Genomic DNA, 57,295 nt, shown 5'->3' with positions numbered 1-57,295 from the left:
GATCCCAAGAGCCAGGTTGGATAGCATCTCGCCCATCCCGAGGAAAAGATCAATCTGGTCTTTGATAACTGCACAGTGCCCACCACATGGCTGTAATTATTTGAGCATCCCTGTATTGTTGGGCGTCCGCATTTATCCCATTTTGCTATTTATTAATCTAGCTATGATGCACGTCCTTGTACATACACACTTGGGCACATATCTGATTATCGTCTTAGGACAAATTTCTAGAATTGATAGAAACAGACCAAAGTCTGTGAATGCTAATACTTTTGAAACAATTTGTCAAATCCTCCTTTTTTTTAAGATTTTATTTATTCATGAGAGACACAGAGAGAGAGAGAGAGAGAGGCAGAGACACAGGCCAAGGGAGAAGCAGGCTCCATGCAGGGAGCCCAACGTGGGAATTGATCCAGGGACTCCAGGATCACACCCTGAGCCAAAGGCAGATGCTTAACCACTGAGCCACCCGGGAGTCCCAACCAAATCCTCTTTATAAGGCTTGCAATGGATAACATTCACATTCACTCTGATTTGATTTTCCTTCCAAAACATTGAATCTCTTTAACACACGCGCGCGCGCACGCACACACACACACACACACACACACACACACACACACAGAGCTAGCACTCCAAATGTGGCTCAGCTGCTTCTGCGTGGAGAGAGGGCTGGCTGTTTTGGGAGAAGTACTTTTGTGGCTGCGAGAGCAACAAACATTAACATCTGATGGGATTGCCTTTTCCCTGGGCCCCTAAGGCAGCCTGTGCCTTGGTGGGGTCCAGCCTAGAGTGGGCTGCAGGAGCGCCAACCACGTGCCACCCTACAGAATTCTGAACACTAACTACATCAAGAATGGCAAGATCAGTACCTTGGGTCAACCTCTGTAGGCACAGGGTCCTCAGATGGGGGTCCTGGGAGCAGTTCCCAGGCAACCGGAGGGGAGAAGAAGGGTTGGGGCGCCAGCATATACCACCCCAAAATAGGCCTCTTTGGCCTTTGGGGGTTTTTTTGAGCAAAATAGCCATTGAAAACCAGCAGATTCAGGAAAACCTCTAAAAACAGGGCACAAAGGTTTTTTTGTAAAGGAAATTTACATTTATAAAGGTAATTTCCATTTGTAAAGAGTCTGCCTCTCTCACACAGGAAGTGGAGGGCTCTCCACCCAAATCAGTGGGGAAGGCTGGGACTCCCATCTGCTTAACATTCTTTTCCCATTCTTTTCCTTGTCACGTTCCCGCCACTGGTCCTCCGACCAGCAGCCCAAATCCCCTTTGCCTTGGTTTTAACTTAGGTGATTCTTACGGTTATTATAAGATGGTCTATTTAAGCTTAAATTCTAACCACTACACTGGTTGCTCCGCCCTGTGTGCTCCAATGTGTCTCCATGCAATGCCCATGTTAATAAACTTCTGTTTCATCTTCTCTCCTTCGTCTGTCTTTGCCAGTCTCACTCACAGAGTCCCAACCACACAACCTACGATGGATAGGGGAAAATATATTTTCTTTCTGAGCCTGAATGGCTCAGTCTGGTAAGCCTCCTACTCTTCATTTCGGCTCAAGTCATGATCTCAGGGTTGTGAGATCAAGCCCTGCATCAAGCTGGGCTTGAAGGCTGCTTGAGATTCTTTCTTGCCTTCTGCCCCCCATCTGCCCCCTGCTCATGCCCTTTCTCACTCTCTCCAATAAAATTAAACAAATACAAACTTTAAAAAAATGCATGCAAAAAAATAATTTAAAAAATGCATGCTATGTTATATAATGCTTAATAGAGATAAATGGGTTGCAATAAGCCTGGAAGATTTTGCCATCAACTGTTACTTTTTTTTAAAATTAATTAATTAATTTGACAGAGAGTACAAGCAGGAAGAGCGCGGGCAAGGGAGAGGGAGATGCAGACTCCCTGCGGAGCAGGACCCTGGGATCATGACCTGAGCTGAAGGCAGACATCCAACCGACTGAGCCACCCAGGTGCCTCCATCAACTGTTAACTCTTGAGGAGGATGTGCACTTGAGTAATGAGAATAAGATGGATTTTTTCTTTAAAAATGTGTGTGTGTGGGTGCCTGGGTGGCTTAGTCGGTTAAGCATATCACTTTAGCTCAGGTCATGATCTCGGGGTCCTGGGATTGAACCCCACATTGGGCTCCCTGCTCAGTGGGGAGCCTGCTTCTCCCTCTCCCTCTGCCCCTCCCCCCATTTGTGCTCTCTTGCTCACTCTTTTAAATAAATAAATAAAATCTTATTAAAAAAAAAAAAAAGCAAAGAAACAACAGGCCTGCAGTGGAGTCACTTTCACTCACTGTCACTAAGCCCCGCCAAGACTTCATACCTCATCGAATGGCATTTTCAGCCTCTCAAGTGAGGCCTGGGACCTCACTTGTGAGGTCATCCCCCTCCCCCCACCCCCAGAAGGAGGTGACTTTGCCCAAAACAGTCCATCCTTTCTTTGCTAATAACCTCCTTGTCAAGTCCCCATTTCTGACCATTAAATTAATCCTTCCATTTTGTACAGATTCTCGGTGTCCCCTCTACCCACTGGGTGGGCTGCTGCCCCATTCATGAATCGTTGAATAAAGCCCATCAGGTCATTACATTTGCTCCATTGCATTTTTGCCACCTCCCCAGGTAGGGCCTCAGATCCAGGTGCCTCCCCCTCTGGGCATGGCATCTCTAAACTTCAGGCTTGTCACCTGTGAGGCAGGGATCCTGAAACCTGCCTTGCAGGATTATTGTGAAAAATTCATGGGTGTGATGGTTGATTTTACATTGACCTCATGGGGCTGAGGGACGTAGTGACAGCTGGGAAAACATATTTTCTGGGTGTGTCTGTGAGGGCATTTCCAGAAGAAGTTAACTTTTGATGGGTGGGGCTAAGGGAGAAGCATCGCCTGGTCCCCTGGGGGTGCGGGTGGGCACTGGGTGGGCACTGTCCCACCCTTGGGGGTCTGGATGAAGCAAACTGGCAGAAGAGGGTGGAATCATGGGGTGCCTGGGAGGCTCAGTGGTTGAGCATCTTCCTTCTGCTCAGACCATGATCCTGGGGTCCTGGGATGGATTCCCTCATTGGGCTCCCTGCTCAGTGGGGAGCCTACTTCTTCCCTCTCCTTGTCCCCCACCCCCTCCCCACTTCTGCTCTCTTGCTCTCTCTTTCAAATAAATAAGTAAAATCCTAAAAAAAGAAAAAAGGAGGTGGAATCACACTTTCCTGGGTCTTCAGCTTGCACGTGTCAGATCATGGGACAGCTCCCCTTTGGTAACTGTGACAGCCAATCTCCAACAATAAATCGTGTATCTCCGGATATCCTATTGGTGCTGTTTCTCTGGAGAACCCTGACTCCTATGATGTGATCATTTGGGGATGGAGTGACAACTTACGGAGGTGCAGCGCCTGCAGGAAGCTCTGGATGCAAGGTGGTGGTTGTTTGCTCTTGAGTCTTCCCTGCACAGAACCTCCTCGCGCCTCTGCACAAAGATCCTGTGAATTCCAAGCAAGAAGTCGGAGTTTTATGATGGCTGTTCTGAATGAGTTTAATGCATTCTTTTGCACAGATAGTAAGTTGCCTATGGCAAAAATTCCAAAGGTGCAAAAGGGCATGTAAGAAAAGCATGTCCTTCCTGTCCTCTGGTTTCCCAGCTCCCCACTCTGAAGAGAGAAACTTATGTCAGTTTCGGGTGCCAACTTCGAGGGATATTCCATGTTTTCACAAACATATACTTTTTTTCTGTGATTTTTTTCCCCCAAGTGAAATAGTATCTGAAGAGAAGAGCTAGCTCATTGTGAACAAATATTTATTGATAACTAGATGAGACATGGACCAGACTGGAGTGTGAGCCCCTAAAGGAACAGGTGCTCTGCTGAGATTTGAAGCCCTTAACCCTGAATGAAGCTGCGGACACCAGCAGCTTCCCCTACAGAATTGAATAACTGGACATCTCAGCCCATCGTAAATGTGTTCTTTGGTGATGAGAGATCAAGACAGATCTTCTCCTCAAGCTGGCTTCGGTTCCCAAATACCCCACATCTGTCTGTGGCAATAAAAACAACCAGCACAAGGGACCCCTGGGGGCTGAGTCGGTTAAGTGACTGACTCTTGATTTCATCTCAGGTCATGATCTCAGCGCAGCATCTGCTTGGGATTGTCTCTCCCTCACTGTCTGCCCCTCCCCAACCCCCTTTCCACGCGTGCTTTCTCTGTCTCTCGAAAATAAAGAAATAAAATCTTAAAACAAAAAACAGAACAATCAGCATAATCACTTACATGTGCCAGGCTTTGTTCTCAGAAGGTATCCCAGCCCTGCCTCTCTGTGTCACCACTATTATGTGGTAAGGACCCTACACAGGAATTTGGTTGCCAGGTGCTGACCTGGCTACTGGAAGAAACCCAAGGTGATTTCTGAAGGAACTCCTGACATCCTTGCATGAACATCCCCTGGCACTGGGCACAGGTCCCTACATCTGAAAGGTGACCCTTTATTACCAAAGAATGTACTACAATGGATTCAAGCACATACTTGCTGGGTTCCATTTGGGACACCCCTGGGCTCTGTGGCTGTATTTGAGTTAAGGAATCAGCAGGCATGGGAGTTAGAAGTAAAAAAAAAAAAAAAAAAAGCTTGCTCTTAGCTGCACCTAGGAGGCCTGACACAAGAGAATTTAGGTTCATGTGCTACAAGAGGTTATGTCTTAGCACCTTGGTCTGGTCAGGGCCACACCCCATCAAGGTGAAGAGTGGACAGGCTGGCAGGTGGGCCTTTGGGGCTGATGAGTTTGCTCATCCATGACTCCAGCCAGCTCGCGCTGGGCAGTCCCCGGAGAGGTGCGGGCCGCAGGGGCAAGGAGGGACCAGATCTCTGGGAGGCTGGCTTGGTCTTGAAGGAAAATTAACACCTGGATCAAGTCCATACACTGGGAGCCAGACGGTGAGAATCGGAGTTCAGGGCTGATTCGGGGATGTGTTTATCCTTTGTCTTCACCACTGCCTTCATTCTCTGGGGCTGCTAGATGGAGGTGCTGCAGATTGGGGGCTCATGCAGCAGGTACTGGGGGCTCACGCGACGGGCGCTGGGGGCTCACACAATGGGCACTGGAGGCTGGGAGCCTGAGATTGCAGAATGGGCAGAGCTGTGGTCCCCTGCAGGTGCTGGGAGCAGTCTGTCCGGGGGCCTCTCCCCTGACTTCTGGTAGCTCTATACCTCATGGCTGTGTCACTCCCAGTGTCACAGGGTGTCCTCCTAGCGTCTGTGTCCACATTTCCCCTTTTCCCAAGGATACCAGTCACATTGGATCAGGACCCCTGCTCTAGTGCGACCTCATTGGAACTATCACATCTGCAATGACCCTGTGTACAAGTTAGTCCACGTTTTGCGGTGCCGAGAGAGAGGGGTCCAACATATGAATTGTGGGGGGACACAATTCAACCCATGACAACCACCCTTTGCTCTTTTAGCCCACTTGATCTGCTGGCTTCCTTCTGCGGGATGGCCCTGGTAGTAGTATGCACGCACATGTGTGCTCAGGGGTGGGCCCATGTGCCTTTCTGCCCCCAGCCTGTGTGAGCTTGGACTTCAGCTTCTCCCGGAGTAGCCATGGGCCTGGATGTGGCTCTAGGGTGATGATAGGAAGCCTGGGCCCATCAGGAGCAGAAGCAGAGCACTGCTGCTGTCTGAGAACCGTGTATGTATAGGTGGCCTTCCTCCTGTGTGGCTGTGAGTAGAGCTCAGGAGACTCAGATGGGAGGCCACCGTGTACCTGCCCACAGCCTCTCCTGTCCATGCACAGCCAGGAGAACGTGAGATCCTCAGTCTCTGTTTACATCCAAGGCACAGATTATCTAACACGGATTACCTAAGGTCCTCTGTGTGCCAGGTACACACTTCACCTGGAGCTCCAGGCTTCTGCCTGCCATCTGGATGCCCTGGCAAGGCTCACTCTGGGAAGCTGGCCCTAGGCTGCAATTTATTTATTTATTGTACGACTTAATTTATTATTCATGAGATACACAGAAAGAGAGGCAGAGACACAGGCAGAGGGAGAAGCAGGCTCCATGCAGGGAGCCCGATGCAGGACTTGATCCCGGGACCCTGGGATCATGACCAGAACTGAAGGCAGATGCTCAACCACTGAGCCCCACAGGTGCCCAGGCTGCAATTTATTTGATGTGGGGCACAGAATGTGCCTCAGTTGCTTCCTTAAGTAGAGAAATAGCGTGAGAAATGTCAAAATGCATTTGCATCAAAGCCTGTATTTACTCTTCCCACATAGGGATTTATTCCACACAGTACAGCTTTTTGGAACAGTGTCTCTGGGCCCCTTGCACCCTCCTTCTCTCTTCTGCAGTCACTATCAGATGAATGGTTCCCGGAATCTCCTGGCTCTTAGCCTCCTCCCGGGCTTTGGGGACTTGGTATTGTTTGTTTCCTCTGAGTGGCATCATGGTCAATGTCCATTCCATACCCGAGGCCTGCCTGGCCCTCCACCTGGGGGAGGTGTCCTCTCCTGGCCCTGGGTTGCCCCATTGTCCCGGTTGACAGTACTCACCATAGCCACCTTGTGGGCTGATGGGTTGGCCAGTTGCCCAGCTGACTGCAGTGTCCCCAGCTTGGGCCTCTTGCATGATGCCAGGTCTCTGTGAGAACTCAGGATGGAGGAGTCCACTGGATTCTGCGCACGTGTGTGTGTGCATGTATGTGTGCATGTGTATATGCACGTGCTTGTGTGTGTTCATGTGTGTACGTGATGTGCTTGTGTGTGTGCGTGTGTGTGTGCTTGTGCATGTGTATGTGCGTGTGTGTGTGCATGTGCTTGTGTGTGTGCATGTGTGTGCATAAGGGGGCTGCCCTGGGCAAAAGGTGGTGTAGACAGGGCTTTGCCACGTGCTGAGCATCATTACCCACATGATTGTATTGCATTTGCCCCAGTTGGTGAGGGGGTGTTTGCTCTGATTTGTGTGTAAGGAATAGAGACTCATGAGGTTTCTGTTCTGTGGGCCCAAGTGTGTGTCAACTGTGTCTTTTATTTTCTGTGTTTCTGAAGCTCTGGCACCAGGGCCCTTGCTGGCTCTGGAAGAACTGCCCCTCCCAGAGTTCGCGATTCCTAGAGAGGGCAAATAACTAGCTTGAGACGGTGACTTTCAATGCAAAGGAGCCCACGTAGAGCTCTCACCCCCACCTGTCTTCCTGGGTCTCACACTCAGGACCTCATCAGCCCAGGGCAGGTCCCAGACAGCCAGGGACGGCCTATGTCCCACATCCTCTGAAATTATCCAGACCGGCCAAGCCTCAGCCTGTTCATTCCGCCCCGCCTGCTCCTTCCCTCAGAAACCACAGTGAAGGCTCCTGCCCACAGTTCCTGTCTCCTTCTGCCTCCTGACCGGCCCTAGTGCTTTCCTGTGTGGCCCCCTCCTCTTCCTCTCGGGATCTGCGTGTAATAAACCATCTTTCCAACAGCAGCCGAGTCCTGATCTGTTGGACTCACTGTCCTAATGAGAATAAAACCTGTATTTAGGGGTGTCTGGGTGGCTCAGTGGGTGAAGCGCTTGCTTTTGGCTCAGGTCATGATCTCGGGGCCCTGTGATTGGGCCCCACATCTGACTCCCTGCTGAGCGGGGCATCTACTTCTCCCTCTCTCTCTGTCCCCGCTCCTGTTCTTTCTCCCTCGCTCACTCTCTCTCTCAAATAAATACAGCTTTTCTTAAAACAAACAAACCCCCACAAACCTGTATTTTGAAACAGAGGGATGCAGAAGAGGGGAGGGAGGTGGTGGCCGAGTAGGGGACCCTAAGCTTGTCTTGTCCCATGAACACAAATACATAGCTATCAAATCACCTTAAATATCCCGAAAATTGACCCGAAGCCCGACAGAGCAAATTCCACACAACTAGAGACAGAAGTGGGCACATGGCGGAAGAATGCTTTTTTGTGCCATTGAACTCCACCTTTCATTACACAGAAAGTGTGATGTATGATTTAACAAAGTCTGTTATAAAAGATTTTTAAACCATATGCCGAAAAGGTAAAAATAAAATTAAATAGAGGGATGCAGCTCCCTGCTGGCCAGGAGAAGGAGAAAGGAGAGGTTCGCACAGGCGCCCCCCTGGCACGTGCACCGAGGTCCTGGCAAGGTGTGCGGAGCAGCCAGGGAAGGGGTCGTCGTGCCCTCTGGGTACTAAGGCTGAAGGCTCCTGCCAAGTGCCTCACTGAGGCAAATAGCACAAAGGCCCCACACAGCTGAGGAGGAGATGGAGGCTCAGGCAGTGAAGTTGTTGCCCATCAGAGCTGGGGCTCTGAACCGGGTCAAGTCTTGAGGTGGTGGAAGAATCCTGACAAGAGAACCCGCCTCCCCCAGGCCCTGTGTAGTGGCACAGCAAACTCACCAATGCTGTGTGTCATTCCCACAGAAACATTAAAGCTGGATAATTGGTGAAGAACAGGTGCGCCTTGGGGAGGCAAAGGTGCAGTGGGGGGAGTAATTTCTGGGGTGATGGAGGGCTCTGAGCCCAGGCCTCAAATCCTGCCCCTTGAAATGGTCCCACTTCAAGAATCTTCTGTGAGAGTCCTAGGTTTAAAAAAATTTAAAAAAAAATTTTTTTTAAAGTAAGCTCCACAGCCCAGTGCAGAGCCCAGTGTGGGGCTCGAATTCATGACCCTGAGATCACGACCTGAGCTGAGATAAAGAGTCCAATGCTTAACCAACTGAGTCACCTAGGATTTTCTTTTCTTTTCTTTTTTTAATTTATTTATTCATAGAGACATAGAGAGAGAGAGAGAGGCAGAGACACAGGCAGAGGGAGAAGCAGGCCCCATGCAGAGAGCCCGACGTGGGACCTGATCCCAGGACTCCAGGATCAGGCCCTGGGCTGCTGGTGGTGCTAAACCGCTGAGTCACCCTGCCTAGGATTTTCTTTATCCCAGTCCAAACATTCTGGGAGAGAGAACTCTACAAGCCTTAGCTGAGCTCCAGAAAGTTCTGGGCAGCAAATGGAGGGGTACCTGCGGTGTGTGCAGAAGGGGGACCATCAGAAGACACACTTCCATGTTTGGCTTCAGGCTGTTTAGGGAAACATGTTCCTTTCAGTGTTTTCAGAGATGTAGATGGTTTTCTTTTCTTTTTTGAAAAAATATTTATTTATTCAGGAGAGACACAGGGAGGGAGGCAGAGACACAGGCAGAGGGAGAAGCAGGCTCCTTGCAGGGAGCCTCATCTGGGGACTCCAGGATCAGGCCCTGACCTGAAGGCAGGCGCCAAACTGCTGAGCCACCCAGGTCAGGCGTCCCTCCTTTCTTTTCTTTTTTTAAAGATTTTATTTATTAGAGAGAGAGAGAGAGAGAGAGAGAGAGGGGAGCAGGGGAGGGGGAGAACCAGGCTCCCTGCTGAGCTCCATCCCAGGGCCCTGAGGTCATGACCCGAGCAGAAGGCAGCTGCTTCACCAACTGAGCCACCCAGGTGCCCCTAGAAGGTTTTCTTAAGGAAAACATTCCTGGACAGTGGAAATAACAGTTTCATTTCAAAGTACGGGCTCGACAATCCAGTAGAGTCTTCCCTTGAAGGGGCAGGCAGGTCACGAGTTCCCACCTGCCTGTGCTGCGTCTTCCCCGGAAGAACTTTTCTGGAAGGTGGGAAACGGCACAGCAAAACGTCATGTGTCAGCAATTAGCGAGTGTGATGACAACGTCGATGTTTACCCCCACACAGCGGCGAGCTGGGGCCAGGCGGGGAACCACGTGTGCTCCCCGTTCCCCCGCCCCCGCGCCCCGTCACAGCCAGGACACCGAGGGGCTCAGCGCTGTGGAAGTTCAGCCCCGCCAGCCCGCAGACCCCCCCCCCCCCCCCCCCCCCCCCGCTTTGAATGATTCAGAAACTCCCCTCAGGGGCGCCGGGGTGGCTCAGTGGGTCAAGCATCAGCCTTTGGCTCAGGTCACGATTTCGGGGGGGGGGGGGGGGCCTGGGATGGAGTCCTGCATCCGGCTGCCTGCTCAGCAGGGAGCCCGCTTCTCCCTCCCCCTCAGTGATCTCACTCTTGCTCTCTCTCAAAAAAAAATAAAAGGAAAGAGGGGATCCCCCCACCGTTTGAGTGCACCCAGGTCTTCCAGCCCTGAGCTCCCGCACCCAGGACCCGGGGCGCCTCACCCGCCTTCCCTGCGGCCCCCTTGCAGGTACCTCACTTTAAAATGACCCTTGGTGACGTGCTCTGTCCCTCAGAGGTCATTCCCCGAGACAATCTGATAGACTGTGCCGGTCCTGAAGTTCGGTTAGGAGCCGGGGGGTCGGGGAGGTCGGGGGGGGGCCCAGGGCAACCCCCCCACTTTGCCAGTCTGTCCCGCACACGGAGCCTAGAACCCTTGGCCGGGGGGAGAGGGGGGCGCTGCGCGTCCTGCAGCGCCAGCAGGAGCAGAGGGAGAAACCTGAGGACGTCTCTAGGGGACAAGAGGGGTCCTGGTTGATGCCCCGGTCCCTGCCGTGCAGCCGCACAGGAAGTAGGGCAAAGTGCACCCAGCCTTCCAGGTGTGGCTTATCTCCCGGGCCACGGTGGCTGCGCCCCGCCTTGACGGAAGTGGCTGGGGCCCCCCCGCAGAGGGAGGCCCGGGGTCCCGGGGAAAGGTCAGCAAGTCGGCCACGGGAGCCTGTCCCCCGTGCCAACGGATGCAGCCGCCCTCCACCGAGGGCCACCCGCACCGAGGCACAGGGGCGCCTTTACCGCTTCTAGAGCTCGGGCTCCGGGGTTCCGGGAGGCCCCGGCCTCGGCCTGGCTGTTGAGTGAAACAATCTCAGGCTCGCCGGGGCTGGCTGTCCAGGGAGGGAGGGAGGCCAGCGAGAAACACGGGGCAAGCAGACTCACTGCTGACCCCAGGAAGAAGACAGGGAGCAGACGGTGACCCGGGAAGCGTCCTCCTGAGATGGGGTGGCCCGGCAGCCCCAAGCGGGCTCCTGATTCATACCCACAGTAACCAGGAGTGCGGTGGTGATGGAGGGCGGGACTCCGCTCCGGGCTGCCCTGCCTCCCACCGTCCCGTCGTCGCGCTCTCCGACAAGGCCTAACCCCCACTGCGCGCTCGGGGCCCCTGGGAGGTCTCACAGCGGCCTGGAGGGCGAGCCAGGAGGCAGCGGGCTGTGGACAGAGCACCTTGCCCCCCGCCTGCTGCCAGAACAGCACAGCTCTGTCGGGAAGAACCTGTGGGCGGCTTTCATACTCTGCAAAAATACACGAGGGGCTCTATTTCTTTTTTTTTTTTAAGATTTTTTATTTATTTATTCATGAGAGACAGAGAGAGAGAGAGAGAGAGAGAGAGAGAGAGAGAGGCAGAGACACAGGCAGAGGGAGAAGCAGGCTCCATGCAGGGAGCCTGACGTGGGACTCGATCCTGGGTCTCCAGGATCAGGCCCTGGGCTGAAGGCAGCGCTAAACCGCTGAGCCACCCGGGCTGCTCTATTTTTTTTTTTTTTAAGACAAGTGATGTCATTAACCTAATCCATAATCCATTTTTTCCCTTTTTAAAAAAATTGTGGTAAAATCTACCTAACATATAATTTACCATCTTAATCAATTTTTTGAGAAAGAGAATGAGAGAGGAGTGGGAGAGCCTGAGTGTGAGAGAATCACAAGCAGATTGTGTGCTGAGTGAGGAGCCCGACGTGGGGCTCAAACCCATGACCCTGGGATCATGACCTGAGCCAAAACCAAGAGACCAATGCTCATCCAACCGAACCACCCAGGCGCTCCACATCTTAACCATTTTTAAGTGACAACTGAGTGGCATTAACAACATTCATAATATTGTGTGACCATCACCACCATCTACTTCCAGCCTCTCCCAGGACCTCAAACAGAACCCCTGTACTCATCAGGCAACAGCTCCCTATTTCTCAGTGACTCCAGCCCCTGGGAACCCATCTACTTTCTCTATGGATTTGCGAATTCTCGGTGTTTCACACAAGTGGAATCACACAGCGTGTGTCCTTTTGTGATTGGCTTCTTTCACTCGGCATCCGGTGTTCAGGCTCACCCATGTGGCGGCCATCAGGACTTCACCGTCTTCATGGCTGAACAATATTCCACCGTACTATGGACTGCCTACGTTTATCCACCCACCTGCTGACACACACGTGAATTCTTTCTGCACTTTGCCTGCTGTGAACAAGGCTAGTCCAGTTTTTTAAAGATTTTGTCTGAGAGTGAGAGAGCTCACGAGTAGAGTGAAGAGCAGAGGGAGAGGGAGAAGCAGGCTCCCTGCTTTGGAGCCCTGCATGGAGCCCAATGTGGGGTTCAATCCCATGACCCTGAGATCATGACCCGAGCTGAAGTCAGGAGCCAGATGCTTAACCGATTGAGCCATCCGGGTGTCCAAGCTTAGTCGTTTTTAAAAGCAGCAAACGCTCACTAGCTCATCTGCCACATTAATGCTCTGTAGGCACGTCACCAGTTCCCCAGAGCAGACGCTGCACATGGTGAACATGGGCCCGGCGCTTCCCATCACATGGTCCAGTGAGGCGGGTACTGGGATCTTCCCCATTTACCAGGGGAGGCTGTCGAAGCTCAGGGCCTGGGTACCTTGCCCCGAGGTCCCGCACCGCCTGGGGCTCACACCCTCCAGAAGCGCCCTGCAGCCCCAGAGCCCTACTGCCTGGCCAGAGCAGGCCTTCCAGAACCTATTCTGTTTCCAGCATACACATGTGCCAGAGGCACAGAACGGGAAGGTGATTTCTGTCTCACATGTTTTTCAACAGCTGTCAGCATGAGGGAGGTCCTCAGAAGCTCGAGGCGTGGCCTTAGGGGAGAGCTATCCACGAGCAGGGCTGGATCCCAGCACCCCTCACACCCCAGCATCAAGCCCCTGGCAGCCCATGTGGGCGTCCTGGTCCTGCAGGACTGCGCCCCCTGCCTCCCACGGAGGGTATTACACAGGAGAGTCTCTGGGGCGGCCGGCTCCATGCACCCCCAGAGCTGTCACTTCCAGGTGGCAGGCACCACCCGATGACCCCCCACGGGACTCTCCCAGGACCCATGCAGAAGAAAGCACGCACTATGGTCCCACAAGTTTTGTTGTGTGGCTCGCAAGCCCTAACTATTCTCTGGGGGAGGCCCTGCATCTGGGAATGACACAGCTCAGAGGGCCTTGCCAGCAGAGCACCCCCGTCCCCAACCGGCTCCCCGTTCCCTGGGCCACTCCAGGTCCAGGACCTGCTGTCCCTCCTTGATGGATTCCCTGTGCGCTTACGTTCCAGGACAGGTGGCTGCTTTTAGGATCTGCCCTAAAACACCTCTGACCCCTTTGCTGTCTGCTATCTGCTACTGTGACATCCCAGCCACTTCCTCACTCTCAATTCCCCCTACCCCCCCCCCTTCCTGGCCAGACTGCCACCCCCCTTCCCCACTGATCACAGGCAAAGGACAAGAATGGGGCTCTGGGCCCAGACTGGTCTGAATCCCAGCTTCTTAAAAGAACAAATCACTAGAAACAAGCATACTCAAGAGATGTGGTGTGCTCGTACTTTGCCCACTTTGCCAGAAGGTGGTGTGAGCTCCCAGGGCCCAGCTGTGTCCCCACACCACGCCCTGGGGCCCCGCCACCTGCAGTGGGGTGGATAGTGGACAGCAGCCAGGAACGCGACTTTGTCTCTCAAACAAGACTGCAGGCTGCAGCCCCCGGAGGGCCGTGCTCGTGCTACTTCCTGAATTCCAGGCTTCTCTGGCTCAGGGAGGCTGCTGCTTACAGAACTAAGCTCACAGACGTGGCACTCAAGCTAGAACAATCTGTCACAGGAATGCAAAGCTTTTTATATAGAAATTCAGAAACTCGGTGTCCAGAAAACAGGGGTTTATTTTTACATTCTGTAAACATGAGCTTCAGGATCAGCACAAACATGGAGCGATCTCAATGGTGTTTACCCGAAGGACAGTCTGTGGGTTCACGATAACTGGAAGAGAGAGAACAGGGTCACAGCCTGGCCACGTCTGCGATGTTCATGAGCCACAGTGAGACCCTGTGGCCGGACCACCTGCTCTTTCCACGGGGGGTCGGCCTGGCACTGGCCCTCCCCATGCGGAACCCAGGCCCCATGGGGACCCCGCTGGCCACGTGCCTGTCCTGCCCCATGCTCCGGAGCCCCGTCAGAAGCAGCAGAGGGTGGAGGAGAGGCTCCTGTGAACCTGACCTGAGGCGGAGCCAGCCTACTCTGTCAGGGTATTTTAGCACCTCCCCAATACTGGCAGCTCAGGCCAGTGGTGATGAGGGTGACTGCGGACTGTGCATGCTATACACTTCCCAGACAGGATCCCACACCTGTGGGTCCTAGGCTTGAGGAGCCCCCACCTTACGGGGGGTTGTGACTTCCAGGGGTGCCTTCTGCAGGGATGGGCCTGTTCCTGCTTGTGGATTCACGGGGCTGTGGGGGGTGGCCACGGACTGAACCAAAGAAAGGTAATGGGGACAGGACGAGTTGGGGGAGCACAGGCCAGGCCTCAACTGGCACTCCCTCAAGATGCGGGGGGGGGGCAGAAAGCGGAGTGACAGCTGGTCTGGGACCTACCTGGGGCCTCCTGTGACCCCATGTGTCCCAGGGCCCTCCATCTTGGACGTGTGGGGCCTGGCCCCCACCTGGGAGGCTACTGCCCTCACTCAGGAGATGCCCTCACCTTCCCGACCCCTCGCACCATAGTCTGGGACACCCCTGCAGCGTGCCCCAAAGAGCCACCGCGGGAGGCTTCCTCTCCTCTTCCTGCTAACTGGCTGCTGAACCCACCCCAGGGCCCCTCTGCTCCCTCACACCTGGCGGGAGGGGGGCACCCATGGGTGAGGTCTGTGCTGTGAAATCACCCCTCACATTCACTGCTGCTGCTCTACTTCGGGTCTCCTTAGACCACATCAGGGCCACCTCCCCCTGCTGTGCAGCCCAAGTATTTGGACACCAATGGTCAGCATCTGCCCTGCCCCTGCCCCTGGCCCTCATGCTGTATCTGCCAGCACGTTACGCAGCTCCTGGGCTGACATACCCTGCCAGTTCCCTCTCTCGTCCATAGTCAGTTTTGCTCCTTCACTTTGACCCCTGACCTCACCCCTTCCCACCTGAACCTTCCCTCCATCCCTGCCGTCCCCAGGAGACCCCTGGACTTCCTGCCCAGCAGTGAGGCCATCAGATGGACGCTCACTTCATCACCAAGCCACTCTGCAGGGCCCTTCACCCTATGCTCCTCACCCCATCCCACGCTGGCTCTCTCTTCTCTGTCAACCAACGGCCCTCTTCCTCAGGCCTCCCTCCACCCCTGGATATATGAACACAGAGGCACAAGGTCAGGTGTTGCTCAGGTCCCACCAGTTATCTAAGATTCCTTCCGGTTCTCGTGTGGAGTGGCAGTTTGCTCATGGCACTGCAGGGGGAATGCTCTGCTGAGAGAGGACTGCCTTGCCCCACCCCGTTTATTTGTTCAGTCTCCATGCTGGATGGGAGTCACCTCTGGTGCTTCTGGCACAAATGGTGCTGCCACTGATGCCCGTCTGTGTGTCATGGGACATGCTGTGCCAGTCTGAGGTGAAGGCAAATGTTCCCCAGTGGCAGTGGCTGAGGTCCCAGGGCCCCTCCCTCCACACCCCTGCTCCGCTTAAGAGTGACTTCTACCTGCCCGGCCCCATCTGACCCAGAAGACCGGGGCTGAGCTCCGTCCCGTGTCTGTAGCTGCTGTCCCTGCCAGCAGCCACAGGACCGAGCATAGTGGGGGACCGAGCACAGTGGGGACGGGGCACCAGCCACACTTTGTCTAACTCACTTTTCTTCTTCCTGTAGTTTTTCCTCTTCTTAAATTTCATATAGATTTTTGGCCATGATTCTGTCTTTTCAATGACCGTGGCTTCTACTCGAACGAGATCCTTTCTAGAAAGAAGAAAATAAACAATGACCTACCTTCTTAATTATTTTTCAATCTTACTAATGGTGTGTAAGAATTTCCAAAACAAAGTTTTACTTTCTTTTCTGATTATAAATTATACCCTCCCTGTAGATAATTTGAAAACCTCAAAGAAGCACGACAGAACAGTGTAGAAGGGGAGGAGGTGGGGGCAATGGGCAAAATAAGAGAAGGGGGGGCAGCCCAGGTGGCTCAGTGGTTTAGCGCCGCCTTTAGCCTATGGTATGATCCTGAAGACCCAGGATCAAGTCCTGTGTCAGGCTCCCTGCATGGAGCCTGCTTCTCCCTCTCCCTGTGTCTGTTTTTGTCTCTCTCTCTCTCTGTGTGTCTCTCATAAATAAATAAATAAGCAAACAAATAAATAAATAAAATCTTAAAAAAAAAAAAAGAAAAAGAAAAAAGAAAAGAAAAGAGGACTAAGAGGTGTGAACTTCTGGCTGTGAAATAAACCAGCCATGGGGAGGTGGTCAGCACCAGGAATATGGTCCACAACACTGTAATCACTTTGGGAGGTGACCCAGGGCAATAGGCCCATGGCAGACTGCACTCGGTAATGTACCAAGACATCGTGTACACCTGACATGGATACGATACTGTATGTGAATTATAACCTGATACTAATAAAAGAGAAGAGCATAGGGGCACCTGGTATCTCAGTTGGAGAAGTGTGGGACTCTTGATCTTGGGGTTGTGAGTTTGAGCCACAAGGGGGGGGGGGAGTGTTTACTTTAAAAAAAAAGAGAAGAGAAGAAAAAAGAGACAGGGTGGTCTGTCAACAAATCTTACAAGTCTCCACTGTAATAAATTGTAATAGAACAATGGTCTGGCCTGGGTGTCCTCTGCATGGTCTCCCTCACAGATCGTGCAGGCCCTAGACAAAGCCCAGCATTAGTGAGCGCATTACCCAAGGAGTGGCTTGCCAAGTAACGTGAAGTTGTCAGCTCCAACCAATAGGACCTGGGAAATGAAATAGGCATGTTACCAACAAGTGACAGAAAAGTCAGTGACGCAAACAATGGAGCATGAGGAAGGTACCAGCCACCCAACAGCGTGCTAGGTGCTACGGACTTGATCTGCCAGCCTACTAGCTGTTCCTCAGGGTTCAAACCAGCGGGAATGTGAGCCAGCCCCCGGCTGCTGAGCCACAGAGCTGCGGCTACCTCCCAGATAGGCCCATCAGTGCATCCAGGACAAGTGTCGTTGAGTACCTGACTCGGTGATTGTGCATCCAGAGAAGAGTGTCAACTGCCTGTGTAAATAACGGTGGCTTTTTTTTTTTAACTTTTTATAGAAAGTTATATACAGGGAAAATCCTACTGCGGTGTCCTTGGAAGCAGTTTATAACACTGCTAATTCTGCCAAGATTTAGGTTCAAGTGTATTTTTTAAAAATTGCAAAATTCCACGTGGATGTTTCAGCAACTGTCCTTTGCATGGCCAAGTGTGGCCTCAGATGAAGACATCTTTGCATTACAAGGGCAGATGAGAAAAACACCCAATGACATAAAGCTTAAATATTTAAAGATGAAGTGTATTTTACAACAACATCAATGGACTTCATATGTTCGATGATGACAAATAATCAAAACACTGTATTACAGTCACTTTCAGGGTGACATGTTCTCTTCTACTGCATTTCCTAAGTTAGGAAAAACAGTTTGCATTAGGTGGTGGTTTCTATAATGTTTTTGTTAATGTGAAATGTTTCAAAATGATATCTTTGTAGGGGGTACCTGGTTGGCTCAGTTCGTGGAATGCATGACTCTCAATCTTGGGTCATAAATTTGAGCCTTATGTTGGGTGTAAATTACTAAAAAAAAAAAAAAGCAGCAAATAAACTTAAAACTTAAAAATTCCCTTTCAAAAATCTTCAGATACACCTCTAAAGTCTCCTACTTATTTTAGATGTTATATAGAGTAAATGTGCCCTTGCCCATGAGCTCATGACAGAGCCAGTCATTAGGAGAAGTAAGCCCTCCTGGCTGTTGAAGCCCTATATGGCTAATCAGTTCAGCTATGAGCTCAGTTCACCAGCTGTGAGAACAACATCTTAGAAACAGAGTTTAAGGGGGCGCCTGGGCGGCTCAGTGGTTGAGCATCTGCCTTTGGCTCAGGTTGTGATCCCGGGGTCCTGGGATTGAGTCCTGCATCGGGCTCCCTGCAGGGAGCCTGCTTCTCCCTCTGCCTATGTCTCTTATGAATAAATAAATAAAGTCTTAAAAAAAAGAAGGAAAGAAAGAAAGAAAGAAATAGAGTTTAAGGGGCACCTGGGTGGCTCAGTGGTTAAGTGTCTGCCTTCAGCTCAGGTCATGGTCCCAGGGTCCTGAGATCGAGCCCCGCGTCTGGTGAGCAGGGAGCCTACTTCTCCCTCTCCCTCTGCTGCTCCCCCTGCTTGTGCTCTGTCTCTCTGTCTCTGTCAAATGAATAAATAAAATCTTAAAAAAACCAGAGTTTTGGGGATCCCTGGGTGGCGCAGCGGTTTGGCGCCTGCCTTTGGCCCAGGGCGCGATCCTGGAGACCCGGGATCGAATCCCACGTCGAGCTCCCAGTGCATGGAGCCTGCTTCTCCCTCTGCCTATGCCTATGTCTCTGCCTCTCTCTCTCTCTCTCCCTGTGTGACTATCATAAATAAAAAAAAAAAAAATTAAAAAAAAAAAAAAACCAGAGTTTTGGTTTAAGTACACAAAAACTCTGCAACCACAATCAATAAAAAAAACCATATATGCTATGGCACATTATGTTAGCAGTTAAACACATCCTAGAAAAACGATCTAATATAGAAAGCTCATATATACATATATAATTATATATTAGAACTTATTAGAGAGAGAGTGAGTGGGTGAGAGAATGCACAGAGGGAGAGGGAGACACAGTCCCAAGCAGGCCCTATCTCGAGTGCAGAGTCCGATGTGGGGCTTGATCTCCTGACTCTGAGACCACGACCTGAGCTGAAAACAAGAATCTGATGCTCAGCTGACTGAGCCACCCAGGCGCCCCTGAAAACTTACATTTGATATACTTTTATAAATAGAATAAGAAAAAAAACAAAGAAGTCTGCCCCAAACAACAAGAAGAATTGTAAGTGATGAGTAGAAATACCAGGCTAAACATGCAGACCAAGCAGTGTGGAATGGCCGGTAGACATACCAGTCCCTGGGAAATGCCTCTAAAACCAGTCCTTCTGCTTAAAAGCAGCAGCCATCAAGTCTAACACCACAGTAGTGTTCCTGCAGAAACACTCGCCCCGTAAGTGTGGGGCTGAACCCCTGTCTGCAACCGGGATGCTCATTACGCTCTAAGGGAGGGTGCTCCTGAGACGGGAGCTCCATCAGCACACGTGTTTTCCTTGGAGGAAGGGTGGCCCGCCTTCCCGTGAGGGGAAGTCTCTTGAGCTGCCCTTGCAGTCCCTCACCCTGCTGGGCTTCAGCCACCCCCAAGGGGACACCTGCCCTCTCCTGTCCCTTGGCTCTGCTCACCCTCTCCCGCTGACCTGAGGAAGGCTCCCCAGGATAGCACACCTGGTGACTGAACTCCTGGGGCACACAGACCCTGCTGCACTCACCTTCTCCAGCCGTATCCTCTCTCCACATGCAATGTCTAATTCGTTGTTGATTAAAATCAGGTCCTCAGAGGTCACCTTCCACTGGTGGCTGGCGAAGTGCACCACAGCAAACAGCCTGCCATACTGGCCTGTGGCGATCAGCTCGTTCACCTTCCCCACGACCTCTAGGAGCGGGGAGAAAGCAGGCCAGGTGGCCAGCCGGTCAGCTACTCACATTGGCACAGGCCTGCAGGGACAGTCATACAAGGCCCCAGGTCCCCTGCTCTCCCCCAGTGGGATGGGAAGTGGCGGTGGGGCTGCCGCCCGTGATTCTCTAGCCTGAGCACTAGGTGTACCTGGCTCTGTCCCTGTGACTCTGGGGTGGAAAGACCTTCACCCCATTGGATTCCCAGTCTTCTGTAAGAAAAAGCCAGAGGACTAGCAAAGTGAGAGCAGAGGCCTTTTTGCAAACCAGGAAAAGCTAGAATTACACCCTGTGGTGCTAGGTCCACCTGGAAGCCTCTGCCCGCACAGCCCGCACAGCCCCGGGCTTCCACTGCCTCACCTCAGGTCGCGATCCCTTCTCTCCTGCCCTGTTCGCTGTCTGATAAGCATCTGCGAGCCCTGACCTGCCCAGGCTGGCCTGAGGCTGGGTGCTGGGACAGGAGTGCACGGTGCCTGCCCTGGAAAGAGTCAGGCCCGAGCTGCGCCCGGAGAAAGGGCAGAGCACTGTTTATCTGGCACCACATCTCAAACGGTACTTTAAAACCAGAAGATGCCACGTGCTGACCTGCGTTTCCAGCCTTGTAAGGCAAACAGGACACCGCGCTCCCTCGTGGCAACGGTGGCCGGCCACATTGTCCCTCCTCACGGGACATGCTCTGGGTCGACAGGAATCCTGACACCCCGAGTTTCTCCAACTCCCAGGCTGCACCCACACCTACTGACCACCATGCACATGGTTCTTCTGATGGCGGAGAAATCTTTTCCTGCCACTGTGTTTCCGCCAACAGCGTGGACAGAGGTGGAGCCGGGGGTCCTCCCTTGCTTACACTGCCTGCTTGGACTGTGGCTGGTGCTTGCGAGGGTTTGAATCTGTGTCAAGTGGCAAAAACGAGCCTGAGCATTCACACCGTGCTGAGTCTCAGGGCCCCTGGAAATGTGAGATCCTGTTCTGTGGCCAGGGGACCACCCTGTCGGGGGAGAAATGGGGGATACCGCCCTCGTCTCCACATCTGTTACCTGCATGGTGTCTGGTCTCCTCAGCTGGGTCTGGCAGGACAACTTCTGGCCAAGGTGGTGAACTCAGTGATGTTTTAGGAACGTACCTGTAAAACAGATTTTATGTGTACACAGCATGCACATGGAAAAACAGTTCAGAATCTGTGAGAAACGGCTGTGCTCAAGTTGAGGGGACAGGGCTGTGCCTGCCATATGCTCCCAAGAGGCCCCGGGGCTGAAGGGCGGTGACAAGCACAAGCTTGTTGCTGTGCTGTTCCTGCCATGTGGACATGGAACTCTCAGTACAGACTTGCCCCTCTGTGTGACTGCACATCCTCTCAGAAGGGCCACATATTTCAAGAAACACCCACTAATTACTCAATAATCAAAACAGGAATTCCAACCATTTCATCCCAGAAGCGCCCCTCCTTGGAAGAACTACCCCCCTGGCCTGGTGGCTCATCCGAGAAGACTGGACTCTCTTTCTTAGTGTCCGGGCACATGTTCTCTTAGAGGTGTGGGCTGCAACGATGCCCCTCCTTTGCCACCCCCAACGCTCCACCTGAAGGCAAGACATTCTCTGCCTCCCAACCGTGCTGCAGTGCCAGTCTAACACTCAGGGGCTCTGAGGGCAGGGCTCCAGTGACAGGAACACTTTGCTGCTCAGCCCTTACCTCTAACTCCTACCAGGTAAGAGTCTGCTTGGCTTTTGTGCACAGACAGGGGTTGGAACCCCGCCTCTGTCACCAGACTAACAGGACCTTGGCAACCATCTCACTATACTGCGCTCCAGTTTCTTTCACTGAGCAAATGGGAACAAAAACACCTGTCCCCAGGGCTGTGCAGGATCAGGAGGGATGGTGTGCCCAGAAGGACCGGGCAGTGTGAGCAGTGCTGCTGCAGCCAAGGTCTGCCCCTCCCTCCGCTCGGCCTGGAGGAAACGAGCTGGGTGCACAGGGAGGGAGCACAGAGGTAAAAGGTGGCAGGGTCTTTCTAACTTCTTGATCTATTTCTGCCTTGAATTCCTGAAATCTATGGAGAGGGGAGAGCTCAGTAGAGCCCAAATTGAATTAAATTATTCAGAATGGTTTTAAAACTTCTATTGCTGTTTGCCACCAGAGAGGGAAATGTCCGTCTTTCTGCTGCAGAGTTCCATCAGGAGCCCCACTTGGGTGCATACAACGAATGCTCCCCATGCTGTGGCTCTAATCACTTTGGTGTCAACCGGCCAAAAAATGAAACTGAGCTCATCCACCGTGCTAATCTCAGGGCACCTGGAAACACATTCCCACCCTGTGGCCAAGCAATGATCTCTGACAGACAAGGAGGAGGAGAGTCCAATCGTGGGAGCTCTGGTCCCCTTGCTGGGCCCGGCCCGCCCCGTGAGACAGACTATAAGACAACAGATGCTGGAGACCTGGAACTCATGGGGAAAGAGAAAGATTAACTCAAATTAACTAATGTTCTGCCTTAGGAGCTCTCTCTCTCTCTAATCTGATTCTGTTTTTCGACTTCATCTTTTTGAGAAACATCAAAGCCCCCCGAATCTTCCCACTTCTGAGTCGGGACTGCAGGAGTAGCTGATACCCCATAACAACTCATGGTACGCCAAGCACTGTCCTAAGCTCTTTAAATGTGAAAATTTATTGAACGCGCACAGGACTCCACTGAGAGAGATACTAACACCATATCCATCTTGCACAAAGTTCAGAGTGGACTACTTTGCTCATGGGCCCCTGGGTTGTGAGGAGTGGGACTGGGACAGGACCAGGAGCTTCCTTACTCTTCACTGCTACCCTCTACTGCTTTTGGATATTCCTACTGGGAATTTGGGTGGGATTTTGTCAAATTTACCTTCTGTAGTTTACATTAAAGGTTTTTTTTCTCCCTGGGGTGCCTGGGTGGCTCAGTCGGCTAAGCATCCAACTTCTGATTTCAACTCAGGTGGTGATCTTTTTTTTTTTTTTAATATCTATCTATCTATCTATCTATCTATTTACTTACTTACTTACTTATTTATGATAGTCAGAGAGAGAGAAAGAGAGAGAGGCAGAGACATAGGCAGAGGGAGAAGCAGGCTCCATGCACCAGGAGCCTGATGTGGGATTCGATCCTGGGTCTCCAGGATCACGCCCTGGGCCAAAGGCAGGCGCCAAACCGCTGTGCCGCCCAGGGATCCCCTCAGGTGGTGATCTTAGGGTCCTGGGACCCAGCCCTGTGTTTGGGCTTCAGGCTCAGCTGGGAGTCTGCTTGAGATTCTCTCCTTTTTCCCCCTCCCAAAGTAAATAAAATCTTAAAAAAAATTAAAAAAAGATTTTTTTTCCTCTAAGAGTGATATTTTAATACTGAATATGCTCTTCCAAGGGATATTTAAGTTCTTCCTAAAAATTCTGATCCAACCTTCTTGTGATTCGAGCTCTCCGGTTAGAAGCCTCTAATTAGGAGCACATTCATCTTTGGACTCTGGATGTTCCATGGATGTTTATGTCAAGGGTTCTAGAAAAATACTATCAAAAAAGGTATGAGAAAATGTAAATATCATCGAAAACCCACACATAGGCCGTTCTGACTTTAGAAAGATAGTTCTACAAAGGAAGAGTCACTCAAACCCAGGTTTTGACATTACCCTTGTGGAACTGAAGTACTCTGCGAACCAAATCTTTGGGAAGCAGATCCCAGGGAAGCTGAGGAAACAAGAAACAGTGATCATTAGTGGTAAGAAATGCCACTGCTCTTACAAAGTGAAATGGACAACTGCGATTGCTGGTGCTGGAGTTGGAGCACCAGGTCACAACGTGTCTGTGGAAAAAATCTCTGTTGACAAAGCTAAAACACCACTGTTTGCGTTTATTACTTGTGTGTGTTCATCTGTTCATCACATCATTGAAAAGGGCCTAAAACAAGAACCCTCACCCACTGACCTGTTCCTTGATCGCCAAGTGCCCCGTAGGGTCAGATGCTGTTCTCCGCCTCCCAGACGGCCTGAGGAGCCCATCTCCTGCTAGGCTCACCCATGTTGTCCCTCCCAAATGGGGTTGGTTTCTGTGACCAATGACATGTGGCCGACGTGATAGCACAACACTTCTGAAATTACGTTATAAAAGACTAGAATGGAGGCCTCCTGCCCATGGCTAAGGTTGTGAGCTGGGAAACAGAAGATCCCGCCCCAGCAGACAGCCTGAGGGCAACCTGAGAGCCAGAACCACCCAGCTAACCTGCTCCTGTTCTACTCCTGACCATTGGAAATGGTGGGACATGACAAATGTCAACCACGCTAAGCTGCCAAGTTTTGGGGTGACTTATTATGCAGCAGTAGATGACTAATACACCAAGGGACAAAGGCCCAGAAATCAAATGTGGAGCTTAGGAGAGAAAAGGAGAGGGTAGCAACTCAGTAACTGTTGAGGATTTATTTATTCATTGCCTCTAAAGATGTCCTGTTACTGAAGTTTCCTCTATGGGGGCCCCTGACTAGCTTAGTCGGTAGACTATGCAGCTCTGGATCTCGGGGTCGTGAGTTTGAGCCCCACACTGGGTGTGGAGTCTACTTAAAATGAATTAAAAGTTTCCTCTATCTAGTTCTTTGCGTTGTCGTTATGAATATCGAATCCCGCCAAACATTTCTTGCATCTACTGATGTGTTTTATTTTTATTTTTTATTTTTAAAGATTTTATTTATTTATTCATGAGAGACAGAAGCAGAGAGAGAAGCAGGCTCCATGCAGGGAGCCGGATGTGGGACTTGATCCCGGGACTCCAAGATCACACCCTGGGCCGAAGGCAGGCACTTAACTGCTGAGCCACCCAGGCGTCCTGCATTTAGTTTTTTTTATTTATTTTTTTAATACTGAGCTATAATGTACTTTCTATGAAATTCACCCTATTACAGCTATGTCTTAGCAGGTGTTCCCAATTATTGGTATCTTGGGCTGGGTTCTCCTCTACTACCTTGCTGTGCCTGGGGTTTAGATCTTCGGCCTTATCTCTTCTTTTTCTGGGACCATTCCTCAGGTGATTGTATGTAGATGAATGGATTTAAGTATCTTGTTTACACTGGTGACTCCCAGGTTTACACCTGCAGCCTGGATTTGACCACCCACTTGTCCATGTGCTGTCACCACTTGCAAGTCTGACAGGCATCTCAAAACCTACAAAGGTCCAGATTCACCCTCATGCCTGCTTCTCCTCCCCATCTCACAAAATGGCAATGTCACCTTTCTAGTTGCTCAGGCCAAAAAATCTCAGTCACTCTTGACCCTTTCCTCTCTCACACCCTCAGAGCTATCAGCAGATCAGCTCTCTCTTCGAGATCCAGGGTCTGACCACCTAAATCCCCCAAGCCACCATCAATCACCTCTTGCTGGAATTATTACTAACACCCTGCTCTTCCCATTACCTCCCTTCTCTGTGCAGCAGCTAGAGTGACCCTGTGAAAACTCAGGTCAGATCTTGTCACTCTTTTTTTTTTTTTTAATATTTTTTTTAATTTTTATTTATTTATGATAGGCACACAGTGAGAGAGAGAGAGGCAGAGACACAGGCAGAGGGAGAAGCAGGCTCCATGCACCGGGAGCCCGACGTGGGATTCGATCCCGGGTCTCCAGGATCGCGCCCTGGGCCAAAGGCAGGCGCCAAACCACTGCGCCACCCAGGGATCCCAGATCTTGTCACTCTTTTGCCAAAACTCTCCAAGAGCTTCCTATTTAATTCAGAGAAAAGCCAAAACCCTCACAAGGGCCTATAGGGCATGGGCAGTGTGATGCCCCCTCTCTCTCTTGCTCGCTCTGAGCCCATCTCTCAGACTCTACCTCTTGTTCATTCTGCACCTGCCACTCTGGCTTCCTGGCTATTCTTGGAACATGCCAGGCACATGCCAAGTGCCTGCCTCGAAGCGTGTGTGCCTTGGCTGCTCTTCCTCTGAAACCTCCTTCCCCCATTTTCTCTGGGTGTCCGCTCAAACACCATCTCAGTAGAGAGGTCTTCCTGGACTATCCTATTTAAAATTGACCCTCTCCCACCCGCTTCATGCTTGATTTTTCTCCCTAAGACTCACCAGCTTCTAATACACTATGTAATTTATTTTTAAAAATTTCCTGTCTTGGGCAGCCTGGGTGGCTCAGTGGCACCTTCAACCCAGGGCCTGATCCTGGGGTCCTGGGATCAAGTCCCACGTCGGGCTCCCTGCATGGAGCCTGTTTCTCCCTCTGCCTGTGTCTCTGCTTCTCTCTCTGTGTCTCTCATAAATAAACAGAATCTTAAAAAAAAAAAGTTGCCTGTTTTTCCACAGCCACCCTTCCTCCATCAGAATACTAGCACCATTAAGAGCAGGGATTATTTAAGTTTACGATGTATTCCACCCTTCTCCCCATCAGTGCTTGCGCATAAGAGGTGCTCAGTAAATGGTGGGCGAATGAATGAAGCCCTGGTTGGAATATGCCCTGACAGTGGACTCTGAGCCTCCCTTGGAAGCCACCTCACTGTAACTCTCATCTACGGCCTTGGCTCAGTCCTGGACCCCGGAAGGAACAAATGTGCTCCCTCCTCTCCCATGGGGTCGTCCTACAGCTCTGAGCACTGTGGTGTCTTCCATCCTGTTCCCCTCTCTCACTCAAGGACCTGGCCGCTTACCATTCTGGTCACCTTCTCTGAACTCCACGTTACCTGTGTTTCTTAAAGTGGGGAGTCTGGAGTTGAACACAGCATTCCAAAGGCGGTCTTATGTCAGGACAAGGGAATAATTTCCACTGCTTTTGTAAAACTGTCCCTCCCTCCCTAAACCTAACTTTTACTAATGGAAAACGTCAAACACACGAGAAAGTAAAGAGGGCAGAACCGAGAGTCCAGAGCCTTCACGCAGATTCAACGGTTATCAACTCACGCTGCACATTTTTGGGTGTACACGGTCTCTGGCCCAACTTTGCAATTATTTTTAAGTCAATCACAGATACACTGCTTGAGCAGCAAAGATGTCAACATGCTTCCACAAAAAGAAAATATTCTTTAAAAAACACGTCACTGAAGCACTGTTATATCTAAGGAGAACAATCCTTCAATATCCGCAAATGTACGCTTAGACCTATTTTTAAAAAGATCTTATTTATCTATTCAGGACGAACACACAGAGAGAGGCAGACGTGGGACTGGATCCCAGGACCTCGGGATCGCGACCTGGGGCGCAGACAGACCTCAGCCGCCGGCCACCCAGGCGTCCCCGGGCCTATTTTGGAAGCATGGGTGGGGGCAGTGGGTGGCTCAGGTTATGATCCCTGGTGCCCGGCCCGAGCCCCGCACCGGGCTCCCCGCTCCCCCGCTCCCTCTGCCCCTGCTCATGTGCGCGCGCGCGCTCTGTCTCTCAAATAAATAAACAAAATCGGCACGACAACCATTTCAAGCAAAGATAGTGCCTTCGGCGAATGTCACTGCTAACGAAAGGCACCAGGCCGAGCCTGGGCCGCCCCGACTGCAAGGCCAGCGCCGTGCAGGTCACCGCGCCGACAGCAAGCGGCCAACGCCGAAGGCATGGGGCGGACGCGGACGCGGACCCGCACGCCCCGCTGCCCGCCTCTCACCCCGCTGCCCGCCTCTCACCGGCTCCGGGCCCTGCGGCTCTCGGGCCGCGGCGGCTGCACGCGCACAGCAGCCGTCGGAAGCACACGGGCACGGCCCGGGCCGCCACGGCCGCCGCGGCCGCCGCCATCTTCCCGCAGCCTCGGCCGGAAGCGGAAGCGGAAGCGGAAGCGGTGCGGGCGCGCGCCTTGTGCGTCGACGCACGGGGTCCGGCCGGGAACTCCGCCCCGCGCGGGTGCGGCGGCGGCGGCGGCGGGGGCGGCGGCGGCGCCTGCGCGGCCCCGGGCCCGGCCGGTCGGCGGCCATGGCCTCCGCGGCTGTGGAGAGCTTCGTGACCAAGCATTTGGCCCTGCTGGAGCTCGAGAGAGACGCGGAGGTCGAGGAGCGCAGGTAGGGGGCGGCCGGCAGGTCCCGGCGCTCGCGGCGCCGGTTGGGGGCCCGTAGGTCCTTTCTTTTCAGCCTGGAGCCCCCGCCCCCACGTGTCCAGCCCGGGTCCAGCCTGTGCTCGGCGCGTCTCCGGCCCTTTTCCTCCCTCGGGGCGGGCGCGGGGATGCGGGCCGCTGGCTGGGCTGGGGGCGCGGAGCGGGCTGGCGCCGGCGGAGGCCGGGCCCGGGGCAGGAGCGCTCGGCGTGAGCGTGAGCCCGCGTGCGGCGGAGACCGGCTCCCCCAGGTGGGCGCGGCTGAGCTGGCGTCGGGCAGGTGGTGCTGAGCTGGCGGGCGGGGCGCGGGCGGGGGCGCGGGCGGGGGCGCGGGCGGGGCGCGGGCGGGGCGGAGGCGGAGGAGGGGGGGGCCTTCCTGGGCGCGACGTGGGAGAAGGGCAGCCCTGCGCCGAGGGGACGCCGGGGACAGGCCGCGTCCGCAGGGCCGCAGGGTCGCCCGGCCGAAGCCGCAGCAGCCGCGACCTCCCGGTGCCGCCGGAGGCCTGGCAGCCGGATTCCGGGGCTTGCGCCGAGTCCCTCCCTGCGCTGCGGGCAGGGGCTGGGCCGCGCCCTGGCTTGCGCGAGGGGCTTTTGGTTTGAGGATTCAGAGCCTTTGCGGCCCTGCCAGCCTGGGCAGCACCCCGGCTCCTTCGTGCGTGGCCGTGGGACGTTGCAGGTCACACCTCCGAGCCGTGGCCACCTCGCTTGTGAAGTGGGATTCGGTGAGCTCGAGTTGGTCCGCCCCGGGCACAGGGAGCGCCCCCCGGGGCGGGGGGCGGCGGGCGGCGGGGCTCAGATGGAGAGGGCCTCGCGGGCCGGCCTGGGTTCTATGATGTGCGCGGAGGACGGCTCTCTGCACGGCTAAGGGTGGGTTTTGGGGGGAGGTGTTAACCCTAAAAATAAAACAGCCCCCCCCCCTTTTTTTTTTTTTTTACACACTAGCGAGATGAGTCTATTCATAATAGCAGAGAATCGCAGTTCCGGCCAAGGAAGCTGTGGCACAAACTGGATTAGTGCCACAAAAGGAGGAGAGGAAGGACCTTTATTTTACGGAGGAGGAGGCAGTGGGAAGGGTTGTTTGGAATACAAGCCTGTCACAGAAAGGCGGGCGCTCAGCGTGGTGACCGGCGCTCGCTGGCTGAGTGCCGGGCTGGTGGATTTCTTGCAGGGGATGTGATGTGCATCTTTCCCCGTGGTGGGGTTGAGGCTTCTGTGCCATCAGGGTCTGTAGCTGACGTGGAATGGCGCAGCTCCCCTCTCTGGCTGGCCTCCCTACCCCATCTTAGTGAGGTCTTCCTTTGTTACTTTTCAAAGGGGAGTGACTAGATTTGTATTTTAGGTGGACTGCTTGGGTGCTGCTGCTTGTGACTGGTCAGGGCAAGCCCCCGAGGTCAGGCAGGAGGCAGGAGGCAGGAGGCTCTGCCTGGTCCAGATGAGGAGGAGGTATGGCTTGAACCGGGGTTATAGTGGTAAGGATGAGAGGCAGAGGTGGACTCGTGAGGTTACAGGTGGTGGACTTGGCAGGGGGCACTGATGGACTAAGTGACATGGGGGGGGGGAACCAGTGCAAGTAGATCAGGTAAAGGGACTAGCTCTGCCAGCGCAAGGGGATGGGGGAGGCTCAGGATGCAAGGGCAGATGCAGAGCCTCTGTGGGGCTTATTTGGTGCCTTTGTCTGCTTTTCTCTCCCTTTTACATTCCTTCTGTGTGGGCTGGAATAAAAGCTGGGGAAGTGTAAATATTGAACTCTCAGTATTGGGTGTCTTCCAGGTCCTGGCAGGAAAACATCTCCCCAAAAGAACTCCAGAGCCGAGGCGTCTGTTTGCTGAAGCTGCAGGTTTCCAGCCAGAGGACTGGACTGTACGGGCGGCTGCTGGTCACCTTAGAGCCCAGGAGATGCACATCTGCTGCGGTGCTTCCCAGCAACAGCTTTACTTCGGGTCTGTGCATTGGCCATGTAGGCGTATATTTTGTGCTGCTGGTCTCCAAGCTGTGACTTTTATTTTACTCTTGTGAGCACCAGCTTACATGTGACTAGTTGGAGAATAAAGCAATGCAGCGAAGAACTCTTAGTTGGAAGTTCACAACCTCTGTGGCTCTTTGGTAGTCTAGGTCAGCACTGTCCGCGGTGGCAGCCACCTGCCGTGTGTGGTTGAGATGTGGGCAGTGATTGCCACATGTGTGCAGTGCACACCAGATTTTGAAGTTCAAGTACCAAGAAATATAGATAATCTCTAGAGTAATTTTTTGGAAACGTGATACATGTTGAATGTATATGGCATTAAAATATGTTGTTATTAAAACCAATGTATTTTTTAAAAAATTTTTCTATCATGGCCCCTAGAAAGTGTAACGTTACACAGGACTGTCATCGTATTTGTCTTGGACAGTGAGGACACAGTGTTCATAGCTCCGTGTTCCCTGGCTTCTTGTGCCAGGAGTACTTGAAGTACACTCGTGCCAACCCTGCTGGAGAGGACGAGCAGCTGGGAGAAGCTGCTGAACCACCCACCAAGGGCACCTGTTTAGCTCTCAAACCTGGAGACGGCAGCACCAGTGGTTCTGTACTTGCTCTAGAAGAGTCTCCACTGTGTTTTGGTGCTGACGGGTTTTTAATTTCATATTCTGATTGGCCAAACTCTTGCCCACGGTTGTTGGAATACTAGCTGGAATTGGAGACGGGATGAAGAGCGGCTGCTGGTTGGCATCAGGTCTACATGTTCTTGTTAAGTGAGGCTGCTATCTGCAGGCAGGGACTGGGGGTGTTACAGTGGCAACTTTCTGTTACACTGTTTCACTGTCACAGTCCAATATCCATGCGGGCTGGGGGGGGGTGGGTGGGTGTTGTAAATCTGAAAACGAAAAGTAAAAATGTATTCAGTAGTATATTCAGTTGACCACCATTGTGGAGTGTGACCCCAGAGACTAGTGAAGGGTTCATAAACAGGAAGTCAGGGGCAGGGGCATTTATGTGGAAAAGCATCCGGCTAAGGTTGCTTAGGTAGGGTTGTTACTTTTTCATCTTCTGAAGAGCAGTTTTAAGGTTCAACTTAGAAACCTCAGTTCTGGAACATGGGACCCTATGCAGGGTACTGGTGGGGAGGTGGTCCCTGGAGGCATGGGGTCCTGTGGTTGCACACACAGAACCAGACCCTGCCCCAGGAGTGTTGTTGCCCTGTGCTCTTTGTCTCTATAAAGTTGAGGGAAGGTGCCAGAGAAAAGGTTCAAGGTAGAGATGAAACTCCTTGCCTGGAAGAAAAGTAGCCCAAGTTAAGGGTGTGCCTGGTGCCTGGTTGACTTGTGGCATATACTTTCCGACACAGAATAAATAGGGTGTAAATATGTGAGTGGCTCTGGCTTTCTCTCACAGTGGAGTCTGTTTTGGTCAGAACAGTCTTCTGTTCCAGGTGATGAAAACCCAAGCCAAACTGGCTTGGGTACGAAGGATGGCGTTGGTTGCAATACTGGAAGGTTGGCTTCAGGGCTTTTGGGAGGTTGCTTAGGCTTCACTTCTCTCCATTTCTTGGCTTTGCCTTCTTCTGGGTTGGCTTCCTTCTTGGGTGACACATCATAGTGGTTCTGGCCATAGTTTGCTTTCAGGTTCCTGGTCCAGCTAGACAGACGGAGGGCCTCTTCGCAGATGCCAATCAAAAGTCTCATTGCATCTCAGGGCCTCAGATTTGGTCTGTGCTCATCCCTGAACGGTTACTGTGGCCAGGGACGGACATGGGATGCAGTGACTGGCTGAGGTGTAGGTTGTATGCTCTCTCCCTGGCATCAAGGGAAGGCCCTCAGGGTCACCTAGCAGATGGGTGAATCCCCCAGCATTGCCATGGGAAGTGGAGAGATCCGTGCTGAGTGGTCAGCAAATGACCTCCCTCCCTCCTTCGTCGATGTTCCTGTTCTTCCTGGAATGTTTCTCCTAGATGTGCTTGAGGGCTCCACTTTGTTCAAGACCCATCCTGCTTACCTGTCACCACTCAGAGGAACCCTTGTCATACAGTGTTTCTAAAGTGATGCCCTCATCCCTCTCCATCCCCTCCTAGGTGGGCTTCATCTTTCCTTTTTTTTTTTTTTTCATCTTTCCTTAAAGCCTTCGGTGCAGATGTCTGTGTCTTATTTCTAATCAGACCAGTGCCTGGAATAGCGCCTGGCACAGAGCAGGCACTTTAAATCTTTTCTTGACTGGCACGTTTGCTGTAAACACTTCATTGATTTCAAGTCAATTTTTATATATAATTTAGGTGCTGGTTAAAAAACTTTTACTATATGGTAAATTGAACACCAATAAAAAATTAATTTATTAAAAAAAACTTTTACTATAAAACAATTTTTATTGCTACCAATTGCATTTCTTTTTTTTTTTTTTTTGCATTTCTAAAGACAATAGGGATAGGATATTTGAAATACTCTGGAATTTATTATATAAAATAGGTCACAGTTTAACTGTGCACAACATTTGTGTAACTTTTTGCTTCTATAGGTGATATAGTGGGTCTGTATGATGAAGGCAATCAGCTGGCCACAGGGATCCTGACCCGGATCACACAGAGATCAGTCACGGTAGCCTTTGATGCGTCCCATGATTTCCAGCTGAGCTTGGACCGGGAGCGGGCCTACAGACTGTTAAAACTTGCCAATGACATTACTTACAAGCGACTGAAAAAGTAAGAGTTTGTGTGACTGGGAATCAAGTTTCTTTTTCTTTCTTTTTTTTTTTTTTTTGTTAAGATTTTGCTTATTCATGAGAGACAGAGAGGCGGAGACATAGGCAGAGGGAGAAGCAGGCTCCCTATGGGAAGCCTGATGCAGGACTCGATCCCAGGACTCTGGGATCACATACTGAGCCACCCAGGCATCCTATTTTCTTCCAGTACTGCACACTTACCCTGACTGCTTGCCCCTGTGGGTGGAAGAGAGCAATTGTGTTGAGTGTGGAGTCTGTGTGGGCCCCTCACGGGTTATGGAGGCTGCAGGTGGCCTTTGCTGGGCAGAGGGTTGGGCACAGATTCAATATTTGGTGTTCACCACACTCTTAATTCTAGTTTTCTCTGTTGGCAGGGCTCTGATAACGCTAAAGAAGTACCATTCTGGCCCTGCGTCCTCACTCATAGAGGTCCTCTTTGGCGGATCAGCCCCCAGTCCTGCCAGCAATATAGGTAAGAACCTTTGTGTGTTCTTTTCTGATCGAGGTTGTTACAGAAACACCGAGAATGGCAGGACCCAGGGTGTTTGAGTGAGAGTTTGAGGATGTACAGTTAGAAGGCATCTCTCTCTTTTTTTTTTAATTTTTATTTATTTATGATAGTCACAGAGAGAGAGAGAGAGAGAGAGAGAGAGAGAGAGAGGCAGAGACATAGGCAGAGGGAGAAGCAGGCTCCATGCACCGGGAGCCCGATGTGGGACTCGATCCCGGGTCTCCAGGATCGCGCCCTGGACCAAAGGCAGGCGCTAACCCCTGTGCCACCCAGGGATCCCTCTCTCTTTTATAAATTAAAAGTCTACTTTAAATTTCTCAGAATGACTCACATGGACTGACCTCTTGTGTATTTAGTGCAAGGAAGCAGCTCGTTCTGTTGACTTCACTACGTTCTCTGGAGATGTGAGGATGTTCTAACTCAGTGATGTGGAAATAGGATGGTTGAGTGTTTGTGTTTAATAGTGTTTTTGTGTTTGTTTGAAAAATCCCAATTCTTAAGTGCATTTGGTCATTTCTCAGCATCCTTCAAATTGAAGATCACTTATTTCTGATGAGAAGAGTAATAGAGTATGTGTTAATCGTAGAATATTTGGAAATAAGTAAGTACATTAGCAGGGGAACAGATCCCTCAGGAACCTACCATCTGGAGTTAGCCTCCCTAGTACTTGTGTATATTCTAGTTTTTCCACGTGGAGCACTCTGTCTTTTACATACAGACATGTATGCACACATGTGCACTGGGACTTTGGGTCAGGTGGTCCTCTGCTGCTTTCTACCTTTGTGTCAGTCTGGCCAGCCCAGATCAGGGCACTGTGCCTGGGAGTTCTGCTCACTCATGGGTCGGGTGTCTCCATGTAGCCAGTGTCCTATAGAGCTGGACACATAGCTGCTGCTCTCTGAGCACAGAGTACACGAGGCAAATAATTGGTCTTCATCATAGAAGATTCAGTGAGGAGGCACGATTCCAAAATTTGCTAATTCCTTTTTGTCATTTGTTTTTGTCACTTTATTAAAAAGGGGCAGCAGGGTAGAAAAACTAACTTATTTTAATTTTTACTTATTTTACTTTTATTTTTTGTGAGAGTCGAGCATACATGGAGGGGAGGGGCAGAGGCAGAGAGAGAGAGAGAGAATCCTTTTTTTTTTTTTTTAAGATTTTTTATTTATTCATGAGAGATACAGATAGGCAGAGACACAGGAAGAGGGACAAGCAGGCTTCATGCAGGGAGCCCAATGTGGGACTCGATCCTGGGACTCTGGATTTCATGCCCTCAGCCATAGGCAGATGCTCAACCACTGAGCCACCCAGGCATCCCGAGAGAGAAAATCCTAAGGAGATTCCCTACTGAGTGCGGGGGCTCAATCTTACGACCTCAAGATCATGACTTGAGCTGAAATCAAGAGTCAGGTGCTTATCGGACTGAGCCCCTTAGACACCCCTACTAGAAATAGATTCCAAGAAACATTTCTTTCAGAAAGGTCTGTTACTGTGTAGCATAAGTTGGCAAACTTCTTAAATAAAAGGATGGATTTTAAATATGTCAGGCTTTGTGAGCTGATGTAGCAGCCAGAGACAAGCATGTGCGGGTGTGGTTGGGTCCCAGGGAAACTGGACTTGGGAAAACACGCAGCAAGCTGGATCTGCTTCCTGGGAGGAACCACCAGAGGACCAAGCGGACTGATTTTGTCTGTTGGCAAGTTCCTGGGAAGGGTCAGTGCCTTCTGCCAGGAGGAAGTACCGAGTGGCATGGAGCCAGAGCCTAACACTGCTGTCTCTCCTGTAGAGCCGCCGCTGTTCTGCAACACCTCCCTGGACGCCTCCCAGAAGGAAGCAGTCTCCTTTGCGCTGTCCCAGAAAGAACTTGCCATCATCCATGGGCCTCCTGGCACCGGAAAAACCACCACTGTGGTCGAGATCATTCTTCAGGCTGTGAGACAGGGCTTAAAGGTGAGCTATGGGTGCTGCTGCCCCGTCAGGATGGATGTGCTCCTTGTGCCGGGCTCGCAGGAGCTCGGCTTGCAGGTGCTTGGCTTGCAGGTGCTCAGCTGGATTCAGGCCCAGTCAGGAGTGTTCGGAGCACCTACCAGTGGCGCATTGGGCTTGGCCCGCCCTGACTTCTGAGAGCTGCAGGGGGCATGGGAAGGGGGAGCACGCTTGGGAGTGCCGGTCTGGGGATCTGAGAGAGGCTCTGCTCAGCACACTTGCCATGCTCACACTGTGGGCAGGCCTGTCCGTACCTTTGGGCCCTGTAGTTAGTTCAGGGAGACAGCTGGCCTGTCATTGACATGGGATATTGTATATCACTCACTTATGTTTTTAATAGTTGAGAATGGTCTTTTTTCCTCTGCATCCACATGAGTGAATCATTATGGATTCTGAGCATGTGGAAAACTTTTAGAAAATCTTTTTTTTTTTTTTTAATTTTTATTTATTTATGATAGTCACACAGAATGAGAGAGAGAGAGGCAGAGACACAGGCAGAGGGAGAAGCAGGCTCCACGCACCGGGAGCCCGACGTGGGATTCGATCCTGGGTCTCCAGGATCGTTCCCTGGGCCAAAGGCAGGCGCCAAACCGCTGCGCCACCCAGGGATCCCTAGAAAATCTTTGTTTATAAATATCAGATAACTGTAAGAATTACAGTAAAGATGATCAACATTTTACTGATGAGTCCTTACAAAATAGTTATCCTTCTGAGTGCTGTCCATGTACTCAGGTAGTCCTCACGGAAATCCTGGGTGCTAAGAACTGCTGGGGACCCGTGTTTCCAAAGAAATTGGCAAAGGTCTCAAGCAATGGGTGGATGGCAGGGCCAGCGTTTGGACTCAGGCAGTCACGCTCTCCAGGGTCTTTGCTCTGAGCCTCATGCTTCTCTGCAGGCAGAACCACTGCTGCTTAGAGCTGAAGGGAGATCTTGGTCGTGAAACTGTCCAGTAGTTTCAAACAAATGAGTGATTTGGCTCAGGCATTTGAAAACTTGATTAAGTGATGACTCATTGGTAGGAAGCATTTCTGGTGGTTTGAGTGGATAATGCCTCCTGTTTGTGTAAACTGTGAGACAGAACACACCTTGGTTCACACTCAGGCCCTCTGTGGGGATGACGGTGGCGCAGGACACAGGGAGGGCCGGCCGTGGCCGCCTGCTTCTGAGGCTTGTGTTCCCCTGGGGGTCTGCTCCACCTCCTCTGCTAGCTGTCAACTGCTTCTAATAGTGGAACTTCTGGTTTTTCTTTCCTGATTTAAAATCACTACAGAAAATAGTTTTAGGAGCAAGATTGAGCCCATCAGAAAGATTTTCCCTTGTTCACTTTGTCAGATTGGGAAAGTGATTTCATCGGTGAGGAACCATATGCTCCAGTCCTGATAATTTCAGGACGCTTTAATTTTTGAGTCCCCCCCCCCCTCCCGGTTGCAAATTATTTAACATTTCTGGTTCTAGGAGTTCTTTGTATTCTTTTATTTTTTTTTAAGATTTTATTTATTCGAGAGCATGAGCAGGAGTGCAAGTGAATGAGCAGAGGGAGAGGGAGAAGCAGGCTCCGCACTGAGTAAGGAGCCTGATGAGGGGCTCAGTCCCAGGGTCCTGAGCCGACCCCAGCCAATGGCTGACCGGCTGAGCCCCCCAGGTGCCTGGTGACTAGACTTCTGAAGCATCAGTTGCAGCTACTATAGAGTCTGCAGTAACATGTGTCCCTTATTTATTTATTTATTTGTTTGTTTGTTTATTTTTTATTGGTGTTCAATTTGCCAACATACAGAATAACACCCAGTGCTCATCCTGTCAAGTGCCCCCCTCAGTGCTTGCCACCCAGTCACCTCCACCCCCCGCCCTCCTCCCCTTCCACCACCCCTAGTTCGTTTCCCAGAGTTAGGAGTCTTCCATGTTCTGTCTCTCTTTCTGATATTTCCTACCCATTTCTTCTCCCTTCCCCTCTATTCCCTTTCACTATTTTTAGGTCGCGCCCAGCCATCCCTCCAGCCGCTCTGACATGATCACTTGTGCACTCTGTCCTCTCTCTACTTTCAAGGCTTTCTCTTTGTTTTAGCATGAACTTAAGTGGTTGACTAAAGAAGTCGCTGAATTTGAGCTTTGCCCCCCCAGGTTCTGTGCTGTGCTCCCTCTAACATAGCTGTGGACAATCTGGTGGAGCGCCTGGCTCGGTGTAAGCAGAAGATCCTGCGCCTCGGGCACCCTGCCCGCCTCCTGGAGTCCATTCAGCAGCATTCCCTCGACGCGGTTTTAGCGCGGAGTGACAATGCCCAGATTGTTGCAGACATCAGAAAGGACATTGATCAGGCCTTTGTACGTACCTCCTACCAGCAACTGCTCTGCATGGTTTCTGATCCACAGTTTTTCCTGGGAGCCAATTTTGTCTGTGCTCCTCTTCACTTTTCCTTTGCCTCTATCAATTCATTTAAGAATTTCAAACATAGGGGCGGTAGGGGGTGGTGCCTGGGAGGCTTAGTCTGTTAAGCGCCTGACTCGATTTCAGTGCAGGTTCTGATCTCAGGGTTGTGAGTTCAGGCGGTGAGTTGGGCTCCACACTGGGCATGGAGCCTACTTAAAAAAAAGAATTTCAAGCATCAGAACTGCCCATTAAAAGAGTCCCCCCTCCCAGTTGTATTAAGAAATAAAGGACTGCCCACTTTTGATAGAAACTTGTATTCAGCACTTAATAGGGTCTCAGCTGTTTACAAAGTAGTTTTGGGAGGAGGTGAGAGGTTATCTTAAAGAAGACATGTCTCTAAACATCCCCTAGGTCTGGTAGTATTGGCAAGAAAAAACCCAGGAACCTGATAATAAAAATTCAAAAATTCATCTTCCCAAATTTTGGCCCATTTACACTCTCCCTGTGGAAGAGAGGCAGTGGGTGACAGGATAATTGGAGTCGTGTTAAGTCTTGCAGTCTGGTACTTTGGCGCTCGCTGGTTCTCTGATTTACCATCCCCTTCGTTTGCTCACAGTCAGCTGGTCTCATGGCCTCACATTGCTGCTCCTCTGTGTCCTGGTCCCACAGGGCTAGGGCTGTGAGTCCACCTTCCCATGGGTGCGGAGTAGTCAGGTGGCACTCGAGATGCCAGTGTGCACCCAGCAGATCTGGGGACAGGCTGAGAGCATGTCAAATTGAGGGTAGAGGGGATAGGAGTATGCCTGGATGGTATTGCCTCCACCGCAGATGTGGATGACTGCCTTTCTTGTTTCCATTTGTAATCAGTGCTTTTCAGGGTCTTCCCCATAAGGGAGGCACAGTAAGGCCCCCCAGTCAACCCTGCCATATCCAGTCCTCCAAAGCAGAAATCACAGTTAGGAAGGGTATCTTGGGCATCCCGGGTGGCTCAGCGGTTTAGTGCTGCTTTCAATCCAGGGCCTGATCCTGGAGACCTGGGATCGAGTCCCACATCAGGCTCCCTTCATGGAGCCTGCTTCTCCCTCTGCCTGTGTCTCTGCCCCCCTCTCTCTCTCTCTGTGTCTCATGAATGAATAAATAAAATCTTAAAAAAATAAAGGGTGTCTTTTTTAAGATTTTATTTATTTGAGAGAGAGTGAGCTTCTGAGTGCTGAGGAGAGGTAGAGGATGAGAAAGAAACAGGGTCCTTACTAAGCAGGGAGCCCAACTTGGGGTTCAACCGTAGGACCCAGAGATCATGACCCAAGCTGAAGGCAAACGCTTCACCATCTGAGCTAACCAGGTGCCTCTAGGAAGAGTGTCTTCTTTAGTATTACAGAAAGTCGAGGCTTAGATACACATTTTATAGGTTGAGAAAAGTTTGTTACTCTCTTGGCAAATATGGAATAACGACTGAAGTGTATAGCCTCTTCTCTGTGAGCAGCTAAAACCCAAGTCCTGGGATGGCAGGTGCTCTTTCTTGCCAAGAGCATGTGCGGTGACTGCTCAGGGTAGCGTGGGGTCCCATTTCTGGTTTCATCTGAGTTACAGTTCTAAGCACTGTCTGGTTTGAGGACCTGGACTCTGCCCCGCTCCCTCCCCCGTGCGGGTAACACTGGCAGTAAGGCCACAGGGTGTCAAGTGCTGTGTGTATCTGTGTGTATCTGTTGTTCCTTTCAGATGGATTCTTTTTTTTTTTTTTTAAGATTTTAAAAATTTATTCATGAGAGAGAGAGAGAGAGAGAGAGAGAGAGAGAGAGAGAGAGAGAGGCAGACACAGGCAGAGGGAGAAGCAGGCTCCATGCAGGGAGCCCGATGTGAGACTCGCTCGATCCTGGGTCTCCAGGATCATGCCCTGGACCGAAGGTGGCGCTAAACCACTGAGCCACCTGGGCTGCCCATCAAACGGATTCTTGACATTTTAGCGCCTCTCAAGCTTAATGAAGTGGACCAGCTGGTTATAAACAGGAGCACTTCATGAACGAGAAAGAGCTAAGTAGGTGCGAAATCACGTGCAAGCATTTATGTGTTATTGGCTTTCCTTTGTAGGTGAACAACAGGCAAACCCAGGATAGGAGAGAGAAGAGTAGTGTTTGGAATGAAGTCAAGCTGTTAAGGAAAGAGCTGAAGGAGAGGGAGGAAGCCGCGATGCTGGAGAGCCTCACTTCGGCAGCGGTGGTGCTGGCGACGAACACGGGTGAGGGGAGCGGGTCCGCCCTCAGCAAGGCTTCCTAGAGGGGGCCGGGAGGGGTCTTCTCCCTTCCCTGTTTCTGGCGGGGTTTGTGTAGAGCTGTCCATAAATGGTGGGATTCACCATGGAAGTCTTCAGGGCCTGGAGTGTTCCTTATGAGGAGGTTTTCAATGACCATCTCAGTTTAATCCATATTGATTCAGGGATATTCAGGTTTCCTCTTCTTGAGCCAGGTAGTGTCTTCAAGGAACTCGTTCATTTAATCTAACGGATCAAATTCATAGGTCTAAACTTGTTCTTAATATCCACTTATGTTAAAAATATCTGTGGCATCTGTAATAGTGTCACTGGTTTCATTCCTGATACTGGGAATACGGAAATCAGGTTCTCTTCCCTCCCCGGGGCTTGTTGTTACTGTTTGGTTTGTTTAGTGACTTCCCTGAGCTGATTCTGAGATGCCTGCATTGTTGTCCCCGGCGGCCACTGAAGCCTGCCAGCACAGAGGGCAGGGGAGGATCGTACAGATTGCCTCCCATGATGGAAGTGGCACATCTGCGGGTCTTGGCCGAGGGCCTCTGTGTGTTGGGAGCACATGTTCAGCGCTCAGCCAGGCGCTTCACAGCTCTCGGGCCTCGCTTCCTGTTGGTTTGAAGCCAGAGGTGAACCAGCCATAAGTGCTTTGGGACTCCTGGGGTTTTGTGTGAGCACACACACAGCCTGATGTGTGTAGATCGCCTTCTGGGCCCCCAGGGTCAGGTTGGAGCTTCTCTACCCCTTGTGGACATGTCATTCCCTCACTCTTCCTTTGAGGCTTTCTGGTTACGTCTCACTCCCTCCAGCTGTTGTGCATTGCCTCAGAGATTCGTGGTTTTGGGCAAATGCTTGGGGAGAGGGCTTTCTGCATCGGGGGTGCTCCCAGCCCCTATAGGGAGTGTTGAGGTGGCCTTTGGCTAGGAGCACACTGCCTCACACATGAACACAGGTGGGCTGTAACACGAGGTTTTTAATGTCCTTCCTGAGTTTTTATTCCAAGACGCACGCTTCTTACACCATCTTAACGCTGGACTGGATTCTGAACCGACAGGTCTGTTGGCATTTCTTGCAGTGTGTTCACAGCTGCTAGGACGCAGACAGCCAGCAACTTCTGTAAGGCTCACGGTTCCAATTCCACCAGGTGCCTCTTCTGATGGTCCCCTGAAGTTACTGCCCGATACCCATTTTGATGTGGTGGTCATCGACGAGTGCGCACAGGCTCTGGAAGCTAGCTGCTGGATCCCCCTGCTGAAGGCCAGGAAGTGCATCCTGGCTGGAGATCACAAACAGCTGCCCCCCACCACGGTCTCTCATAAGTAAGACCCCTGCCCGTGTCTCTGTCGCCTTAGCACTCGGCACCGTGCCCAGTCTGGGCCAGTTGAGTGGTTTCCCAGCAGGTCGATGTGTCTGTTCCATCAGGTGGGGTCTGAGGGAGAGCTGCTTCTGTGGGTGGGCCAACTGGCCTCTGGGTTGATCAGCTCCTGGCCTGGCCTGGAGTCTCCCGAGTCCTGACCTGTAGGCACATCCTTTGACTGAGGCCACAAGGAGTGATTCTGTAGATTCTGATGCTGCATGCCGCAGAGATGCAGCAGTCCCTGGTGTCGTGACCGAGCTTGGCCGTCCCAGCCCCTCCTCCTCCACTGCTCTGGCCTCACTGGCCTCCTCTGCCCTTTCTCTCCCCGTCTGGACGGTTCCTTCCCGGACACGAGCTGACCTCACCCTCCTCCGTTCAGTCCTCTCCCGGATGAGCCCTCTTCGTGGCCTCCTGTGACCACCCTGTCTCCATGTGTACCTGTTATTTGTAGGTCCCTTGTCACAGCTTCTCAGTGTTTCTGTGGAGGCAGTGTGTTAGTCTGTTCGTTCCCTGGTTGTTCCAACTGGGATGTAAGTTGTGACCAGGACTGGCCTTGTGTAAATGCGCCCAGGGACACCAGTCGTCCCCGAGGCAGGGAATTTCTCCCCACACAGGTGGCTTTCTTCTCGTTCTGCTGCTCCCCAAGATGCTCTTATCCTTCGTCGTGAGTGTGGACAGGTCGCAGTGGAGCTTCTGGCTCCTTTTCTGGGGGCCAGAAGCACAATGCGCCGGCATGTCTGTTGGGTGGAACCCACCAGAGGGGAGAGGGGGCCTCCAGAGCAGAGGGGCATTAAGTCAGGGTCCGTCGGAGAAGGAGAGCACCTAGCATGGGTCCTCAGAGTGGGTGCAGTGCAGGTGGAGATGGGGCGCTGTGTTTGGGGAGTTGTCCTGATGGGAGGCCTGCCCCCACGGTAGGTGTTGGTGTGGAGACTCCGGGACAGGGGCTCTGTATCCTGCACAGACCTTTGTGTGGAGAGCGTTTGGGGCTGTGCCCTTGGAGCAGGGATGCCCCTGTTGGGGGAACTTGTGCCAGGCAGTTCTCTGTTTGCAGCGGGGACTGGTAGTTGCTTTGCTCATGTCTCTGGCATGAATCGTTTTCAGTAGGTATCTGAATTGGAAGAGGTCGACCATGAGCAAGGGCCCCTGAAGTATGATCAGGAACTTTGCCCCAGTTTTAGTATCACCGACCGGGAGGGAGATGTTGTGCCATGGTGGTGAAGAGGTGCTTCGGCCTCTGCAGGTCACTGGCTCACTGGCTGGGCAGCCTTGGGCTGGTCCCTCAACTTCTCTGTGTCTCACTCTCCTCCTGGGGAAGTGGGATGCACAACACTACCCCTTAAGGTTTTGTGAGGATTGAGTGAGTTAACAGCGTTAAGAGTGGTTCACAGGAAGCCCTTGGTGAAAGTCAGCTGTGGTTACAATTAGTAGTGGGTTACTTGTGGCTGAAGTATGTTGGAGTTTGAAATAATTTGTAACAGTTTGCGGTTGGTACTGTGACAAATCATCACTTGAACAGCATAGATTTATTTATTTTATTTTTAAAAAATAATTTTTAAAAAATTTTTATTTTATTTATGATAGTCACACAGAGAGAGAGGCAGAGACACAGGCAGAGGGAGAAGCAGGCTCCATGCACCGGGAGCCCGACGTGGGATTCGATCCTGGGTCTCCAGGATTGTGCCCTGGGCCAAAGGCAGGCGCCAAACCGCTGCGCCACCCAGGGATCCCGAACAGCATATATTTATTTGTGATTCTGGAAGTCAGAAGTCCACACTTGGGCTCCGTGGGTTAAAGTCAGGGTGTTGGCAGGGAAGCTCCGGGGGAGGGTTCATGTTTTAGGCTTTTCCAGCTTCTGGAAGTGCTTCACTCTTTCACCTGGGGCCCCTTCTCCACCCGTACAGCCAGCGGGCAGTGTCTTCACTTCTCTGGTCTTGTCTTCTCTGACCCTCACCCTCACCCTGACCCTCGTCCTCACCCTCCTGCCTCCCTCTTAGAAGGACCCCCCCCGATAGCCTTGGGCCTACTGTGACTTCACACACACAGGTAAGGTCACGTGTTCACAGGTCCCAGGATGTGGGCGTCTTTGGGGTGAGCACAACCTTAATTTTAGGTCAGGACTTGGGGTGGGGGCATTGGGATCTGAGGTTTGAACACCGCTTTCCTCCCTAGACTCTGGTTTCAGGGCAGACTCGGAAACTCAGGCTCCCCTTCCCGGTTCCTGTCTTGGCACAGGGCTGCCCTGGCGGGGCTGTCACTCAGCTTGATGGAGCGCCTGGCCGAGGAGCATGGCGCGCGTGTGGTGCGGACACTGACGGTGCAGTACCGCATGCACCAGGCCATCATGCGGTGGGCCTCGGAGGCCCTGTACCATGGGCAGCTCACAGCCCACCCTTCCGTGGCTGGGCACCTTCTGCGGTGAGTGCTTTGGTTCTGCCCCACCTGGCCTACCCTGAGTCCCGCATTCAGTGGAGAGTCTAGAGTAAAAGTCACCTCTGAGGCTGGCTTTCAGGTGGGAGGGCCTTACTCTGCAGGGCTGTTTTGGGGTGCTCAGTCTCTGAGGTTCTTCATGTCCCCTGTTTCCCGTGGGAATAGGCTGTGCCAGAGGGAGTAAAGAGAGACTCGAGTTCTGCCATTAGGGCTTCAGCTCTGCTTTATTGCCCTGGGCTCATGTGTTCAGTCTCCACCTGCGTGCAGGGACCTCCCGGGAGTGGCTGCCACGGAGGAAACAGGCATCCCCCTGCTGCTCCTGGACACAGCCGGCTGCGGGCTGTTTGAACTCGAAGAGGATGACGACCAGTCTAAGGGGAACCCTGGTGAGCTCGCTGGGACAGGGCCAGCGTTCTAGCTTCATCAGACCCTGAGCTCCTCTTCATGGAAACCTACTGCAGTTGCCAACTTCAGAGGAGCTGAGTAGGGGGGGAGAAGAGAGGAGGTGGGAACACATGTGGCTTTGGGGGAAGGAGTAGGCTTGGGAGGGGGCATGAGGCCGCTGTGGTCGGCCTCGTCGGCCTTGGACAAGATCCTGGCTCCCCCATGGTGCCGGCCTGTGTCTTCGTTGGCTCGGTCTGGCAACCCTGCAGCTCACGGCATTATCCCGGGCATGATGTAAGATCCGCTTGTAGGATTGTGTGGACTGCTAAAGAAACTAGCACTGATGATGGGGGTCTGCTCCAAGTGACCTGGCCCACAGCCTGCTTACTTCCCTCCAGGTGAAGTGCGCCTTGTCAGTCTGCACATCCAGGCCCTGGTGGATGCTGGTGTCCAGGCAAGCGACATCGCCGTCATCACGCCATACAACCTCCAGGTTTGAGGGGGCCCATTTGTCTGTCTGTGTCGGTGGGGTACAGTCCCCCTAAGTGAAGGGAAAGTGTGGTTTATGGTCTCTGGCTGTAAACTCTAGGCAGACTGTTCATCTCCTAACTAGATGCAGGGCACACATGACAGTAGCAAGAGTCTGTCTCTTTTACTTGCTCTGCTGATGTCAGCCTGCTTCCCTGCTTGGCGTCATTATTCTGGCCAGCTGCCCAGGAGGTCCTGGCTGCCTGGGCTGGCGCCATCCTTACAGAGCAGCCCTGGGGACTGCCTGTCCCATCACAGCCTCTCCCACAGGGTCTCAGCTTTGGATCTTAGGAATCTGACTTAGGTCCCCATCCCTGCACTGGTTGCTGTGGCTGGAGCAGTTCCTCACCCGTCTTTGGGTAGGGGGGCTGGCTCTGTTTCCTGGGCTAAGTGTGGGACAGGCAGTTTGCTGAAGGAAGATCGGGGTGTTGCCTGTTACTGGGTGTGGGGGGGCAGCAGAAGCAGCCATCACTTGTTCCTTTCTTTTTGGGGTTTCTCATGTTTTCTCTCTCAGTGCCTACATGCTTGTCACTAAAGTCTGTCTTGCTTGGTGGGAAAAATGCAGGTGAGGAAGGTATCATGAGGTCTGTGGCTCGGTTGCCATCCCTTCCTGGTTTACAGGCATCACACAGAAGGGTGTCTGGGCAGGGGGCTGTCTTGAGCCAGAAAAAATGATGTAACGTCAGTGCTGGGGTGTGAGGCCGCACCTGACCTGTTTATGTGCTGCTTCGTGTGTTTGCTGACATGTCAGAAGGCAGTCACGGCCCTTGTGTGGCGTGAGGCCCTCTGCCAAGTACAAGAGCAGCGTCAAGGCCGCCGGGGCCTGAGCTGTGATGTGGATGTGGCCCTGCTTGGTGTTCCAGGTGGACCTGCTCAGACAGAGCCTTGCCCACAGGCACCCTGAGCTTGAAATTAAGTCAGTTGACGGCTTCCAAGGCCGAGAGAAGGAGGCTGTGGTACTGTCCTTCGTCAGATCCAATAGGAAAGGTACGTAGGGGGCAGCCTGGGTGGCTCAGCAGTTTAGCGCTGCCTTCCTCCCAGGGCATGATCCTGGAGTCCCGGGATCGAGTCCCGCGGCAGGCTCCCTGCATGGAGCTTGCTTCTCCCTCTGCCTGTGTCTCTGCCTCTCTCTCTCTCTCTCTCTCTGTTTCTCATGAATAAATAAAATCTTAAAAAAAAAAAAAAGAGAAAGGTATGTAGGGCTCCACAGAGGTCTCTGGGGAAGCACAGAATAGATTATTCGGAGGGCATACTGGATTTCTGCTGGGGTTGTGCAGGTTGGTGTGAGCGTGGTCTCTGTGAGCTTGGCATGGGGCAAGAGGCAGGCGAGAGATGGGGCCAGAGGTGGGGTGCAGCAGGGCTCAGACCAGAGCCCGTGTGGAGTGGGCTCATCCTTCGCGCTTTCCCTGCTGCTGGCTGCAGTCACCCTCCCGGGCTGGGCTGGGGAAGGAGACAAGCAGCCGTATCCAGACCATGTACTGTGGAGCCAGACTTGGTAAGCCATGGGCAGGCAGCAGGATGGGCAGCAGGAGGTCTGCGCAGGTGCCCGGGGTGGCCCAGCAGGCGGCGGTGCAGCAGTGGGCCGGTGGTTGGTGGAGAAGGGACGTCGGACGATCCCCTTGGTGATCCTTATCACTCAGGTGCCGGAGTTGACTACCTGTTCCTTAGTCTTGGGTCTGCCGCTCAGCCCTGGCTTGTTCCTAGGTGAGGTGGGCTTCCTTGCTGAGGACCGCAGGATCAACGTTGCTGTCACCCGTGCTCGGCGCCACGTGGCAGTTGTGTGCGATTCTCGCACTGTTAGCAACCATGCCTTCTTGAAGACCCTGGTGGATCACTTCACAGAGCACGGGGAGGTGCGCACCGCCTTTGAATATCTTGATGACATCATCCCTGAAAATTACTCCCACGAGAGTTCCCAGGGCCACGGACAAGCTGGTGCGAAACCCCAAAGCTCTGCGGCATTGTCCAGGAAGCCTCCTGGGAGCAGGCCTCAGGAGGGGGCCCAGGAAGGGGCCCAGGAGACCAGAGCAGCTGCTGGGCTGGAGCGGAAGAGGCGGGGTGGGAAGCCCTCGGGCCTTGAGGTCCCTTCTCAGCCCAGCCTCAACGGAGGCAGCCCAGAGGGAGCAGGGAGCAGAGACCATGCAGACCACTTCAGGGCCATGATTGCGGAGTTTGTGGTGAGTGAGAAAACTCAGTTGGAGTTTCCTCCTTCCCTGAACTCACACGACAGGATGTGGGTCCATCAGATCGCCGAAGAGCACGGACTGAAACATGACAGCACTGGGACGGGGAAGAAGAGGTTCATCACTGTGAGCAAGAGAGCCCCTCCTGCCCCGTCTGCACCGTCTGCGCCGCCTGCCCCACCTGCCCTGCCGCCTGCAGCAGGGGTCGGCAGCATAGCCCCTGTCGGTCCCACGGCCCCCAGCCCCACACAGACCAAGCCCCCTCTTGGGGAGCAGAGTGGCCAGGACCCCCTGAATCTAAAGGCCCTGCACCTGGAAAGGCTGCAGAGAGAGAAGAGCCGGCAGGAGCGGCCAGCCATGGAGGGGCAGCAGGCCCCGCACTCAGGGCCACGCACGCTACCTGAGAGGAAGAAGAAGAAAGAGGCAAAACGTAAGTGGGGTCACGTAATGGGAGTCCAGCTTGGCGCCCTGTGCCTGGGGTGTCTGCCCCACATGAAGCCTGCCTGCAACCCTCAGAGAGACTCAGGACTTCCTCTTGTTGCTCCTGCTCTGGTTCTGCATCTTGCACCTTGTGTTTAACTGGTCTGGTATGAACTCCCTGAGGGCAGTGGTTGGTCACGGTGACCTTTGCGTCCCCGGGGCCTCAGGCAGCGCCTGGCAGGTGGGAAGCCCTCAGGGTGCACTTAGTGCAGGGGAAGAGCCAGGAGGGGGAGCCGAGGACAGTGTCTAGAAGCCATTGGGTGATCTCAGATGTCCGTGCTGGGTGATAGCTGTCCCACATCCCAGCTCCTATCTTGCGCTGCAGTCGCTGCGCACTGGTGTGCTTGGTGGGTCTCTCTGCTCTGCCCCTTGCCCTGCAGTGTGATTGAGCATCCATGTGAACTGAGCTTGAAGGCCCAGATTTTCTGGAGGCCTCTGGGTAATCTCTTACTCCAGTTGTTGCTCTCTGAACAAGACCACCAAACCATCCACATCTTTTTTTTCTTTGAATTTCTGGGAGCAAAGCTGCACAAACATGACTCTTGGTCTTTGAGAGCAGCCCTAGGGTCTGAGGCCATAGCTTACTGGTTCTGTGGTATTTAGTGAGCAGCTACTATGTGCCTGCTTTGTGCCAGGGAGTAAAGTCACCCCTGCTCTCCAGGAACCAACATTCTGGCAGAAGAAAGAGAAGTTAAGTGCCTATTTAAATCACGTTGAGAAAATGGTTAGTGCCGTAAAGGGCAGGTGCTGGGACACAATGACGGGAGGACCTGGCCTTCCTTCTGGGAGGTGTGTGGCATGGTCACTTGAAGACTGTGTTCTGGGGAGACTTAGCCCCGCTTTGAAGTGTTTCTTGAAGCAGCGGCCACCTTCAGAATTCATCTTGCCACTCAGAGTCAGAACATGACCTGTCCAGTCAGTCCCTAGACTCTGTGCTGAGGTCCCAGCAGCTGAGAAGCAGAGGCCAGTCTGAACGTGCCCCTGGGGCCATGGCTGGAGGCCCGGTGGGGTAGGGTGCCGCTGAATGCGTCAGAGGCTGCCTGCCCCTCAGGAGGGTTGGGGGAATGACAGGCACTCGGTCCTGTCCGATAAGCAGTCAGGACTCTTGGGAGATCTCGTTTCTGGATTGGGGCCTGAACACTCCTGTGTGCCTGGTCCCTGCATCTTGTCTGTTTCCTGAGGATGCTGAGAAGTGGCGAGCACCTTGTCAGTCCTTCCCTAAGCCTCCTGCTGCTGCTCCTGGGCATGAGCACGTCTTTCCCTCCCCTGCCCTCTGATGCTCAGCAGGCTGGCATGTTGTGAGTGCAGTAGAGCCCGTCTGGGGTGTGGGACGGGCTTGGGGCCCCTCACCATTTGCAGGGGATGGTGGCAGAGTTGCATCTGCATGGAAAGACTGGTGTGGCTGCAGCCGACCAAGGTGCCTGTAGACCAGTGGGGCTTTCTGAGTGAGGTCATGGTTGCCCCTGGGTGACCATCCTGACCTGTGTACTTGGCGCTGCGGCATGCCTAGTATACGGAATTAACTCCGGGAAATGGCATGCCGGCATGTCCTGTCTGTTCCTGTCCCCCAGATCATTGAGGACAGCTGCCTGGTGGGAGCTTTCCAGTGTTTTCTGCATGTCCATGTTTGGAGTGCACAAATACATTTTAAAGAATTAAAGTTATGCATGATCTCCTGTTTCTTTGCCACTTTTGAGCATTTTCTAGTAACTTAAAAAGGTTTCTCCATACCTGGTCAGGAAGGCTGAGGTCCCCTAACGTCGTTATCTGTGAATACACTGGTTTGTCCAGCTGTTTCCCTGCTATGGTTCACGTCGTAAGGAACGTCCTCGTAGTTAGATGTTTTTTTGATTAAAGCAGATGGACTTTTAGGGGCGCTGTGTGTGTACTGATTTCCTTCTAGGAAGTCTGCATGCTGCCCACACCTCCTAGCAGGGACTGTTTATTAGCTCCCTGAGGAAGGGCCACTCTTGGCTGAACAGATGCCAGGCTTGAGTGAGGGTCATTTGCCTGTTTGCTGTGAACAGAAAGTGGGAAGCTGGGTACAGCAGCTTGGCAGGGCAGCCACGGGTCCAGCAGCGGGGTTCTCATCCCACTGTGTTCTTCCCTGTTTGAGCGACCCTTTTCTTCCCCTAGGACATGCAGCTGTAGATTTGCCCAGCGAGGAGGACTTTGATGCCCTGGTTGCGGCTGCCGTGAAGGCAGATAACACCTGCGGCCTCGCTAAGTGCACAGCCAGCGTGGTGACCCTGGGCCAGCTCTGCCAGCACTGTGGCCGCCGGTTCTGCCTCAGCCACCACCTGCCCGAGGTATGGCGGCCCTCGGGGGCTCAGATGGCAGAGTGCGGGGGTGGTGGTGGTGGTGGTGCTTTGTCTCCGGGGCTTAGGCCCTGGGCAGATGTGCTCCACACACAAACAGTGGCTGGTCAGAAGCACTGAATATTTCTGAGTGGACACAGACTCATACTCTGCTTTAGGCATGAGGAAGTAAAATGTCACACTTGCCAAGTCGCCACCAAGTTGGTGGGAATTCTGGGTAGAGGGGATTTTGTTCTAGTGTCTTTGGAGTTTATCAGTGGGTTAGCATAGGGAAGGTGGGAGGTGGGGCCTCTGGCCCACGGTCTGAAATGGGCTGGCTGCCCCTTCATTCATTTCTTGAGCACATGTGGATCTCCTCTGCCAGGTGTGGGTTGCTGGGGGCCAGAGCAGGATTCACCTCTGCTCCAGGCGGGGACCCGTGGGGACTTGGGTATGAGAGCTGTGTCTGGTGCCACAACGTGTTGACCGTGTTGAGGGAGGATCTGGCGCCAAGCTGGCAGCAGGGGTGGGGACTGGGTGGGGGAGGGCATATGTGAAGGCCCCAGGGAGGGGGTGCCCTTGTGCAGCTGGGAGCAGAGCCAGAGGCAGGGTGATGGAATGGAGGCTGAGAAGCCTGTGCACCGAGCAGTTGAGCTCTGCTTCTGGAGGCCGAGGGGAGCATTGGAGGTTTCAGCACCACCATGTTGTGGGAGCCCTGGCTGCAGTGCAGGGAAGGCTCAGGGCGAGGCTGGGAGGTCCTGGGGTGGGTCGTGAGGAGCATGGAGGGATGGACTTGGGCCCTGAACTGGTTGTGGGTCACGACAAGAAGGGGAAGGAGGACCCAGAGGGGCCCTTGGGTTTCTGGTTTGGGCCAGTGGGAGGATGGCAGTGGGACTGTCGGAGGTGGGTGGGAGGGGCAGGTGTGGGGAGGGCATGTGGTGTCTGAGGTGTCACCGTCCTGGATGAGCTGCATGGAGATTCTGGTGGTGTCCCACCCTGGGCAGGGGTCCCCTCTCCACCCCTTATTCCTGCCCCAGTCCCCTTCCCACCTTCACTTGTGCACACACGCACATGCACATGTGCACAGTCTGTGTTCATATCTGTTTGACAAAGTGTGTGGTGTTTTAGAAAGATGTTTTTCTAGGATGTTTAGAAATTGCCTTATGGAGGTTTGGGGGACCAGCTTGCATTACTGGCATAGCCTATGCGGGCCCCTGGTGTGGGGCAGCTCCGGCTGCAGGGGCCAGTGGGCTGTGCGTTTCCCGTGTGGTTGGTGGAAGTGTTATGGGGAGCGCTAGCGCAGTGTCCTGTCTGACACGAGATGCTGGCTACGGGCAGGGCCTCAAGTCTGTCACAAGTCTATGGCCAATGGAATGAGGCTGTGCAGAAATGGCATGGGGCTGGGTGGCAGGGATTCAGCCTCGAGCACTAGCTCTTTCACCTGCTCCCTTTGTCACATGGGCAAATGAACTCTGCCTCAGCCCTGGGCCACTTGCCCCACATGTTCATTGGGTGGTGTGCCTCAGCCCTCACCCCTGACCGAGGTGCAGTGAGGAGCGGGGGATGCAGGATGTGGGAGACTGGTCCACATGGAAAGGATGACGCAGCATGGCTGTCTGTGGGAGAGCTGTGGTGGGCAGCCCATGAGCCTCGAGCGGCAGGGGTGGGGACAGACACTGTGCAGGTGGCAGGCTGCCAGGGTCTCAGTGAGCTGTGCACAGGGCTGGGGGAGCTGGCAGGCTAGGTCCATGCTGGTTCCACGGGCAATTCCCTTCCCTTCGTCTGCAACATGGAAGGAGGCTTTCCAGAAGGAACCGTGTTATGCACGCGTTGTGCACTGGCTGTAGTACCTGGTGCAGGGGATGTGCTCAGAAGGTTTCCTTCTTTCAAAAACAGGAGTTACGTGAGAGTTTCCTGAAAACACAGGGGCATGTCACCAGCTCATGCACATTTTGGAGCTCCCGTGACAGGCCTAGTGTCGGGATCAGATTAAAGAACACAGCTTTTTGCCCAGAGGGGACGTGATTGTACTTGGGCTACGTGCTTGAGGAAAGACATGTTGCTTCCAGGGGCATGACTTGTGTGTTGACGTTCTGCTTTTCAGACACCACTGCTGGTGGGCCTGTGTGTGTGTCACCCATACCCAAAGTGATGTCCCCCTGTCAGGGAGGTTGTGGGGATCTAGCCCTGCGACAGCATTTTCTCAGAGGATGGTTTGGGCTGAGCTGAAGGCAGAGATGTAGGGCAGGGTGTGGGTGCTTCCTCTAGCCCCCCGCCATGGCAGCCTGCTGGTGAGGGCTCAGGTGCAGGAAGGGCAGCCCCTCCAGAACCTCGTGATGGGGCGTCATGGTCCCCAAGCTCTGCAGTGGGCAGAATTGCAGGGTGTTTGTCCCTGTTTGGCTTAGCACTCACCACTGTGTCTCCCCTACCCCCAGATCCATGGCTGTGGGGAGAGGGCTCACGCCCACGCCCGGCAGAGAATCAGCCGGGAAGGAGTCCTCTATGCCGGCAGTGGGACCAAGGACAGGTCCCTGGACCCAGCCAAGAGGGCCCAGCTCCAGAGGAGGCTGGATAAGAAGCTGGATGAGCTGACCAGCCAGAGGAAGAGTAAACGGAAGGAGAAGGAAAAGTGAAGAGCTAGTTCTTCACATGCTGCTCCAGAGCTCCTGCCTCTGAAAAAAACAGTGAGGGCAAGCTTTCTGCTTCCTTGTACTGCTTCTGGTGACAGTGTGCAACCTGACCCACCTGCCTGTATCAGAGTCGGGTGGGGGACACGGTGTCTGGGAGGAAGGAGGTGAGATTGTCTAACCTGACAGCTCTTGGAAGAGGGTGCCTGGGCGTGCGGTCAGTGCCACATGGCCCTCTCTGGACATGGTGTGGTTGGCCCAGGCATGCCACGTTCCCCTTCTCCTGCCTTGGACCGTTTCTTGATCTGTTCCTTCCTTCCAAGTCAAAACCGAAATCCCACCATCTGAACTTTGGGTGTTGTCATGAGGGTCCCCCTCAAACTATGTCCCCCTTCCTGGGTCCAGTACCCTCTCAAGCTTCATACAAGGAAATTCCTGCTTTTGGGGGCTGGCCAGCTTTCAGCCACCAGAATGAGGGAGAGCACTTGAAAAGTCAGATCACGTACCTGGAGATGGCATCTGAGAGCACCGGGCACTTCTCCCATGTGCCCCGACGCAGCTGTGACTTCACTGAGTCCAGTTTCCATCTGTGTCCTGTTCCTGGCCGGGTGTGGTGACCCGACCTGGTCCTGCAGGGCAGCAGACTCAGCTCCGGCTGTAAGGTCTGGAGGCCCGCTGGGGCATGGTTTATGAAGGCGCCCTGGCCTCTGCGAGCCTGTGCAGGTGGCGGTCACGGAAAGGGGCTGTCCTAGAGCAGCCGCGCGGCCGACACAAAGCCGGAGCCCTCCCACGGGTGTTCTCTGCCAGCTGCTTCATTGAGGAGAACCTCAGGTGGTTATATTTTAGTCTCAGAGTTTTATTTGTTTAAATGGGATATAAATTATTTAAGAGTGAAATAAAGATCCATGCACATCTCCCACATTGTTATGTCTCTGGTGAACGTGCTTTCTCCTTTGTGCTCACTGTGTCTCTCCTGGAGTGGCCCAGGGCTCAATGTGAGCCGACGTTTGCTGTAGGTGCTGGGCATCCAGAAGGTGCTGGCAGCATTCAGAGCAAGGAGGTGGGTGTGCGGGCCACTGCGGGGGCCTTGTCCCTGGTCACAGTTGACAAAGGGGAGAAAAATACCTCCTTCTGCTTGACTTTTCTAATTAGAATGAGTTTGAAATTGGGAAGGCTGGGGTGATAAACTGGTACAAACCAGACCAGCCTCCGTGAAGAGATGATTGGAGAGAGGCTGCTATCCAAGGGAAGAAAGGGGCAGGCGGCGTCAGAGACAGTGCCTCCCAGGGGCCCTGGGGGTCTGCCCTGTGGGCTCAGATCTGCTGCCCCTCATGTCCACGGCCCAGGGTCTGACCCTCCCGCTTTCGCCCCACGCGCAATGTCCTCTGCCTTCCGCCCCTGCCAGACACCCCTCATGCAGACTTTGTACCTGCTGACCCTAAATGCCATTCATGTTCCTGTGACCTCAGCCTCCCCGACCAGGTGTTCAAGAGGTCTGTGTTATCCCCAGGAGCCTCCCATATCTTATCCTGCCACTGGCCCCCAAGTGCCATTTATTCAGCATATTTATGGACTGTTTTTGGCACCAGGCCACACACTTGGACCACACTTGGCCCACAGTGCTGGGCCACCTTCTGTTGGGGGCAGCCCATTCCTTGCCCAGGCCTGATGCCCTCCCTGCCACCATGGCCCCCCCACCTCCCCTCTACGTGGGTGCCTTCCTTGCTCCTGTCAACTGGCTTTAAGACCAAATTATTCAGGAAGGGGAGGCGGTGGGGACCCCAGGCAGTGTGTGTTTTTGTGCGACACACGGTCCATTGGGTGGTTCGTGTCAGCACAGGGGCTGCTGCTACATGCAGGAGCCGTACAGCATCCCACACGGTCAGTTGAAGTTCTCACTGCCCCCAGCAGCCCCCAGCTGGTGGGAAACAAGGTTGCAAGGTAGTGCGATCTGCGCACACAAAGCAGTGTTTCACCCTTGTCAAGGGGCACGGTGGTAGCTGTCTTGCTGCTGAGGATGCTTGCTTTTTCTCCCTGTCTTTATGGTAATAAGCCCTGATCCCCTGCCCACAGCTAGGCCTGGTTCAGGGATGGGCAGAGTCCACAAACAGGGCCCATCAGGGTTCTAGAGTGGGGTTCACACACAGATGCTGAAATAAAGAGGTTGCCTCTTTTTCCTGAGGGTGGCTGACAGTCACCTTTCCTGCCTCCTAAGGGAAGCCTGTCTGCAGGAGAGAAGGAGGCCAACATAGAAACAGCCAAAAATAGAAGTAGCAAAATAACAATCACATTGTTTGAGCACCTGGATCCCGCCACACCTGGTCGCCTACCCCTCTCTTCCCAGGGTCTCCTTTTTTAGCTGAGGAAAGTCTGCCTTGGGTTTCTGTCACTTGCAGCTAGAATTATCTTTGCTAGTCCAGCTGTGCCTTTGTGTATCGTATTGGGCATACCCAGACCCAGCACGGAGGCGGTACCAAATCAGGACACCCACGCTCATTAGAGAAGGAGCAGGTGCTGTTCCTTCATCCACGTGCTCTTGCCCATGGGCCACCCTGCCAGGAAGAGCTTGAAGTAGAGGAAGGAGGGCAATGCAGCGTGGGCTGGGGCGGTGGGAGGCCTCGAAATCAGAAGGTCCTGAGTCTGTGCGCTGACTTCATGGAATGTGGCGTCAGCAAGCGTCTGCCTCTCTGAGCTCGTCTACTCCTCGCTGACGGGGCAGAGAACAGTCTTCACCTTGCCGACAGGTCCACAGAATGATCCTTGGGCAGTGTCATGTGATGCAAGACCTGAGTCTGGGTTAGCGGGCTCGCTGGCGGTGCCCAGCCTAGGGTTCCCTGACCACCACGCCCAGCTGCTCCTGCACGGAGCCTGCACCCTCCATCGCTGACCTCCACTCAGGCTGGTCTTGACGCATCGTTAAAATATCAGAGTTGACCGTTGCAACAGCGAAAGTTTCCATTTCTTGTCCCAGAGAGACCTTGTTAGGACAATGTTTGTAACTGGCTGCCTCAGAAATGCCCTCCAGTTGGCCTGGACAGGGTAGCCCAAAAAAAGGGAAAAAAACATGCCAAGCCAAACATCTTCCCAGGCAGCGAGGGTGGTCTTGCTGGTCACCTGCAGGCCGCAGCCCCCTTCTGGGTGGGCATGCTTCCCTCAGGAGGCATGGAGCTGGGAGCCCTGTCTTTTCTCCTTTTGGGGTGAGGGGGTGATGTGGCACAGCTTGGAGCATGTCAACCTGGGGGTTCATTCAAGATTCACCCCATATGGGCCGTGTGGCTTGTGACTCTGTTTCCCCATCTGTAAAGTGGGTAAATAGCAGGACATGTCCACCAGGGTTGCTGTGGAGGTGAAATGCATTCAGGTCACAGGGCGACTGACACCATGCCTGACCCTTCCATGCCAGGGAGTGTCCGCGAAGCTGTAGGTATCAGGGGGGCACCCTGTGCAGGTTGGACATACAAGGGGAGGGCGCCCAGGGCCCCAGGAGCCGGTCAGCTGCCAGCAGGAGTTGCTGGTACATTGAGCCCTGGTACTCCACGTGGGCATGCTGGGCTTCCTTTGGAATGACGGGGCTCACTCTCACCCCTGCCGCCAGGCCAGCCCTGCTCTGTGTTTACCTGGGTTGTTTGGAGCGTTACCCAGAGGGACCAGTGGGCGATGGGCACCGTGCTGCTTTGGGACGTTTGAGGCCCCAGTTATAACCTGGCACTTAAAAGGAACTGTGTTGTGTGCCAGGAGCATTGCAAAAACCGCAGCCTTATTTGGTCTGGAAACTTCTTTGCGTGGAGGAAAAGTGGAACAAGGAAGCAGACTTCTCATCTGGGCGGGCAGATTCTTAATTGTGCTGGGATGGGATGTTCAGTCCCAGGATTGTTTTGCTCTCGTTCCTCTGTCTGTAGCTGCCTGGGCCCTGGGCTCCCTCTGCCCCACCCTCGGCTGCCGGTGCGCCCTTCTGTTGTGCAGCGTTGCCGAGGTGCAATTGCCGTACCGTAAAGTCCACCCACCGCGGGTGTGCAGCTCAGCAGGGTCCGCCCGCCGCCACCCTACCCGGCTCCCCTCTGAGGTTGTCAGGCCGGCACATTCCCTTCCATCCTTAGTTTGCTGAGGGTTTCTCTATGCATTTATTTATTTACTTGCTTATATGTTTTTTTTATTACGCCTTTAAAAAAAATCATGAATAGACTTTGGACTTCATGCACCTGTTGAGACAGCCATGTGGGGTGTGTCCTTTATCCTGTTAGTATGGCCTATGCATTAACTGACTTTTGAATGTTAAACCAACCTGGAACTCCTGGATAAATCCCACTTGGTCATGGCGTTTAATGTGCGTATGTATATATTGTTAATAGGGGTACATGGTCGGCAATATTTGGAAACCACGGTTTTGGGGTCTGCTCCAAATCAGAAGTGACTCTCCCGTGGGGGCAGCCATGCTTGGGTTCTTTTCATGAAATGAGACACGGGGGTGTTGGGACTTGGAGAAACAGACCCACCAAAGGGTTTCTCACGCCCCTTCTTCCCCGCTGGGCGCAGTGCCCAGACCATCCTCGGTGCTTGTGCCTCATCCCGAGCTTCAGCATTCGGGTGGTCCCGACCCGGCTGGCCCGCCCGCCTCTTGTGGCCGGACCGCAGCAGACTCCCATGTGAGGCCGTGCAGGGTGGGCTTTGGGGGCGAGGTGGGGCTGCAGCTTTTGTGCCTGCCCGTCGGGTCATGCACTCAGGCTGTGGCCACTCAGGAAGGCATGCCAGTGATGCCGTGGGGGCTGCTAGGGGCCCTGGCTGTGGGCGGGTTGGGGTGGGGAGGTGGGGGTGCCAGGGCGAGATCACACAGCCCACCCTATGCAGGGAATTTCTGGTCCGTCCTCCTTGGCACACGACGGGGCGTCCTGCTGTCTTTTACACTTGTTCCTCGAGTGGAGAGGACAGAGCTCGTGGCTTGCTCCTCCCTGTCGTTCTCCGTGCTTTGCACACTGAGACCTATGCAGCCGAGCCCTAGCAAACCCCATCCCACACGCAGGCTTGCTTGCTCTGAATGTACGAGAAAACACCTGCGGGTCGTTGAGCAGGGAGGGCCTTGGGAGCCGGGACTGACCTCACCTCTGGCTTCTACCACCTCTGGCGTCCACCACCTCTGGCGTCCAGCGTGTGGACGTGGACACGCAGCTGCCTTCCAGGGAAGGGAAGGCAGGCTTCCCCCACAGCCTGCTCAAGAACAACGGTCCTGAACGCTGAGGCAGCAGGAGGCCCAGCAGGAGGCATGGCGGGGTGGGGGGGGTGGGGGGAACCCAGCCTCCGTCGTGGAGGGCAGCCCATTTTGCAGGAGGTCAAGGTGACATGGCAACATTTTGCTGAGAGGCACCGCCCCCTCCTGACACTCAGCAGTGATACACAGAATGGAAAAAGTTTTAAAAACATGGAGCCACCCTCAAAAGAAGATAAACATCCCTGTTTTCCAGAAACCAAACAGGGCCATCGGGGGTGTGGATGCTGTGGGCCTGTGAGGTGCCTGCCTGGCCTGGCGAGAGGCAGGAGGTGCCTTCCTCGGGGTGGCAGGGA

General features: G+C 53.2%; 2 protein-coding genes across 3 annotated transcripts; one reads left to right on the top strand and one right to left on the bottom strand.

Moving 5' to 3' along the window:
- Positions 1-13,801: 13,801 nt before the first annotated feature.
- MRPL21 (mitochondrial ribosomal protein L21) lies at positions 13,802-27,397 on the bottom strand. Its single transcript, XM_055315222.1, has 7 exons — positions 27,250-27,397; positions 23,288-23,345; positions 20,683-20,768; positions 19,462-19,625; positions 16,805-16,857; positions 15,763-15,866; positions 13,802-13,916 (listed from the first exon to the last, which is right to left on the bottom strand). Exons 1-7 carry the CDS (start codon positions 27,356-27,358, stop codon positions 13,852-13,854), a joined length of 639 nt encoding a protein of 212 aa, XP_055171197.1. The 5' UTR covers positions 27,359-27,397; the 3' UTR covers positions 13,802-13,851.
- An 86-nt stretch (positions 27,398-27,483) lies between these two features.
- IGHMBP2 (immunoglobulin mu DNA binding protein 2) lies at positions 27,484-52,660 on the top strand. 2 transcript variants are annotated; one of them, XM_055315221.1, is made up of 15 exons: positions 27,484-27,618; positions 29,418-29,587; positions 32,131-32,314; positions 32,709-32,806; positions 34,632-34,795; positions 36,950-37,150; positions 39,285-39,432; positions 40,601-40,775; positions 43,046-43,228; positions 43,508-43,626; positions 44,023-44,117; positions 45,016-45,139; positions 45,857-46,765; positions 48,952-49,124; positions 51,548-52,660. In XM_055315221.1, exons 1-15 carry the CDS (start codon positions 27,533-27,535, stop codon positions 51,743-51,745), a joined length of 3,027 nt encoding a protein of 1,008 aa, XP_055171196.1. In that variant the 5' UTR covers positions 27,484-27,532; the 3' UTR covers positions 51,746-52,660. The 2 variants fall into 2 exon arrangements, with proteins under 2 accessions (XP_055171196.1, XP_055171195.1); XM_055315220.1 differs by having other exon boundaries at positions 40,532-40,775.
- The last annotated feature ends 4,635 nt before the right edge of the window (positions 52,661-57,295 follow it).

The sequence above is a fragment of the Nyctereutes procyonoides genome, unplaced genomic scaffold (assembly GCF_905146905.1).
Source record: "Nyctereutes procyonoides isolate TBG_1078 unplaced genomic scaffold, NYPRO_anot_genome, whole genome shotgun sequence".
Lineage (NCBI taxonomy): Eukaryota > Metazoa > Chordata > Mammalia > Carnivora > Canidae > Nyctereutes > Nyctereutes procyonoides.
The sequence above is the reverse complement of the archived record's forward strand: the minus strand, read 5'-3'. Positions and strand labels throughout refer to the sequence as shown.

Coding starts and splice junctions, on each gene's coding strand:
- MRPL21 (XM_055315222.1), bottom strand. CDS start 27,358: ATGGCGGCGGCCGCGGCGGCCGTGGCGGCCCGGGCCGTGCCCGTGTGC. Junction 15,867..16,804: donor CTTGGCAAGCCACTCCTTGG/GTAATGCGCTCA, acceptor TCTTCTTTCTAG/AAAGGATCTCGTTCGAGTAG. Junction 13,917..15,762: donor AAACTACAGGAAGAAGAAAA/GTGAGTTAGACA, acceptor TCTCTCTTCCAG/TTATCGTGAACCCACAGACT.
- IGHMBP2 (XM_055315220.1), top strand. CDS start 27,533: ATGGCCTCCGCGGCTGTGGAGAGCTTCGTGACCAAGCATTTGGCCCTG. Junction 39,433..40,531: donor GGTGCTGGCGACGAACACGG/GTGAGGGGAGCG, acceptor CATTTCTTGCAG/TGTGTTCACAGCTGCTAGGA. Junction 45,140..45,856: donor CGTCAGATCCAATAGGAAAG/GTACGTAGGGGG, acceptor GCTTGTTCCTAG/GTGAGGTGGGCTTCCTTGCT.